Consider the following 72,089-nt stretch of genomic DNA (forward strand, 5'->3'; position numbering starts at 1 on the left):
AATGAGATCTGACCCTGTGTATGCTGAGGAGGGAGAGTTCAGTTTTAGCGTTGAATGAATGAACCTAATAAGATGATCAATCGTGTCGACGTGATCGCGCGCTAGAACGATGGAGATTTTTGGGTCTGGGCCATAAGATGAGGAGTGTAACTTCCTCAGGTAGGTGGGGAGTGTGTAGTGCGCAATAGGGAGAACAAGAAAGAGGCAACTTTCTTCCGGAAAAGGTGAGGAGTGTGAAAGACGTAATGAGTAGTGCCTGGGAATACAGGTTTTTGTAGTAGGAGGCCGAAAGTATGAAATATGAAACCGAGTTGGCAGTTGTTGCAACTTCCATCGAGTCTGGGCTGTATTGCAGGCAATATTCATGAATAACACTCACCCGGCGAGCAGGTGGGGGAGTTGGTACCAGGGCCATGCCAGCAAAGTGTGCCTGGTGGACATGGTCTTCCCCCACATCCCTCTGGCGAAACCTCGCACAGCTGACCTGTTGTAGAGTGGGAGGAGGATGCAGAGTTTAGGCTTATTTACATTTGAGGCAGAGCTGAGTACGCCCAATTTAAAATTTATTACTAAATACAAAATCTAGATAACATTTAGCCTTAAATAGCATTCTGACCAACAATCATAGTACAAATATACATAGTAATAACATCCAGAACATCGCTTTCAATTTCAAAGGAATTCCAAAACTCGACGTTTGAATTCTGTTAAAATTTTGAATATTGAGTGGCAGAACAAAAAAGAACCACGAACGCGGAAATAAGATAATAGTTTCGATACCAATGATAACGAGGGCAGACAGCTGCCAAATTTTTTTAGAACACTCATCCAATAACATGCCAGACATAAATGCTGGGAAGTGCTGGATTTGGTCATTGGCTGTTGGATTTGGTCGTCGTCTCACCTCCGTACTGCGGAGGGCAGATGCATCGGAAGGCGGCCTCTTCGTTCTGAGGATCCTTGACGGTGATGGCTGATGAACTGATCTCTCTCGGCATCCGGGTTCTAATATTATTCATTAAATTTAATGCATCTTCGTCTAGAATGATCACATCATTCCTTTCATCTTGGATATTGAAATTAAACGTAATAGGGGATGAATTCGACGGTCTAACTTCGTGTTCGATGCCGTCAACATTTTTCAGGCCAGACGGGTGAATATTTGACTGAGAAGGCAAAGAACGCAAAACATATTCTTTGCGGTTGATGACATTAGTTTCGTCATCATCGAAGTCTGAAATTTCGAAGTTATCACGATCTTCACGATCTTTGTGGTGGTAAATTTGTTTTGAGGTCCATAGGCCATCACGGCCGATGGCGACTCGAACAAGTTCGTCAACATCGGAGTCGTCATTTTGCTTGCCTTTTCTGCGGTCTCTGTATTTGTCAGCATGGCTAAAGTTACTGGTACCATCGTGCCTTAAGTTACTGGAAATACCGCGGCCAATGTTATTCGTTCCAGAGTGAATAAATTTAACGGCGCGGTCAGGAGCAACGGTACTGGAACTAGTTGGATGATATCTCCCAGAATGGTTTAAGTAGCCGTAGGCTTCAGCTTGCCAGAAGTTTAGGATATCTTCTCGCCTGAAGTCGTCCGTATCAGCACGTCTGAAGCTACTGGCACCAGCATGAGCTTTTGGTCCTGGTGCTCGTGTTGACGACTTCCCTTTAGATGCTTCAGCATGTCGTGTCACACGCGAGTTTGTCAAGACGCACGTGCCGCCGTTGAGACATGGTCGTGACATGCAGGCTAGGTGCTGACACTCTGACACACCTGCTGACTGCACCACCATGGACGATGACGAGCGCTGCACGGTACAGAGCAGACAGTACAAATGTGTACAGCAGTGAGGTTCACGTAAAGAATATTGAGTGGAATGGTAGAGAGATGCACAGTACATTGGTGTATAGCATCAAAGTCCACGGTACCGAAGAGCACAATATGGAAATGCATCATAAAATAGTGCCGATGCCTGGGAGGTGTCCCCCGTAGCAGGCTCACTAATTCCATCGTGCCTTTCGTGTTATTTATTCTGACTTCCGTTACTCGAGTTCTCCCTCATTTATTCTTAACAGAATTAAAATAAAATTTCATTAGTGAATTTTTTTAGAGCTCACTTTCTTCGTTAGACTTCACCCTCGCTTACTTTCCAGAAGTTTATTTTTACTTCCCTCATTACAGTTACACTAGAGTTTACTACTATTAATGCCTTTCAACTCAACATCAGCGCCCTTCAACTCAACACCAACGCCCTTCAACTCACCATCAACGCCCTTCAACTCAACATCAGCGCCCTTCAACTCACCATCAACGCCCTTCAACCCAACATCAACGCCCTTCAACTCACCATCAACGCCCTTCAACTCAACATCAACGCTCTTCAACTCACCATCAACGCCCTTCAACCCAACATCAACGCCCTTCAACTCACCATCAACGCCCTTCAACCCAACATCAACGCCCTTCAACTCGCCATCAACGCCCTTCAATTCAACACCAACGCTCTTCAACTCAACAGCAACGCACTTCAACTCACCAGGTCGACGTCGTGTCCAGCAACTCTGAGTTTGACCACACATCCTGCAAAGCTCTGAGTTGTGCCCAGCCGCTCCGACAACCCAGACTCGAATATGTCTGGGCATTGGCACAAATTATTTCAGATAATATACGCTTTTAATAATGAATTTGAATGAATTATATTAGAGAAAATATATATCGAGTTTAATTTAAAAATAAACTTGGAGGAATTATTGTAAAGATATTTATTTTTTCGTAATTTAATAATAATCTCTCATGAAAATGATGATAATAGCCTTGAACATGTGGCGGTGGCCAGTGGCAGTGGCCAATAACGGTGGCCAGTGGCAGTGGCCAGTGGCAGTGGTCAGTGGCCAGTGGCAGTGGCCAGTGGCCAGTGGCAGTGGCCAGTGGCAGTGCCCAGTGTCAGTGGCCAGTGTCAGTGGCCAGTGTCAGTGACCAGTGTCAATGGTCAGTGGCAGTGGCCAGTGGCAGTGGCCAGTGGCAGTGGCCAGTGGCAGTGGCCAGTGGCAGTGGCCAGTGGCAGTGGCCAGTGGCAGCGGCCAGTGGCAGCGGTCAGTGTCAGTGGCCAGTGGCAGTAGCCAGTAACGGTGGCCTCTCACCTTCCTGTGGTCCGCGGTGGCCGCTGAGGCCCCCCAGCAGGAGGAGCGCTGGGCCTCCCAGGGGCGCCGCGGGCCCCGTAGTCGTCGCCGTCAGCGGCTCAGCGCCATCCACCCGCAGGGTCACGTCGCTGGGGACGTTACGACCGTCGTAAGTTTTACGACCGTCGTAAAATGTACGGCCGTCGTAAGTTTTACGACCGTCGTAAGTTGTACGACCGTCGTAAGTTGTACGACCGTCGTAAGTTCTACGACCGTCGTAAGTTCTACGACCGTCGTAAGTTGTACGACCGTCGTAAGTTGTACGACCATATGAAGACTTGCTGCCACATGCACGATGCTGATCTCATGCACCTACAAGCATTAGTCACGAGCTCGAGGAAGTAAGCTCTCAAATTTGCTATCGACCTTTGCATTGAGAAAGTTCAACTTACGCGACATGAATAACAAAGTTATTCTTACATGGCGATCCAGCGATAGCGATGAAACATGTGCCTCCGTGCCGCGATAACTGTTTCTTTTTGGATCTAACTTCCCTATTGAATTTTCTGGCCGGGTTTTCGGTGGCCATTAAACAGCCAGTTGTGTCCCTCATGTACAATTGATGTTCTGGTTACGTTAATTTTATTTTATTATCGTTTGACAATAAAATAGGCATTGTTCGATGCCCCAACTGCATAGTACTGTTTGATACAAAACTTAATGTTGTTTTCTTTAGGCATGGTTTGATGCCACAACTGTACAATCGGCATAATTTGATGCTACAAGTGCACAATAGACATGATTTTTTATGCAGCAACTGTATAGTGTATAAAAATGATAATTTCATGCCACATCTGTACAATAGGAATGATTTGACCCAGTAACTCAGAGTTTGTTGTTCACAGGTGGTTGCATAGTAAGATCCTGATAAGAAAATGTGTGTAACAAAAGCAAGGCAATTGTATTGTATTATTTTTCGCTGCATAGAAGCATAAAAACTTCATTTTGCAGGGCACAATACAAGACTGCTTGCTTCATGGTTTCCATTTATGGTACAAATGGGAAGAAGAATGGCTTTTACAGCTGATACGAATCATTATATAAAATAGCTCTCTAATTTTACGAACATGACATTTCGTGCGGGCCGTGTTTTCTATTTGTAGCTGCACAAAGTATATTTTTATTATGCACATATTTTTTTCAAAAGACCGGCACAAATTGGGAGGTGAATAGAACAATCACATCGATCGAGGGTCAGTGTCACACATGTAGGTTTGGCCTGTTCTGCTTGAACATTCTTAGCTTGTATTCTTTTTCGCACAATTCTCCACTCAACGTACTGTACATTTATTGTCGAGCTGAATAGGCATTCAACTGTTTAGGTACACGTAGAGACTCTCAGGTTACAGAGACTTGACAAGACATTTCACCACTTAGAGAAATTTGTCTTAGGATGAGACATTCCTCACATTCTCCTGGTCTTCAGACCAGCGTCTATATTGTCTGTTTCCTTTAGAATGACGGACGCCTGAAGACCGCGCGCTGCGTTGTGCGCTCGACGATAGACAGATGAAGGCAGAGTTGCGAGGGTGGCTCTTCGTGTGAAAATTTTGATCGTAAGTGTTACGATGATCGTAAGTGCTACGATGATCGTAAGTGTTACGATGATCGTAAGGGTTACGATGATCTTAAGTGCTACGATTATCGAAAGTGCCACGATGATCGGAAGTCCAGATATGACCAACTATATTAAGATATGTTCAAAGTCTTACGAATGTCGATGCTTATTTAAAAATTGTAAGCTCCATAATGTCTTTCAGCACATTTCTTCGCCCGTTTACCATGAAATTAACCCCAAATGCGTTGACCAGCATGGGAATTTTTGCGTATAATAAATGGTCCTTTGATTACATGGCTAGGATGAAAATGCTTGGGAACCCTAGTGTGAAATATATTCTGATAATATATAAATAACGACGTGAATTACCCCAAGTACCACTGAAAGTACATTTGATAGCACTCGTGATACCTTTCTAATAAACAAACCTAAATATTTCGGAATGTAATGTTTCAGCTTCACTGTTTCTTGTGCAATAAATTTTCCCAGATCTTAGCGCCAGCGCTGAGACTATCGCGGTCAACCGCTGCACTCAGCCTTGCGGTTGAGAAGGTTTCCGTAGGGCGACCACAACGACGGCTCTGAAGAAAAGATTGGTTGATGCGCGTAGGATTGTTGTGACTCCTTCCTGTCTAAATAATTATTTTATTGATTTTAGTAATAGTCAATAATTTTGAATCCATACTAATGATGTTCCATTTGAGCATTATAATTTCCATCTAATGATTTCTGTATCACGAAATTTATAGTAAATTATAGATGCAATCGTCCTACAAATGATTACTATTGAAACTAAATCAATAGCTATATCAATATTTTGTATTAAATTGAAATTAATTCTTGCACTTTCGATCTTGGTTATAATTACAGAAAACCCTTTCGGGCATTAGAGCCTGACGAGCCCCGAGGGCATCCGTGGTCAGTCGAGACGCTGGCTGGGGCAAGGTAGCGTAGTGTGCGTCGGGCAGTTGCCGAGTGAGGGTGTCGTACCTGCGCGCATGAATCCCATGACTGGGCAGCACAGCTGATGACGCTTGCTAAACTAACTTGAGCATCATTCTTTTTTATATGAAAAATGTGGTTAGTGTGGATTCAAAAAGGATATAAATAATTTTATGAGATAATTATTAAGTGCATTCTTAAATTAATGAGCTTAGATACAAATGCCGGCCCACACCCGAGAGAATATTTGAACACGTCGTGGCAGAGAGCGTACAACTTGTTTTCGGATGGTGAGTTAATCTAAAGGATGTGTAGCTGGCATGTAAACATGGCTGGCGATCATGAAGTGAGAGAAACCCTGGGTGGTAGAGACCGTACCCACGCATCTGTTCGGTCTATGATCAGCGATGATATTTCACTGCTCCATTTAATGAAGAAAATACAGGAACATTTGGCGCTGTCGATTATAGGTTTGGCATATACAATTTTGGCTGTTTAAAGAATTAAAGTTTGAAGGCTCGCCTTGTTACGCTGAATGACTTGACAGTTTACGTGTTCTAAAGAATTAAACCATTTTTTTTATATTCTTTCTTTTTTTTGACAACTGCCAACCGGCGGCTTGCTTTACCTAACTAGTTTGATATTAGCGTGGATTTTACTACACAAAATTTGAAAGTGAATATTTTCACATATTTTCAATGATCATTAGACGGTCCTGTTGAATTTTTATGATGAATCGATTTCACAAATTAAATCGATGAATTATTATTTGAACGAAAAATTGTATAAATTGTGTTTATTTACAAATGACATCAATTCCAGAACCTTCCGTTGGTTTTTTCAACGCATTTCTAGAAAGACAATCTGCATGAACAAATTTCGTAGAGATGTCCCTTATAGATCATTTCATTTTCATAGATCCTGTGTTTAATATTACACAGGAATTTTTTTGCTTGAATTATTATTATTTCATGATTATGGTATTATTTTATTGGATCTCAGCTGAATTAAGAAATAATACACTAGCATTCTAATTCTTGACGATGATAGGTGAAAAATGTGAGATAAGGAAAAGAATTTTTTCGATTTCAAAAATAATTTTTTCATCGTTTCTAGTTTAACAGAGTCCGTGTATATATGCATACGTTTTTCATCGTACATAATTTCCATTCAGTCAGATATAAAAAGTTTCTGAAAATAATTCAAATTTATTTATACATGCAGAAATGTACGCAATGTCGCATGTAAATAATTTTTAATAAGACTAACTTGAATTAACTTTGTAAGTTATTTCTCTAAATCTTGTGATTTTAAAAACTGGAATATTGTTTTCCATTTAAATTTTGAACAATCAATTGAAGAAAGCACAAAATTCCAGTAGGTACATAACGTTTGTTTAAGGCAACAATATGTAAATAAGTATATTTACTCTGCCTATAGTATTGCAAATGAATTGTTTCTTATATTTAATATTGTTATTATTTATATTGAATGCAATAATTTTGAATTTCGTTTTCGTTTGATCATCAATTCATCGAATAATTAGTATTATTGTATTATAATTGAAGAAAACTTTAAATTCAAAAAAGATACCATATTGAACGACGTCGAATAATTTATATTTTAATCAAATTATCATTTCGTTTCATGCTTCTCCGTATTTACTGATTTTTCTCCTCTTTATTACATACGCTAAACTTCTGCTGTCTGCAGTCGAATCAGAAATTTCTTTCAATCACAATTTATATGGATTTAATTTAGGTTAATATTAATATCATACATGGCCTCAATGATGTCGGGGAAGTTGCTGTACAAAATATTTCAGTCCTGGCCAGTAATTTCTGATATTTTTGTCTATTAAATATCGATCGGTTAAAGCGGAACATCTGCTGAATCGACCGTGCAACATCTAATTTGTGGCTCTGAAAAAATATAGAATTTACTTCACATTAAATGACTTCTATAATTAGTCCGCAAGATTTATTTCTGATATATAATTTGAGTTTTTATGTTTTGAACCAATGCAGCTCTGAAAATGTCTCGAGGCGCCATGGATTCGCTTTACTGGAAATTTAATTTCATACAAAATAATTCTATACATAATGAAAAATAACATGAAGCTTTTACTGATACTATGAAAATAAATTCCACCTAATGATTAAATTTGTAAAAATATTCCTTGACAATTACATCGATGAGATGGAACTTTCAGTAAAATTGCACGTGTAAAAATTTACTAATGCTCAATTAGTTTTATAGCTACTGAGCTTTCATGCTATGTACAATGTGTTATATAATGTAGTATGGTATACAATGATGAAGTTCATTGTTATATTTGAATTCATGAATTTTCTAGATTCGGGTTCAAGAATTAATTCTATCTAAAAAGCGCTAATTTTTTTTCAATTAATGACTGCTGATCTGTTGTAGTGCAGAATAAAGATTTTTTTTATTATTTCATCAACTACCGCAATCCGTCTATGAATATAACCTGAATTCAGCATATATTCATAAAAATGAAACTTGAGGTCCGAACTCTCATCTTGTGACAGCACAAGCCCAAAATCATTTAAAAAAATGTATATCTTTACTTCTATCATTTGAAGCGCTCTATCTGAGACTCTGAGAGATCATACGGGATCGCAGTTTAAGGAGAAGCGTGTAACCGGTTTGCCGTTTACTTTCTCATTACGGGGCCTTGTTAACACGTGCGTTACAAGTGTAGACAATTCAGTCATAAATCATAGCTCACTCGACACACTTTTCATGAACTGAAAATATCTGATGGTAATAAGCGACCGCTCCTAGTCCGAAGGTGAACCATCCTTGATTTTCCAGTGATTTTAAATGCCTGTCGTTGGTTGAAAAGAAGTTTTAATTTGCACAGTGAGCAGGTAATGTGATTCTTAGGACCTCTAGAATCAGTAGAATGATGATCGCTGCTGTCACAATAGCTGCTAATTCAATTTGCATGTAAAACCGCTACTCAACATCAACAATCACAATATAATTTAATCATGCCAGCTTTATTTCGGCAGTGGTCGCAAAACATGTTCATTCTTTTTTCAGTGTCCAGGACCTTTTAACTAGTTTAAAAATCAATCTTGGTCTAGAATTGTCTCGTGATCCTTGAAGCTTTAAAGAAATTATCCGTAAGATGGCAAAAATATTTATACGATCGAAAAATGTTTGGGATTTCTGTATTAAAATTGTGATGATGAAGTGGTTTTGTTAACGCCTGTACAGCTCAGGACGTGGGCCTGCCCTGCGGATGTGGCCATTATAAAGATGGCGCCCCAGGAGAGATGAATCTCTGATAGCACAGATAATCGATACACGCCAATTTATCGGCTCCTGCTCTCTGATGGCCAGAATATCCTTGGCCTACTCAATTATCCAATATTTTCCTAACCTTTTCTAGCCGCGTGTGTTTACTTGAATTTCAGAATAAAATCGCTAAGAGATTTTAAAATTGCTCCTAGGCCTGTACTGGACCCAGACTTGGTAGCTCAACATCCCAAAGCAATTAAATGAATGAGTTGTAAGCGAGCGAACACTGATACATCTTTTACCGTGCCAAAATGCATCGCCAATTGAATAAAGTTTCAACAATTCCTCTGAGTGTATGCAGGATTTCCCAGACGTACCTAGCTTGTTTCTCCCGCAGGCAAGCAGCACCTGAGACAGAGTATTAATCAGTGGCTGACAGATCCTAGCATGGAAAGTGTGCGTAATTTTCGGTGGTGGGAAAACTTATGAATTTCCGAGAGCTTAGTTTCAGCTTACTTGGACGAGAATGCTTTTTAATGTCATAAGCGTCCTTAAGCTAATAAAAGCAAGTTAACAAAGAAATATTTCGTACAAATATGATATAAATGATAGCTCAGATTGCGAGTTTTTTAATATAAAGGCAATCGAGGATCCATTCACCTGAGATAACCAAGAAAAGCATATCCCCGAATAAGTTTAGAGGATATTTTATTTCTTCATCCATACCATGTCATCAGGAAGCTGCGGGCAGCAGTTAGCAATTTTCGAGCTACTATTACCCTGGTAAATAAGAACAGACCGGTACCAATATACTCAGTACAATAATTAGAGTGGTATTAAAGTCATGAGCGTCGTGATAGTTCAGACACCACTGCTTGGTAAGCCATTATGTTCAATAATTACGACAACGTGCTGGGCGATGCCCCATTAAAAATCATGGGCGTGTTAACGGCGGCCTCCTAAATCCCTGCGATTAGCCGCTCGTTCCGTGCCACGGTTTCTTGACTCGTACAGCGCTTGACTGCCTTCTTTTTGCTGTTCGAGACACGACTTAAAATTCGCTCGAGGTTCGTTTTTCAAAATTAATTACAATATTGTAAATCTGCCGGCAATTCCTGTTAGAGTTTATAAAGAAATCACTAGATGCGAATTTGAAACTTACGACGTCGTGACCGCTGATGCTGAAAGTTCAATAGTCAACCAATGTATATAATACTAGTAAGAAATATTACACACAAAAACCACAAACATGTTTATGAGCTAAATGATTGTGATTAACGAGCGGAAAATGTACGCAATCTGAGAATATATTAATTGGATTTTATCTGTGAAAGTCTCCGTCGGACTTGTGGTGAAATTGACTATAAACAGTAGAATTAATGTGATTTTTCCCTCGCACTAATTTCACCCACAGGACATCTCTTGTCACCGATCGTAAAGAACAAAAGTAATAGACAACAGTTATTAGTCAATTATTTAGGCGGAATTAAATGTAAGTGGGGGTTAATTGCCAGCGGTGTGGCTGCAAAATGAATGATGGCGTTGTTGGTTTCCTGTTGTAATTGCGGGGACGTTTTTGTAGCGCATGGGTAACTTTTTTGCAGCGTCAAGACAGGTTTTTATTCTGCTTGGCTCGCATTTTACTAAGATTTCTTAGCAGGAACGTCTAATGGTATGCGGTTGTTGCTCAACTGAATGTATTAATCTCTAGGTAAGAAACTAATAAATTAGGACTTATATTTATATATAAATTGCCTTTAGATTATCGATTAAATTATTAAAGCAAAAAGGGAACGATATGCTGAATTATTCGAATGATTTTTTAATGCAAATGTATTCCAACAAGAAAGTTGAATTGATCACACGAAGAGGGATCGAGATTGAAGCATTCCATATTGGAAATTTGACCAAAATTAGCAAATGCTTGTTAAAACCTGCAATCAAAGAAGTCAGTTTTTACGGGTGGCCTAATTTTGCTTCAAAGAAGGTTGTAGACTTCTTCATTATTTGGACTACATTGGAGTAATTGGTGTAACTTGCTAGGACATCCAACAGCCGTTTATCCGCCACATGAGACAAACTCACAGCCAGACCTGGTCTCAAAACATTACAATCGAGCAACCTCATCTCAAGATCCGCGATGAATTCAGCAGGTTCCGTGACACCCTTGACAAAGTTAAACTCAACATGACCGTCATGCAGTTGCTCAGAGGCCATACTTTCAAAATTCGCTAAGTGAACGTAAGTACTTACGCTCTATTTTCTTGTCTGTGATTGGTGGATTTCGCTTGAAAGGCCGTCAATGATTGGCTGATGAACTTACGATCTCTTAACTTTTTTTGGAAGTATGGGCCCTGAGCTGGAGAAAACCACCAGCATCATCTTGCAGTGGCCGCCATCATCCGACCGACGATAGCTGAAGCCTTCATCTCTACGAATGGGACTCCAGCTATCCATCTCATAACTACCGAATTTTCTAAGCTTTGAGATTGTTATTTATTATTTTCGCGGTTACAAATTTTCAAGTTGTTTCATATTAAAATGTACTTATTTCCACCAAAATATCAGTATTCAGTGCTTCCTATAAGTTGAAAATGAACGTTGTCACATTTGAAACGTCGTTAATGAATTAAAATTGCTTCTTTAAACCTTCATTTTGATCAACCAACGTCATCTGATGAATATTTTTCGACCATGAAAATATAAATCAATGAATTCTTTGGTCATTAACCACCCAAGTTTAGATAAAGAAAGTGTGCAGTATCAACAAACATAATGCTCGGCTTCTTATCATGTCCACCGTAAGCGAGTCGCGACTGCGAATTTCCGACGAGCGGGCGACACAGGAAACACGAGAATATCGCCTCCTCTGCACGGCAACTCTCATTGTAGACGCACTCCGAGATACTGAGACTAGCAGGCTGGCTTCCTGCTCGGTCTGTACAGCTGGCAGTGTGAGACTAGCAGGCTGGCTTCCTGCTCGGTCTGTACAGCTGGCTGTGTGAGACTAGCAGGCTGGCTTCCTGCTCGGTCTGTACAGCTGGCAGTGTGAGACTAGCAGGCTGGCTTCCTGCTCGGCCTGTACGGCTGGCTGTGTGAGACTGGTTGCCGAGTAGCAATGCTTGGTATTTGTAGCTAAGTGTCAAGCTTGATTTGAACTGGCTTCCTGCTCGGTCTGTACAGCTGGCTGTGTGAGACTAGCAGGCTGGCTTCCTGCTCGGTCTGTACAGCTGGCTGTGTGAGACTAGCAGGCTGGCTTCCTGCTCGGTCTGTATGGCTGGTGGTGTGAGATTAGCAGGCTGGCTTCCTGCTCGGTCTGTATGGCTGGTGGTGTGAGACTAGCAGGCTGGCTTCCTGCTCGGTCTGTATGGCTGGCTGTGTGAGACTTGCAGACTGGCTTCCTGCTCGGTCTGTACGGCTAGCTGAGCGAGACTAGCAGACTGGCTTCATGCTCGGCCTGTACGGCTGGCTGTGTGTGACTGGTTGCCGAGTAGCTTAATGCTCGGTATTTGTAGCTCAGTGTCGAGCTTGATTTGAATAGTTGCAGGTTGACTTTCAGCTCGGTCTATATGCTTGGATGACGGGTTAGCTTGGTGGCTTTCTGCGTTTCACTGGTTTGCCAAAAGGTTGACAATGTTTGTTTGTCCGACTTTTTAAAGAGCTATTGATAATCGTATAACTGCGTGTTTATTTAATTTTATATGTTTTTTTGGCGTAAAAATTTTTGACTGCCTTTTTGAAACTGCCAATAGTTTATCTCTGAACGTGTCAGTTAGTTAGTCGGAATCCGTCTTTCCTACAATCTTCTGTTATGTGTACCAGTTTGTCACGCTGAATGTCTATCATTCTTCGAGCCAGTTTGTCACGTTGAATATGTCTGTTGTTTTGTGTGCCACTTTGTTATGCCGAGCATTTCTATCATTCTGTGTGCCAGTTCGTCACGCTGGATATGTCTGTTGTTTTGTGTACCAGTTTGTCACTCTGAAGACTTCTGTCATTCTGTTTTTCTAGGTGCGACTGCCTGGTATGCTGAGCGACGGTGATCGAGAGACGCAAGAATTAAGTCACATTGGTTGCGTGGCATCTTCCTGCCTAGGAAATGCCATTTGGGGCATCCATCTTGCCACTTTTTCTTTGTTAATTCTTGTCTGTAAGCGATACCGCGAGGGCGACGTTTTGTTTCGTTTTCGTTATTTCCTCTGAATGTCAAAAGAGGTGCGGAGATATAATTTATGTTTGTCTTGTGTTATACAATTTTTGTAGTTAGTTACTATAAACGCAGTTCTAGCTCACGAAATAATGTTGATAAATTTGCCTATATTATTGAAGGAAAAGCCATTAAAATATCTCCGAATTTACAATCAATTCGACGCAATTTCTCTAATAATTTTCATTGATTAAAAAAAACGATCTGTCGATGTGAATTTACAATTCGGCGAAAATTTGCTTATCGATGACGGCCAAGAAATTTGAAGAAAAAGAATTGAGGGCATGCTAGTTGTTTGTTAGTCTGGGTACGCGTTATTTCCTACGGGAGCCATGCGAGGTTATTGCTGTGTTTGTCCATGTCGCTGCTTTTAAGTTATTGCCACAGTTGAAATCTATCGATAAGCAATAGAAATATGGTGCTAAGCTATCACGCGTCGGTGGCATCTAAAATCTCTCTAGCTCGAGAGCGGGTGGGCTAGCTTGCAATGATAGCTTCGAGTGAAAACTTTAGCGGCGGTTTTGTTTTCCTTGGAGAGAGAGAGAGATTCCTGTGATAGAATTTTACATTTTAGTGACTTTCAGGTTTTCACGATCTTTTTGGAAACTTCTTATACTATGTTCTAGTTATTATTGTAATTATGCACTCCTTCTTCCCCTTGTATTATAGAGAGAATCTATATATTTTTAAAATTTGTCCACCTTGGCTTGAAATTTTGATAAATTTATATGTTATGCTAGACTTTGTGAGAATAAATACAGTTAATTTCACAAAACATGTTGCAGTGAGATTATTGATGAGAAGTTTCTTGAGTTCCCGTAATTCTAGTGATCGTCTGAATGTTAGGTAGTTATGGTTTACAATACGAGCAGAGCCATCCTTTATACACTTCATCGCTCGTTGCTCAGAGCAAGTTTCCTTCACTACAATCATCGGTTTGATCGATTGTCTCCATCGGTTCGCTTGAAGGGTCTACGTACGGATGAGTGGCTTACGCGCTCTCGTTCATCCTGTACCTTGCCGACGCCCGAGCAAAAACCAATACCGCAGAGCCGCCGTAAGGCAACCATCGAGGACTGTGCCAGACGTGGGCCCTTGGAAGCTCAGAGGCATGAGGCGTCTGCGGGTCCGAGCTTAGTCCTCGTGTGCTCGGAGGCTTGAGGCGTCTGCGGGTCCGAGCTTAGTCCTCGTATGCCAGGAGGCTTGAGGCGTCTGCGGGTCCGAGCTTAGTCCTCGTATGCCAGGAGGCTTGAGGCGTCTGCTGATGCGCTTTTAGTCACCGTATGCTCGGAGGCTTGAGGCGTCTGCTGGTCCGAGCTTGGCTCTCTTCTACTCGGAGGCATGAGGAGTAAACGAGGCACGTGGCCGGATTCGCTCGGAGACACGAATCACCTGAGACCTAATATATTCGAAAATTTTGGACGTTTTATGAAAATGAGTAGTTTACTCGGAGCTTTGAGGTTTCGTTAAAACAATAATTTTTAGCTCTGAAGCGTAGCACCTTCTTGTGCGTGAAGAGCTGGGAGTCGCTGGGTTATATGTTGCGCCACTCTTTAGTAAAGAATCCTTTGACACTTTATTCGGGAGCACATGGCTCCTTGAAACATGCGGCAGCTGTTAATTAAGATAAGTGGGCTAAACTTGATTGTTAATGCGGAAAAATACATTATAATTCGGCAAATATTTCAATTTACATATTTCATCGTCCGTCCGTAAGTTCAGTATTGATCCATTCTAGCTATCTGGCTCTGTGGAAGCCATATCTGAAGTTGGTAAGGTCCGAGAAACCGTAATCGATCAAACTGTTTAGAGAGCCATTTGTTTAAAAAAAATTGAAAGAGCGTAATTTTAAATTTGATTTTATTAGAGCAGTAACCTTGTATGAAAGCTCTCTAAAATTTCATATATCAAAGATCTACTTTCAACTTTTTAAGGGCATTTACTTTGCCCGGAACTTCCATTGGGTTGAAATGCATCACAGACCCGGGAGAGGTGCCTCTTATCTCGCTGTGCATTAGGATTATCTGAGGCATCTGCACTGCCATGCCTCCTGCAGATAATTGAGGAGATGGAGGTGCAGGTGTGGTGCAGAGGGTGACGGTAGAGTGCAGAGGGTGGAAATGTGGTGAAGTTGTAGTGGAAATGGTGCGGGTGTGGTGGAAATGGTGTCGGTGTGGTATATTGTTTGAGATGATGGAGTGTTAGTTAGTGTGGTGATGGGGGCACAGGTTGAAATGTTGAATTTACCACTGAAAATTTTTAATCAAGTATATAAGTTTGTATACATGAGTGCTATAATCGAAGTAATTTAATTCTTATTAATGAAACCACGAATATTCGAATGCAAATCAAAACATCCCACTCGGACTGTTTTTCTTTTGAGAGATTTTTTTCGATTCAAGTCGAATCTATGTTGATCTTTTCGTGCGTTGTTCAAATAGAATTTATTGTGAAATAATATAATAATATATACATCAGGGTTTTTGATATTTCTTGTCTTACCAAAGCCACGCAGTTAAGGCATTACCTGAATAACCGACTCGTTTCGAGGGAAGAGCATCGTGTGACGCGAAAGCAAACCCTGATCTTATTCTGTTCGTATTCTTCCTCAGCTTTGGAGTCAAGTTTTATTGGTCGTTTGACTCATGTTCAACTCATGTTCTGCTCACATGTGTCACTCGGGGCTCCCATCGTGCAGCGGGAGACCTGCTTTCGTTTTGGTCCATGTGGGTAGACTCAAATATTCAAGAAAATCTTGTAAAAATTTTAGCGATAGTGTTTTTAATAATGCATGGAAGAAAGTGATAAGTAGCTTCTGTGGCTTCTGTGTGATGAAAAAGAGAAAAAGAAAGCAAAATGAGTTTCCAAGAAAGCTTTCAAGGGATAATTAGCGTTAATAAAACTAATGAAGATAAAGTTTAGTTCAGTTTGTCCAGTTGTACATTTTATTCTATATTGAATAGTTATACCCGAGTTCAAACTTGAACTAAAAATTTTACGTTTTACTTTCATTCATTTGGTGTTTTTTTTTCGTTCTGTCGCAATAACATGTCATTTACTGTAATAAGTCATGAGTAAAAATATCTTTGTATGTTTTTAATAATGCATGGAAGAAAGTGATAAGTAGCTTCTGTGGCTTCTGTGTGATGAAAAAGAGAAAAAGAAAGCAAAATGAGTTTCCAAGAAAGCTTTCAAGGGATAATTAGCGTTAATAAAACTAATGAAGATAAAGTTTAGTTCAGTTTGTCCAGTTGTACATTTTATTCTATATTGAATAGTTATACCCGAGTTCAAACTTGAACTAAAAAACTTACGTTTTACTTTCATTCATTTGGTGTTTTTTTTTCGTTCTGTCGCAATAACATGTCATTTACTGTAATAAGTCATGAGTAAAAATATCTTTGTCCGTAAAATTTGAATTAATTATAATAGCGATTTATTTCCGCACTTTCGGCGCAAACGAATAATTCAGAAATTCAAATTCTTCTTGACTAACGATTTATTGCATTGATAACTTCCACGGAAAAGATATTTATGGAAAACAAAGCACGCTCACCACATGAAACACTTCCTTCCTCCAAAAAACGAGACTCCGAACAAATTTCTTGCCTGAATTTTTATATGGTTAAATAGAAGACGGTTTAGGGTGGTTTAAGGCCGCCGTTTGTCTGGCCACGGCCTCGCAGAAGGCATGGGTTTTGTTCACGGCGTCTTCGACAGTCCCCTATTGTTTGACCGGCCATCCGTTAGCGGGCGTCCCGCTTGTCTCTTTTGATCTTGGCTCCGGCCTTCTACTTCCCGATGTTTCCTACCACAAGCTTGACGCTTCTTTCTCCGTGTTTTTTGGTGTGGTAAAAATAACAATGTTATCATAGGTTGCATCGAGCTTCTCTCTCTTGTAGCTCCGTGCGTGTTGGTGCTTGCTACTCTTTGAGTTAAGAAAGAAGGGAGTTTGTTTTGCAGGCGTGACTGTTACAGAGCGGAGTTTCGTCACAGTGCTCGAGTCTTAATTGATTCCGTGAAGCTCGTTGGAGGTTTTATTGACCAAGACGATTTAATTTTTTTGCTTACATATAATTACAAATCTTAATTTCATTTTCTACTTTGCGAGCACAGCAAATGAATAACACTTTAATAAAATACCACAAGGAATACCGCAGTTGCAGTAAATATGCATTGGATCAAGAGAATATAGTTTTTCATTTTTGATAAATTAGTTGGGAACTATCAGTAAATATGAAAATAAATAGCAGCTGAAATCATTCAGCGCAAAGAGGCGCAATAATCCTAAACCAATAAAAAATTGAGATAAAAATATTCGATATAAATTCAGCAAATGAATTGAGGTAAAAATGCTCTACTATTCTCGATTGCACGCTATATTATAGAGTACACGCGTTTTTATGCTTAATTTTAAAATTTGTTCCAGGCTTTTTGTGTCCGTGCGCCCAAAATCGTTCTGATGGACGACGGCCTGCCATTTGCTTAAGTGCGTAAGCTGATACGCTATGTTTGGGGCCTCTACATACACCTTAACGCATCTATTTTATGAGAGCTATTCGAGATAAGTCGCCAAGCTATTAACACTTCTGCGAAAAATATTTAAAGTTCGCAGTCTCAATTGCATTGGAATCAAATGATATTGTGGAGAAATTTTTCCCATTGGTATCGATCCAACGTCGACTTGGTCTCCATGAACTGGTAAAAACAGCGGAGATAACGAACTTTACAAATAGCTTCGTTATAAGAATCAGTTTCAACGGAACAATTTTTCTTCGTTGTTAAATTTAGAATTTAGTTATCGTCTTAATTCTGCATGTGATGAATTAATGAAGATTTTGTGCCAACAAAATTTGATTGCTGAGCATGCAGTTATTTGTTCCAACTGAAGATAGATTTAAAAAATTCGCCAAAATTCTGTCTTTCTCACTGAAGTGGGAGAGTTCTATATCGTTTTCTATTGGCAGTTTGAAAAATGGCATTATTTATTTACAATAAATAATGCATTTCATAGAAAAGTATTTTCGTCACAGTTTACTGATTTTATCCCATTTCAACGGAAGTTTGGACGTTATAGCAGTTCATTTCTGGTCCGCATTAACAGATAGTGAGTCCATTTAACATGCGTCATCGAGTGGCAGTCTCCGGGAAAAACACATTTAAGGTGCAGATCTTTTCCATTCTAAATGCTATACTTATCTTTATGTGTTCCGCCTCATCCTTGAACACTTGGCAGCGATCGTTAACCCGATAAGAAGCTTGAATTTTAAAAAGTTTCTCCGATCTGATACAATTCGTCAGCGTGATGAAGAGCAGAAGTTGTAAATCAGTTCTTTGTAGTATAGACTCCTACCCTGCATTCTAGATTAAGCAGAAAATCTAGCTGAACAACGCTCAAGTTAATTTATGATCTAAAGGGTTAATTTTTTCACTATAATTTTTTTGTATTAATTGAATTATTGACCAAAAAATACTTATGTTTTTTTCAATTCGAAATAGATGGGAACTATTGGGATTGGAAAAATATAAATAAAAAAATATCTTTATTACGATCATACCCAGAATCCGCTCGAATCCAGTTATATTTCGGTAAAAGAGTTGCGTCTTTGTTTATCAACTAAATAAGCATAGACGGCTTAGACATCTCACAGGATGTCTTGCGTTTCGATTCAATTTCCAACCACAACTACTATTTATAATCATCGACATCATCCCGGCGCGCAAATTCGCCCCTGCAGTGAACACGACTCGAGTTAACCGTTGAGCATCAGCCTCTCAAGAGACTATCAGGCAGACAATTAAATCTGTTACTCGTGCTCGACCTGATTTGTATGTGCGATTTTTTATTATTTTTTTTACATTTTTTATGCATTTGCGATTTTTTTCTATTTGGCTAAATTTATCTGGGCTCTCCAGCACGCTTCCCAAACTCTCCAGTTCAGTACTGTTTATTTTCTGCTCTTTTGAATCAATTGTGAAGCCTAAATTCTTTGAATTTTTATTGAACGTTAGCTTATATTTATAGGCCATTGTTGCATGGTGGGTAGCTTTGGCTGAGCTCTCGGGAATGAACTCTTGTTGGAGCTTTTATTCGTAGAAACTTCAATGGGAGATTAAGGTTAGTGCTTACTGAACACACGCGTTTTCGTACATTTTGAAGCGATATGCGTTTATTTCTAGATCATAATGTGATTGATTGTTTTTTATAAAGTGTAAACAGGTCCTAAACGAAATAGGATTTTTATAAGAAAATAAATGTTGTTTGTATTGAATAATTACTAATAAATATCCAGCCTAACAATATATCTGAAATATTCGTTCTTATAGCAAATTTGAGGACAATGCACGCTTGTCAACTCATGAAGCTCGCATCTCCGTGCCCCAGCGAGACATGCCCCAGCTGTAAAGGGGGNTACCCTTTTTACTGCCGCGCATCTCCAGCTTTAATCTTATCTCATATAACCATAAAAAACAGTGATACCAAATCAAACGTGAGCAGAAGAGAAATCGATAAATTTCATCGTCATCTAAAATATCACTACAGAACTTGCACTGCTTCTAAATAACCATCAACACAATCCGTCTCAAGCATTCACATCATCAGCACTATTCTCACCAGCACCTGCAATTATCAGCAATGTTTTTTCATTAACATCAGCCGCCGTATGTGCACAACAAACCGCAGCCTAGCAGCGCACCTACAATAAGCCGACCAAAGTTGTGGGTTTTTGCTGCCAAGGCAAAGGAAGCGCAAGAACTGCTAAGAACTTCTCGCCTTCTCACGCGGCCAAAAGTGGAACTTTTTTCCCAGGCTTCCTCCGCTGACGCTTTTGCCACTTGTTTAATGGGGCTATTAACATTGTGAAACTTTAGGCAATGTAATACATATGATATTAACTTTGCGTTTATAATACTAGTTAATAATACCCAGAACCTCAAATCTTCTTCTCTATTTAAGGGTATAGAGTCAATTGCTGGTACAAGTTTTAAAATATCCAGTTCAACTGCATTAGTTTTTGCCAGTACGTTAGTTAAAGTTTCTTTCAACGCGTGCCTAAATTACCATCACTGATACTATAATGACTGGTTATTTAAATTTGTGTCGCTTATTTCGGGTTGCATGGCCTAACTAAATAAGAAACTGTTCAAATATACACACATTTTCCCGTGTCAGCGCAATGACTGGCGGTGCACAATCACTTCCTGAAAACCTTCATCAGAACACGAGTTTGTTTGTTTCCGTGTTGCAAAATATTGCACGTTTCGTCACCATTTTCGGTCCGTGGATGATTTTAGTGGCCGGTGATGGCTGCTTACTTTTCCGGCACTCGCCGAGGACATCAAAATTCACTACGCAACATCTTATTTTTGGCATATATATATGCCATATATTTGGCACCTGAACCGACGTAGGATTTTTGACTTTATTAGGAGCGGCAATCTTGGAACGGCTGGAAAAACTTTCCACATAAAATAACACTAAAAGCATGTATACGGTATAATACCGTACTCATAGATTTGCAATCTTCGACTTAATACTCGAACCTAATCAAGTTTAGTTCATTCTAAAATACAGAATCGAATACGTTAACTTTTTAACGGTAATAACATTTATTTTTCCAGTTCTTCTGAAGTTAGTAATTTTCGATATTATGTTTATGGCTTAATTCGTTCTCCGATGATATTACGTGCTAAATATCAAGGAGTGTGCGATAACGTAACCCCGCTGCAAATTTTTTGTACATATACTGAATTTTTAACGGATTAGTTATGTTGGAACTGTTCCTGATCTGCACAACGATAATTTTGTCTCGTAAAAAGTGTGTCGTGTTTTTGCGTTTTGTTTTGAGCAAATAACCGACGTGACAAATAATCGTGACGAATATGCGACAGGTCCGCGCCACGATCGGTCGTCTGTGCGGCGGGATCGTCACGCCCTCGACGATTCGTTCCGTAGTCACGATCATGTCGATGTTTGTGCTGTGGTGCTTGCCTGCGCGGTTCTTGAGACAACTCTGAGCCTTTGTCCAAGAAGGAAAATATGTAATTTTTTTCTTTTTCTAAAAATTTGTTGTATAGATTCACTTTTTTAACGTTACTCTAACATTAACTTTTTTAACGTTACTCTAACGTTACTCTAACAGTGTCAATGCTTAAATTTCACCCAAATTAAGGATTGAAAATTTCATGAACAATTTTCCATAATCTAGATTCTAGACTAATAAATGATTTTGTCACGTCTGCATAAAAGTTTTAGATGTTATAGAAGTTCATTTATGGTTCACATTAACAGGTAGTGAGTTTGTTAATAACTGAGTGAGTCGATTCCGTAACAATTAGAGTAAGTATATAAAATAGAATAAAAAAGATAGTGTGTCAGTTTAACACAAAAAATTCTAATATTGCAATAATGTTTGGATTAATCAATTTGAATAAGTAAATAAAAAATTGAAATTGCCAATGTTGTTTGAAAAAACAATTTCAATTAGAATTTATGTGCGAAGAATTAACATACGCAATGCACGACTTATTTTTAGCTGAAAACTATTCATTAGAAAATATAAGAATCTTCAGTATAGTCCGAAATGTTTTTTCTCGCCAGTCAAGGCTTCTGCGCCGTACCCCTGGCAGCGCTCGTATGAATTATCTTCTTGCATTAAAGTCGCGTGAATATTTCGCTTGAGTCACAACATTTACTGGTTTCTGAAGCCACCATAGATTGTTTTGTAGCGAAGACAGACCGCAAAAAATGGCAGACTAGCGTACAAAGTTGCGATGTTTGTTTCGTGGTTACGAGACAACAGACAAAATTTTTTGCTTAACTGTTCCCGTGGGAGGAGATTCGTTTACTTCACTCACGAAGTTTTTCACGCCTTTTGAATAAGCTCTATGAGAGAGCCGGCGCAATGAAAAATGGCTAATTATATGCCAATGCATTTAAAAAGAGAAAATGGAATCTTGCTACAGAACTTCATATGTTTAGTTGTGACAAGACACTATTTTTTCCTCTTATTCTTGATTAATTTATAATTTTCATTTGATGATGGGATTATTTTGTGCTCAGTTGATAATGCAATTATATATTTTGAGTTTTTACTTATTTGACTCGAATGTAACGCGCTATGTTCATCCCATCTGAAATATTCTGTTTAAACGGGTCAAAATAATTAATCCATTTAATTTTTTGATGCGCAGGTGACAGCAGGCTACTCTTCATACATCGCCACATGTCAGCTAAGGTCAGCCGGTTCACAATGCCCCGTCAGATACAGTATAATGGTCTGGTCGTGTTTAATGGACACTGTCGGTCGTAACTGTGCCGAGAGGTCTGATAAACTGTCACAGAATTCATTTAAGGTAAAATAAATGATTATTCAAGAGCTTCCGAGCACTGCGGCTTGAAATTAGTTAAGTGAAAGCTAGCCTTGACCTAGAAATGTGGACTGCAAGACTTTACCGTATGTGATCTCGAACTTCGCTGTCGCTGAACCCAAAACCTGGGTGTGGGTGATCAAATGTTCGATGCGATGACGAGACGCTGCGTCAAAGCTTCGATGTCGAAAGCAGAACAAACAAACCAATGTTCGTGTGCACATCAGACTAGATTTACTCGGACAAAACAAGAGCGCCGTTGTAAACAAGCTGATGTTTGTGAACGCGTGCTTCAAAGCAGTGCATCAAGCTTGCAAATGACGACCAAACAGATAGTCTATTCATCCAGGAAAGAATTTCATACCTACCATCACCACCACCGGTTGATGCCGCTGTTTCAGAAGCCTGCCCATGCGATGGACTTGAATAATTTTGTTGCCTATATTCGTGAACTAGAAAAACGTGTGCTTTTTTCTGTGAGAAATCTAAGTGCCTACACAAGCTCAAAAGTTCGTGTTTCGTGCAAGTTTTTGGTGGAAAATAGCCCAAAATCTTTAAGTTCAATAGGAAGACTAAAATCTTTAAATTCTTCGTGGACATCGCCGTTCCTAATGCTGCTTCTGTTGCTGCTGTGCAGCGCTGTAATCGAATCTGCAAATCTATCAGGTGAGTTAAATTTATTTAAACGTTGCTTCTCTAGAAGATTGAAAATAAAAGTAACTATGTCGATGACGACAGTATTTGTTTGGTTTATGTCTGCGTAGAAATCATATTCTCTTGTGTAGTTAGTATTGGTAGAATTTACTGTAGTATCTATTCTTAACAAATATTGCTGCATTTATTAATGAAGTAACCTCGACCCAATCAGAAATAAATCGGTCAGGAAGGAGTGGCTATCAAATTTATTCCAGGATGTCTGTAAATAGATTTGCGTTCTCATTCTTTGCTGTATTCCTGAGGCGCTTGTGATCTGAATGGCGAAGGTTGAATCGGTATATCGTGCATTTTGTTCAGGGAAATGCAGTGTCCGGTATTGTGTCCGAGATAAAGCATATCTGTTGGCGGTGCATACAAGCGACAAAATTATACTGAGCATCATGCCAGATAAATACAATACCATTGACTTTCGTTGCAATTGAACGAAAAAGAAGACGAGCGATTATGTTAAAACATTTACGTAAAATTCTAAACTTTGAAATTATTTATTTTGAATGCGACTCTACGGTCCTCTTTGAACAAGTTCATCGTGAGAAAAATGAAACTCCTCATTTCTTGCATTGAATTCGAATCACTCGACAAAATAGGTACAATTAAGAACAATATCTCGTTGACGTATTGTAGGAATATACACTTTTTTCCTTTTGTATCATGAATATTCTCAGGCCATCATGTATATTGCGAAAAGTTGCCGCAAAGTTCCCAGTGCTTCTGCTACCTAGAACTCTGATGTGAATAGAACCATTGTGTCCTAGATGCAAGTCTAGATTATGTGACCAAGCGTGGTTCTTGGCGTACTATGGAAACCTTTGTTGCAGTTGGAGTTCTTTTGACTTGCGTATCGTGGAATCTTCCGATAATATATCCATGACTGTGATGAACATGAAAAGGAAATCTGATGATGTTTAATACCGCACTTTTATTAATCATCTTCCAGAAACTACTTAGGTTATATAGGGTCCTAATAGGATCCTACTTGGTGGATGAGGGCCACCTACTTGTGTTATGTAGGGTCATAATAGGATCCTACTTGGTGGATGAGGGCCTCCTACTTAGGTTATACAGGGTCCTAATAGGATCCTACTTGGTGGATTAGGGTCTCTCCTTGGGTCCCCATGGTCTTTATAGTAGGTGACTCTAGGAAAAAATATTTATTAGCGATGGAATTTCTTATATATTTTGGCATTATCGTATTCTAATTACTAATTTTCATGCAATTTCTGTTGTTTAAAAACCGATGTCACGAATATAAAAGACAATGAAAAATCATTTTTTTTATACGTAAAAGTTAACGAAGTTTATCCTAGGAAGATATAATTTGAAACGTAAACTTCGTGTTGAACTTCATAGAGGAAGAATTCAGTAATCAATGAAATGCAATGTCCCGTTATTTTTCTTTGTTCTGTGAATTTTGTAGCACAAAAAACCAACGAGCTAATTTGGTGATTGAAAACGAGCTATGATTCTTCAACAAATTCAATAGTTTTAACCCACCAATAAATTGATCAGTTAATATTTTCCCGTTCATTTCTAGGACTATGACGTTCATTTTTGCAACGCGCTTACCTCGCATCCCAAGGCGGTGTGTCAGAAGAGGCAGTTTTCAATTATACTTTTATAAAGAATTACATGGCTGCTTCTTAACTCCTGCTTAGCCTCTGCTTAACCTTTCCTCGCAGAATTAATGAGTTGACTGTCGTACATGAAGCACAGAAGAAGATGGACCGCTGTCAGCATCACACAGCTCGTCTTTTTTAAGAATTGTGAATGAATTATCCAGCCGAGTTAAGCCTACACTGTACAAAAAAATTTACATTGTTCAATTGTATTATAGAATGCGGGAATAATTGTAATGATTCTGTTTCGTTTCTGCAATTATTTATCGATTAAATTTTTGAAAATTACCTTAATGACGCAATGAATCGGAAGAAATGTCCGTTCTCCGTTTTTTTCCGGATAATTTTTCCATTGTAGCAAATTACACAACTTGTTGGCAAAATACAGGTCTAGCGCCGAGTAAATTCACATGGGTAGTTGCAAAGCGCTGCATGGGAAACATTTCACTATAACTTTTTTATATTAGTGTAAATTTATTTATAATATATATTTATACATTCGAGTTTCGGTCATTAATCGGACAGGATTTTTAACATTACCGGACAGGGATTAGAAATCCGGACAAAATTACGTCCGGTTATGTACTCTGTTATTAGTTTGTACATAAAAACCGGAACCATAAATAGATAAATTCCATCACCGGACATTCTAAAAACGGCAACTTCGTCAGGTTATAGGGTTAGGGTTAAGTGTGTATAAAACACTTTTTATTTTTGCTAGACACCTTTCTATAGGGGTTAGGTCTAGCCAGTTCAAGTTATTTTTACCTTTTTTCACAATTTTATAAGGTCATATAGAGTACAAAATAATCATAATCAGGTTAAGCTGAGTTTATATAAAAAATTGACATATATATATGCTTTTCATATTATACCTTGCGCACAATATTTGTGTCAGAGCTCACGTGCATATATATATACACAAAGCTTATCTTCATGATATTTCACAATGAATTCACTGGGAGTTTTTAAAATTATCTCCTAATCCTTAGTGCAGGAGTGCCTGATGCCTGCTATAGCTGGCCAACATCGATTCTGTGCGGCTTCTAGTTCTGAAAATGCAGCAGGATCTTTCGAATCTTTGTTTAGAGATCCAACTCAACTCGGAGAGTTGTGATCAATCCATCACGTCTTGTCAACCGACTTGAGCCCGTGCATGTAAATGCGCATCTCAGATCAAAGTCAGCTCATCGGTCTTGCATTCAAAGGGTTTTTCGTCGTTCATATCGAAGTACTTGAAATTAGACGCGCATTAGCTGTCTATTGTCAGATTCTGACCAGAATCCTGATAAGTATAACATGGTTGGCTAAGAAGATGGATTTAAGTCAAGAGAAAATTTAGAGCAGCGCTTTTTATTTCAATAGTAATCATATTTGATCACTTCGTGGAGCTTTTTATTAGTCTTTGAAATTAATTGTGAAGATGGACAAAAGTTTATTTCTTGTTTACGTCGCAGAACAGCCACTTATGTGTGACAAAAGAGCTGGAATTTAGTTGTTTTTCAGCAATACGAATCGTAAGTAAAACACAAATATCAACAATTTTAGTGGGCCATTACTTTATCAAGAACCTATAGTTCCAAGAAGTGCATTTTCATATCCTTGAGTTGCTCGTATTTAAATTTGGTTGCGTTATCCGATAAAGGCTTACTGAATTAAAAGACGCGACGTAATCATCTTCAGCATAGGCACGAACGTAACGTTTTGTCTTCAAAGCTTTCAAGTTAGACTTATGTTTTTGATTTATCAGCGGCCTGCCTTAAGTGGTCCAGTGGCCACCTATATCGTACCTATAATAGTTAATGGGACTAGAATGGCGAAGTCTTTTGTGATTTCCAGCTAAGCGAGAGGCCATTTGACTGATTCCTGTTGATCGTGGTCGTTCGTCTTCGAGATTCGGCGACACGCGAAGAAATTTCTTCATATGGACACTTCGAGACTCCGAGCTGCGAGCGACCATCAAGCATGCAATGCTTTTAAGACTCAGCGACAGCACAATAACAAGACTTGCATAGCTCCTCTATTGATGCCGGCAAGTGGTGGACTATAAAAAATACACACGACTCAATGGTATTGCCTGATTTACTTTTACATGTAGTGAGAACCCTTGAACCTTTACAGGCCAAGAGTTCAACTTGAAGAATGCGATTCCAGAGTAGATTTTTTAAATGAACAGAGGAAAAGGAAATTCTAAAGGCATTGAGAAAAATACACACAGTTCAATGCATTGCCTGATTTACTTTTTTACTCGTAGTAAGAACCCTTGAACCTTTACAGGCCAAGAGTTCAACTTGAAGAATGCGATTCCAGAGTAGATTTTTAAATGAACAGAGGAAAAGGAAATTCTAAAGGCATTGAGCTTGCTTGAACAAAAAATTTCCTTTCGCATAAATATTACTAACTTACTGGTTTCCATTTTCCGGCCGATTCATTATAGGTATTCCGTTGATTCAATATGTAAGGGTTATCTTGCGAAAATACAGTTTTTTCTTGTAGCCAATCAAATATATACAAAGATCGCATGGATTTCTATAGATCAATCAAAAAATTGATATTTTTACGAAGTAATTAAAGCTCCAATTACATATTACATTAACTTCTCAACATATTGTATCAGAAATCGCTTTACTTACATAGGTGAATTGTTTGCGAAATGATAAGGCAATCAATATTTTGCCTTATCAAAAGTTGAATGTTTCTCCAGGAATTACCAGACACACTTTCTCGACTTTCGTCCTACCGAAATCAACCAGCACTCTATTCCTATCATCACTTCGATAATTTTAGTGTCACCACAACCTTTATCGTGGTCACCCTGGCGACTCGTCTTTGTCACCCTAGCGGTTCGTTGTCACCCTTTGATTCACCGCCCCATTTGTTCTGTGTTGTTTATCCGGTGCTTTTTTTTCCTGTTTCTGCTGAGCGATAAGGTGCTAAAGTGCCTCTTTGTCCAGTGATGGGCGACGCACATTAACATGCGCATTGAATTAGGCGCTAACGTACGAGGCATGGAGCGGCTTAATTGAAGTAGCTAAACATATACACTAATAAATACTCTGGACGTCAGCGCTGCAGAGCGAGGCTGCATCCTTGCAGCGCATAGCAAGTGCTGACAAGCATTGCCGCGCATGCCTTGGGTATGAGAACTGAGTGATGATTAATCATGAGGGTGGAATGAAACGTTATTTGTTGGAGTGTACTTAGTTGCGTAATGTGTTTGAGTGTACTTAACTACGTAAGGTATTAGAGTGTACTTAACTGCGTAATGTGTTTGAGTGTACTTCACTGCGCAATGTGTTAGACTGTACTTAACTACGTAATGTATTAGAGTGTACTTAGCTACGTAATGTATTAGAGTGTACTTAACTACGTAATGTGTTTGAGTGTACTTAACTGCGCAATGTGTTAGACTGTACTCAACTACGTAATATCATTCAATGATTCTTAGAAGCCTAATGGTAATCCACCTGCTAACGTCTAGGTTATCATCACAAGACGTCATACAAAGAACATCTGGTGAAAATGTTAATCTCACAACTTTGACTTGCAGCATCTGTTATTAACTTAATTACCTATTAATTCAACTCATTAACGAACCAATGACATTAAACCTGTTTTGCCAGGTATTTGTATTCATCGCCACTGAGGCCGTTAGCGAGACTGCTGCGTCTCGCAACTGATCTTATGCTGAAACCAAGCCTTTGAAGTGCAACGAGTCTATGCGATACTGACATTAAGGGGGGAAATTCGCGAAGTAATTTGGGTTTCTTGTGCCCAATAACTATATATTGAAATTGTTTCGTTACCCTTCATTGAGCCGCCATAAATTAAGATCCTCTTCTCTGGCCGCCAGCATCAGTAATTCCTCAAGAAGAGAACGTATTTCTCCTCTTCGCTTCTGGCGGTAAAAATGTTGCGGCCAATTTTGCGCAAGTCTCCAAGGAATTAATTTTTATTCTACGGAGCTTTCTTCTTAAGACGAGGTCGATTGAGATAGAGCGTGGTTAAAATCAGAGGTGGATTATAGGAGGCCATTGATGGGCCGTCCGTGATGAATGGATGATTTTTAATGTAGGTGGACGGGTGGACGGACATTGATGAAGCTCATCATTAGCAGAGAGCAGGGAGAAGGAGGCTGATGAGACCCAAGGGTTCTCAGGCCCTCGTTTGTCCCCGACGAGGGCGATGACTTGCCTTAATTTTTTAATGCTAATGTCGGCGATTGTGGGATGAAGATATGAACCTCGTACGTTGACTTGTCTTTGGAAATTAACCGCAGCCTGAATGTAGTGTGCCATTAGTACAAAATCTACACTAATGAAATAAATACGTCATATTATCCGAATAATGACACTTTTTGACACATCGCATGGGCAGGGAGCGATCGTAGCACTGATGCATCTTTTTTCCAGGTCAAACTGGTTTAGGATGACTCGTACAACGGCAATAAGTGCGTCCCGATTTGGGCCAATTGTCTCACTAATTTTCTTGAGTGTATACTATAACATGCATCTAACGGTTGCTCATATATGGTCTGTACCTGGGTCACTAAAATAACGGTCAAGTGAAATGTATTATGTATACATTTAAACTTGCAGTCAGAACATAGCTCAATTCAATGATGGGCTGTGGCCGGATAATTGACACAGTCCAAGCAATCCACCATTCGAATACTATTCAATGATCTGATAATGTAATAGTGCTTGGTTAATTATTCAATGATAGCCCCAGCTAATTACAGAAATAACTGTACTAATTTGTTAATTAATTAACAATTAAGTTAATAGGTTAACTACCAGTTAATTAATCAGTGACCAGTTAATTAACCATTAATATATTTGGTTTAACAACCTATACCTATAATTGCAAGCACTTTAAATTATATTCGAGCACTTTCCAATCTTTCACTATTCTAGTGATTCATTAAAAAATTAAATCCTCATTTGGTATAAATTAAAATTGTTTCTTTCCTGGAAAGAACTTATGAGTATATCCACCGAAAACTAAAATATCTGCAGAAAATATATTATTGGAACTTATTTTCCGGCGTGATTACCGTAAGCGTAACTGACAGGAAACGCAGTCTTCAGAATTACTGGTAATTAAAGACCATTGTTGCGGGGATTAATTTCCTCTATCGCCAAGACTGCTTATTATATTACGCCGACCGCGGCAGAACTGCCGGCCAGAAACCACCGTTGGTATGAAAACTTGGTGACAACAATGACAGTTACTTATACTTACGTCAGGCTACATTTACTTATCCTTATACTTACGTCAGGCTACATTTGGATTCAGTGGTATTTTTCTTATTCAAATCCGCGTCTGTAAACCGGCAAAATGTCGCTATATTTTTTCACATTGGAACCTGATTAGTACGTCGCTCGACGTTGCAATTCTAGATCTGATTTACACTGCCTTGTATGCTTTCACTAATCAAGGTAAAATTTTTGCGGCACTTTATTCCGTCACAATGCGCCATCTAATTTTTACTGCACGCCGCATTCGCTCTCCGCAGGCTGAACAGCCTGTTATTGGAGGCACTTGCCCCGTGACGTTATTTCCTAATGATGCGTTATTAAAGCCTAACGATATTTCCTCTTATTGCCGAGCTTTCAATTAAGCCTCCTGCTAATTACACGAGGCTATCCTGCAATATCTTTTCTTGATCTTGTGAAAAGTGCGACGATCTTTTCTTCAGCGCCGCAATGTCGTCGGTTGTTGACTCCGGATAAAAAATGTGATGTTTTTTTGGCAATAATTCTAATGTATAATGTCGGCATACGTCACTTGACTGTCTAAACCCGTCTTATAAAAAAAATCATTTATGGAGAACATTATGATCACCTGGACAACATTTATGGAGAACGTATGATAACACTATGCTCAATTTGGCTAGGTTAGGTTAGCCTAGCGCAACCTCTACTAGGTCAGCCTAGTTTAAGTTAGGCTAATTTCGATTAAATTAGGTTTATGGAAAACGGTAGCGAATTCGAAGTGTTGAAACATTGTAATATATCATTTAGTAGCTTGAATTTCATTCAATCTAATTATCAACAGCTCCATTCCAAATAAAATAGTTTAAATATATTCAAACAAAGGAAAAATTTATGTTGCGTTTAGAAGCAAGGAAAGTTTGTAAAAAGCTTATCGAACTTGACAAAGAAAAGTTTTTACCATCTCCTTTCAGAAAGTCCGAAAAGTTTACAAGGGAAGCCTGGCACTGACGCTGAGAATCCCGAGTTCGTCATCTCTCCTGCCGACGCCTACATCGTCAAGAATAAACCTGCTACGCTGCAGTGCCGTGCTGCACATGCTGTTAAAAGTGAGTATAGCTGTAAAAACATAACAAGATATGTGGACTGTGAGTTAAATGCTTTATATTGTCACAGGTTAAAAGTATTTCCGGGTCTGTGGATTGAATGCATGTGGGATTATTGTTGTGTCAGACTGTAATTAAAGTCCCTGATTTACTCTTGACTGATTTTGCCGCTCATATGCACTCAACACCAAAATAGACAGATGAGCAATTTTGTTTGCTTCCCTTTCTACAGGAACTGAGCTGAACGTAACGTGTTTGAAGATGAAATTTTATTCTATTGAATGTTAATTAAAACGTAGACAAACAACTTGATGTTGTTTGCCTGTCTTGCCTCGGTAATTAAAGAATTATTTTAACGCGTGAAGTACTGGATGAGTTTGAGCCACGTTACGATCCGAAGGCTTGTGGACAGTGGTGAAAGTGCAGATTAGGAACGTTGTATTCAGTTTTCAACTGATTGAGTAAAAAATTATTCAACCAAACAGAAGGCAATTCTAGTAAACGCTTGTAATTTGGCAAGCCGTTTCGGCGAATCTCTCCTGAAATCAAATATGATTCGTCTTTCTTTGTCAGCTCCAAGCCTAACCTGCCTGGCGACGGGGAGATTCTAAACGTAGTCGATTAGACATTCACGTACCTCATGTCTGGCATGGGTCAAGTAACTTGCAGGTTGAAAGCATCGTCTGCGCATCTGGTAATGAAAGATTGGATATTTTCATGAGGCGTGCGCCTCTAATGGATACGAATGATCGTTGGAGTGCCGCCTGAACGAGCAAAAACTCGGTTTTAAATTTTCCTTAGAACGTAAACGTGTCATTATTGCTTTTAAATTACTGTAAACTTAGATAATTATTTAATTGTTCGTGTTGTGGAATAAATACAAGATTCAGCATGATTTTTTCCTGGTACTTAGAATATATAACATTATTATGACTGCAGGTTGCTGTCGTCATGCAATTTAAATCAAGCAAAAAGCGGCATGTCAGAACGAGCCGCGCGGACGCATGCATGTCTTGTATACACGCACTTAAGTTGCGGCATCGACGATTGACTGGCAATGTTTGTTGCGGCTTACGTTGCTTGTCGTGTAATCCTGCAGTCAAGACTCATTGCCAACGACGCTTATCGCTTCATAATTTACACTGGAGCCCAAAGAAGACGCTCTGACCTTCCGACTTGCGGCTTTTCCCGATCGTAAACAAGGTGTGTGCGATTGCACTCGCTATAAACTTTCGAGCCGACTGCATCGGCTGCGTAAATATTCAGTTATGAACTTACAGCAAAAGCTTTCCATGCGCAGTGATGCAAACAATTTTTTACACCAATGCTCGGGTTTCGGTCAAAAATTACGTTAAATGTCAATGAGGCGCGTAATTTCCAAAGCTAACTCATAACTTGGAGCGTTAGAAATGTTACTTTTCATTATTTTATAAGTCGGTTTATAATGGTCCAGCACACAATAAAATATAACAAAGGCTCTAATTTTAATTCTGTACAAGCGGATGTAATTGAGACTATTAACCTTCAGTAAATCGTATTCATGTTTTTTAATGTCTTGATTGCAAGTTATGAGAGAATACAAGCTTAATTCGTTAGGTCACCCTTAAGATCACGGCCAATAAGTTTACAATTTTTTATTCCAATTGAGAAAAAACTGAGCTGGGAAAATGTGTCCATGCATTCTTTTTTTATTAAAGGCATGTATTCTTTGAACTGAAACTAAAAAAGTTAGATATGCGATCATCTTCCGCAATTTTACTTGGCTCCAAATTTTATTAAATTATTGCAGGCTTTTGTCCAGTTGAGTTCGTGACAGAACGGATCTTCTTTGTCGATTGCAGGATTTGCAGCGCTCACACAAATGATTGTGAATGAGCAGGTTTGTCTCCAACTCACTTCAACTTACACATCAACTTTGCTGATATGTTTGTGAGGCATTCATGTACCCTTTCTATAGCCCAAGTTTTCCCCTGTAAAGCTTTCACAATGAGAGCAATTCAGAAGCTATTCTTTACGAGTCAACGTTCCTTAAAATCCCTTTCTTGTGAGCCCATATTTACGACTGATGCCTTTCGCATGATAACCTGTTTTTTTCAAGCGTTATTGAATGCAACCTTTTGACTCTCAGATCCTGACTTCGTCTCGTGTATTAGCGGCCACGCCATGTGGCCGGTGGAACTGCATTCTTTTACTTCTTATGCTGCGCCGCAAGTGTCAAACAGAAGCGGTCGTCTAGCTGTTGACTGCTGCGATATGGGAGAAGAAATGTTAAAGTTGCCGATGAATTTATGTTCTAAAATGGCCTGGGTCTCGTGTTTACCAGTAGAACACGGCTCTTTAGAGGCCATAATTCAGAGAGATAACATCGATCGCGATGGTGCGCTCCGCAAGAAGTAGATGGTGTATCTTTGTACTTAAAGTCCACACAACATGGATTCATTAAGTAGGAGTTGTGTTCAGATGTCCGGTATTATGAATGGAACAGCATCACGCATGATTATGCTGGCTTCTAGTTTCTCTTCTGTTCAATTTGCATGTATTATTTTATTTTACATGTGGTTCATTAATGTACCTACATTGGTGCCGTTCGTTGAATAAGTTAACCTGACAGGTTATTATGCGAGTTCCACTGAATTTAGTACATGTGCAATTTCTTCTTATAGAAGATACACGGTCTTCGTCAGGGTCACATTTTGAACAATTCAGTTACTAATTTTTTTACGAGTGCAGAATAACACATTGCTGAAGTTTTTGCATATAGTTTCTAAGGTGACATATACGTTCACCCGGTTTTAGCGCAGCCAGAAATTAAAGGCGATTTTTTATCCAGCTGGACAACTAAGCTTCATAAGTAAACCAAAAGCCCAATCATGAGCTATTTCTCTTATCCTTTGATGAAAATTTATTACTGTCAATTATATAAGCTCCTGAATTTGAACATTAAAACTATCTCCACGATATGTCTCAAGGCATTATAAGGATCAGAATTAGTTCCGTTTGAAATTAGTGTAGTTAGATAATTCACATAAGTTCATATTCTCTTGGACAGACTTGCGTCGGCACTTCTTCGAGCCGCCGTACTCGCGGTCCGTACCGCTGGAGAGCCAAGTGGAGATGCGCTGCCTGCCGCCGGAGGGACAACCTCCGCCGTCCACCCTCTGGCTCAAGAATGACAAGCCCATCGACTTCAACCTCGAGTCCAACTACAGGCAAGTGTTGAGTCAATGACAAGCCCATCGACTTCAACCTCGAGTCCAACTACAGGCAAGTGTTGAGTCAATGGCAGGACCATCGACTTCAACCTCGAGTCCAACTACAGGCAAGTGTTACCTCGAGTCCAACTACAGGCAAGTATTGAGTCAATGGCAGGACCATCGACTTCAACCTCGAGTCCAACTACAGGCAAGTGTTGAGTCAATGACAAGACTACTGACTTCAACCTCGAGTCCAACTACAGACAAGTGTTGACTCAATCACAAGACTACAGGCTTCAACCTTGAGTCTAACTACAGACAAGTGATGAGTCAATGACAAGCCATCGAATTCAAAGTTTTAAGCAGCCGTACAACTCTAACAACCGGTCAGTCAGAACCGAAGATAATTAAAAGAAAACGACCAAGTGCGCTAAATTTCGCTGCATTACTGTTAATTAGCAGCCCATGTGGCTCGTTAAGAGAACATTTTGCGCAAGACTAGCAAATGTGGTTGAGCGGTTTTGCAGGGCTTTTGTGTTCATCGCAGCTGAGGCCGTTAGTGTGGCTGCTGAGGCTTGAAAATGTCCTGTGGTTGAGACCACAAAATAACTGCAACGAAAATCTCTCCTCTATTCTCCTTTTTATTTTTTAATACATTCGATTCTAATTCTTTAACTACTTGCATTTTCAACTTCGTTTTCTTTATCAAAAGAATGGAACGCGGACAGAAGGTTTTAATGGAGTTGAAAACAAATTGAATGCAAATTTGAAATGAAAATGATAGGAAAAAGAAAGAGTTTGCTTCTCTTGTGCCTGAAACGCTTTTATGTTTTAGATTTTCAAAATTAAAAGAAGCATGTACAAACATTCGATATTTTTGTTATTGGGGCTTCTTAAGTCTTCTGTAACTGTTAGAATCGAGAAAATTAATTATTAGCATTAAAGTTAATTTGTGTAAATTGCTAAATAAGCTCGAAAAGCATAATTGAATTCAAATGAATGATGATGATTCCTGAAAGTTACGGGTTTATCAAACATTCAATCAATTGATCAAATTCATTTATTCAGTCATTGGTGTAGTGACTATATTTTTAAATTCTAATTCACATGTATTAAATTTAAAACCCTCAATTTTTCTTCTATCTCTCTGAAAATTAGAACTATTTTCATTTATTAAGCTAATTTTAACCGGATTATTTGTTTCCCCTCGCAGGGTGTCGTCTGAGGGCTCCCTGCTGCTGCTCTCGGCAGGCCTCGCCGACACCGCCAACTTCTCCTGTGTCGCTGAGAACGTCGCCGCCAAGCGCGTGTCGCCTCCAGCCGCACTCAAGGTCTATGGTGAGTGTGTCTGGAACATGTAACTGGGCTGGAGTGTGTCTGGTACACGTATTTGGGCCGGAGTGTGTCTGGTACATGTATCTGGGCCGGAGTGTATCTGGTGCGCGAATCTGGGCCGGAGTGTGTCTGGCACACGTATTTGGGCCGGAGTGTATCTGGAACACGTAGCTGGCTGGAGTGTATCGTATTATCAAAATAGTTCCGAGTTTGTATCTATGTCATTCGCTAACGGCCACCGGATTAAAAATACGCAGTATGCCTGGTGCATGTACGTGGTGGGTCGGAGATAAGTAGTATGATGAAAGCAAATATGAATTAGTAATAATAATAATAATGTATTAGTATATAATGAGGTTTACCTGGTCTAAATTATTTCTGCAGTAGGGTGATGGAATCTGAAATGCTATTTGCTGATGATTTTAAAATTATATTATCTAAGTATGATTTGTTTGGTATTTAAAACGTTATTTCGGAGTTAGAACAAATATAATATTGAAATGACAGGATTTAAAATGAATAAACATTTAAAGATAATACGTACGGATAAAAAAGGATAAGTTACAGTTAGTGATAAATTTGCAATAATTTCGTCTTTGAAAAATACCATAAAATTGAAACAAATAAATTTGGTGTAGATAGGCTACAATCCCGCTACCTGAATGTAGAAATTTTGATAGAATTTATAGCAAATAGCGCGTGTAGTGCAATTATCGTGGTAAACCAACAAAAAAATCATATTACATTTAACAGCGGATATAATTTGATATAATTTAGGGGGTGAAAGTTGGATTAGCTGGAGGCTAGATGTACTTTTTGTAGAGATGACGTAAAAAAGTACACTAACGGTATAAACAAATAAAAATATATTGTAAAAAATTATTTCAATTTTTCTTAGAATTTATTATTCTTATATATGTATTAGCTACGCTGAAATATAAAATTATTAATCTTGAATATGGTTATTGTAATTGCCGGTGCAGTGGACGGGTCGTGGTCGTCGTGGTCTGCGTGGTCTGAGTGCAGTGCAGACTGTGGTCTGGGGTCCCAGAAGCGCACTAGGACTTGCACGGCCCCACCACCAGGACACGGCGGGGCCTCCTGTCAGGGCAGCGCCTTCGAGAGGTCTGACTGCACCTCTACAAACTGCCCGCGTATGTCATCATGTTGAACATAATGATGATAATGTTAGTCGAACTATAATGATAGTGTGCGTATGTCATCATGTTGAACATAATGATGATAATGTTAGTCGAACTATAATGATAGTGTGCGTATGTCATCATGTTGAACATAATGATGATAATGTTAGTCGAACTATAATGATAGTGTGCGTATGTCATCATGTTGAACATAATGATGATAATGTTAGTCGAACTATAATGATAGTGTGCGTATGTGATAATGTTGATCATATTGATCAAAATAATATTGTAACATAATGATAGTGTAAATATAATGATAGTGTAGCATGATGATAGTGTAACATAATGATAGTGTAACCATAATGATAGTGTAACATAATGATAGTGTAACATAATGATAGTGTAAACCTAATAATAGTGTAGCAATAACGATATAGTGTAACCATAATAAAAGTGTAACCATAATGATAGTGTAACCATAACGATATAGTGTAACCATAATAATACTATAACCGTAATGATAGTGTAACACTTAGCCTTTTTATTACATTCCTTAGTGTGACCTTTAGATTGAATTCCTTAATCTAGTGTACACTCCTTAATCTGAAGTACATTCCTTAATCTCGATTATATTCCTCAACATAGAAATTTTTTATTTGGTAAAATGTATTACGAAAAACGTATTCTTTCGATCGCTTTGACTGCACGCCTTCGCATTTGGTGAGGTGGGCGATGTTCGGTTGGCCACACAGGGACAGCTCGGTTTATTCGTCAAGCTTTAATTCGCTAATTATTTTCCAAGAGTTTATTAAGAACTACATAGTCTGTGCTGTGACTCCTGAGCGTTGCTGCATCTCTCATTCCCGAGAACAATGCCTCACTTTTTAACTGCGACAACCATTGTTAAAAATTGCTGTGAGTATAACGGTGATGATGCAGCCAACATGGCTGCAAGTCTCGACGATTTTAGACACGCTTGAGGATCGCAGACATGCGTGGATAAATGCGTCGGAATCTGTGCTTTGAATTAGAGTGAAAATGCTGGTAACATTTTCTGATGCACTGCTCCGGGAAACTATATGTCAACTGATATGCACGTACAAGTGTTTGATATCATTCCATGTTATATAAAATTATTTGTTAAAAGGCCCTGTAACACATCGTAAAAATAAGTTTTAAGATTATTAATCAAAATTGATACGATATTAATTTAATTAATATATATTAATTAGGACTGACACAGAATAGTGAATTTCGCTTGATTTACTTCGGTGTCACCATGAAAGTTTTCCCATCTAGAAATGTTGCTTCTTTTGTTTAAAATATCCGTAACAATGAAAACGACTCAGATTTATTTGCGCGATATCGGTAATATCTTGCGGACGTTCGTGATTCCCGCGAAAGTCACCCCGTCATCCGCGTCGCCTCGTCAGGAAGTAGTCAACTTTGACCTGCATTGTGAACGTGACTGTACTGCAGTGCCTGGCTCATGGAGAAACGAACGACACTTTGTCCAAATATCAATGCACTTTTTGCCACCGTGTGGGTCATCTTGATTTAGTTTGCTCCGGTAAAAGGGAGTATCAGTGCTACGTACTACCTCCGCTACCTGATTGTGCTTTGGGTAGGAAATGTGCGTCAGCATTTGAACAATACGTACCATTGATTTTTCTAAGTGTGAGTGCTCTGTGGTACCTGAAATGTCATGACCTCTTCAAGTTTTATGGGCTACGGCAGTCAAGTTCAACCTCCGCTCCCCTCCAAAATTCTCACTTTTCATACTCCCCTTCATTCTTTGCTGCCCCCAAATTCCACTCCCAAAAAGGAATCACTAGTTCACTTCAATTGGACGAGAAAAAATGCAAAAAAACTATGTAACTCTACTGTGGTATAAAAATACGCGAAGACAAATTGTGTTTTCTAATTTGGCGGACTTCGTTTTTTCTTTGAAAGTAATGAATTTGTAGACGCTGGCGAGGGACCTTTACTTTTACTTATTGTCTAACATCATGGTTATATGGTTATACTCATGGTCCTTGTCTAATCATCATGGTCTTCGTCTATAATCAGCATGGTTATATGATTATACCGATGGTTACAGTTTAGCCATTACTAAAACGAAAACAAATAATTTAAAAACATGAACAGTGTCCGCAAAATAATATTCTCGTTGTTAAGGGGCTAAAATAATTTTGCCTTGATTATAAGATAGAAATATTTTGGCCTTAACATAACCTTACACACAATAATAAAGAAAATATTTTATGTAATCTACATAGCTGTGGACGGCGCGTGGTCCGCGTGGGGCGAGTGGTCCACATGTGGTCCCGACTGCACCCAGCGCAGCTCCCGCGCGTGTGACGCCCCCGCCCCCCTCTTTGGGGGACGCGTGTGCGTGGGGGACGACACGGTCACGCGCAACTGCACTGGCGGCATGTGCATGAGTGAGTAAAACACCTTTATTTCAAATTCATCTGATGTATATTTTTTGTATGAAGTTAACATGCTTGAGTGCGTCCTTCTATAAATTGTCTGAAATAAAGTTCGGGTGTTAAATTCCACGAAGTTCATTTCTTCCCTCAAAACATATTTTTTTGTTAATTAAGGTTCCTTTCACTGACATATGCAAGCGAAGATAGGAATCTCAATTATCATAAATTATCCTTATAAAATGACTGTTAAAATGTGGTTACTTTTATATAAGCTAATCTGTAATTATTTTTTTCAAGGCACTAATAGAATCTACGACAGCGAATCAACTCAAGAAGGTGAGAATCTATTTTTTTCCTAATTTTGCAGTATTTTGAGTTGAAAATTTTAGGATATTTATTTTCTATTATTTTCAGCCAAAATTTTCATAATTTGTTTTTTTTTGTGTCTTTGTTTTCCTCAATAAAACGCGAGATTTTAGCTGTTTCAACTACTAACTGAATTCGATTATTCTTTCTCGCAGTATCCTGATTTTATCCAGATTTGAGATGATGTATGACTTTATCACTGTTATTTCAACTGCATATAACAAAAAATCGCGATATTTAGAATCTGGTCTTAAATTCTTTCAAATTTCTTGATACTTGATTGCATGAATTTAAATTAGTATCTTTCTTATTATTTTCAATAACATGCTTGGTATGTGTCACCATGACAGCTCGGGAGAAGGCTCTGCAGCAGGACATCACTCTGATCGTGGTGCTGGCAGTGCTAGTGCCGCTGGTGCTGGTCCTTACCTTCTTCCTCTTCAGGAAGTTTGCTTCCAAGTCCCGGCCAAACGGCGTACTTTACGAGGTGGCTTCCACAGGTACATTCTATTATATTATTTTATATATTAATTTTTATTAGGTACGCTACCTCTGCTTTTTCCGGCGATAAAGCTTCAGCAAAAGCATTGGTTATTTGCATAAGTTCCAATTTCACAAATACGCGATGAAAGGATATTAAAAGTTGATTTTCTGAAAGTAAAATAAAACAACTGATCACATTTACACCAAAAATTGGACAAATTATTCCGTAAAACATAATGTTGACCTACGATATAAAATAATAAGAAGCGGAAGCCCAATTTATTCTGAAATTTTGTTTGTTATCACTCGTACAGAATACTCGTTACCGTTTTATACGGATACAAATTCGAAGAATACCGTGAAAGTTCTTCCTCCTGAGTTGATGGTTAACGGCAACCAGTCTAGCAGTACGACGTCGTCGGGGGGACTCGTGATAGACAACGCTTATTCTTCTCCAGCGTCAGTCGCCAGCAACGAACAGAATAAGTCTGTACTTAGATATGAAGTTCACTACACAGCTCCGGGAGAAACTCCACCAACTGGGACCAAAACTCCGCCGTCTGAACATTTTTATGATGTACCACTAATACGATCATGTCTTGAGTCACCCTCACCTTCTGAAGGTTTTCATTTACTACCAACACAAAAGTCATTAGGGGGTTCGTCGACCAGGTTTAGTAACAGCAGAAAAGGCGAATCGTCTCCTGGGTCTTCTTTAGAAAAACCGCGAAGCTCATCGCCCAACTCCTACATCAGCGAAGCCACTTCTGGTAAGCCATGTAGCCAAGCTGAAATATTTGAACCGATCTATTGAAACTTGGCTGCATTTTTAAGAAAGTTACTGGTGACAATTTAAAATAATAGAATATGCATGAAACCATCATCGTAACAATTAAATTTATAATCATAATTTTAGTGGCTTTTTTCACTACAGATTACTCTCATCCGAGTGTGGCTGCATTTTACAGAAAGTTATTAGTGTCAATTTTAAATAATAGAATGTACCTTAAAGCACAATCGCAGCAATTCAATTTATAATTATAGTTTCAATGGCGTTTTTCACTCAAGGTTACTCTCATCCGAGTGTGAACTCGGGATCTGACGGCGCATTCCCAGCAATGTTACACTCTGAAACGCACCTCCACGTTCCCCACGGGGAGGGGACTGTGTGGGAGGAATTTGGCTCCTCAGGGGGACGACTCATTGTGCCGGAGTATGGAGTTTCACTCACTGTACCGCAAGGGTCAATCCCCCACGACAAGAAGTGTAAATTATATCTTTCAGTGCTTCCATATGCGCACTGTCTTCCTATGCAAACGGAGAGACAGGTAGGTAGTATTTTAGCTGAAATTAGTTATAAGTTTAGTTTCAAATTTCTTAAATATATTTGGTGTGATACCCTTAAAAAAATTTGTTATCTCTGCATCTAGACAGAAAAGTGGTTATTGACGACTAATTGTTCCATCATGAACCATGATTATTCATTTTCGATCGTGTTTTTTTCCATCTTTGTTCCATTATGATTCGACCACTTGATCTCACATGGTGCCATTTTTTCATGATTTTCTACAGACTTTATTAAGCCCGTTAATCTGGTGTGGCCCACCCGGCACGAAGCTGCTGAAGCCAGCAGTGCTAGCATTCGAACACAGCGCCTCCCTGCAGCACGCAGCTTGGAAGCTTCACGTATTTGCCGTCAAAAATACAGCAATTGGAAGCCAAGAGCAAGACTGGCAAAAAATTATAACGCTGGGGGAGGAGCGACTTGACACCCCAGTTTACACCCAGCTCGACGGGAACCAGGTATGGGGTTGAATGCTTTGGTCCCTCGATCGGCATCTTCGGTGATTCCTGCTTCCATTCCTGTTTCTAATTCACAAATTCCATTCCATTCCCGCTTCTAACACACAAATGAAACATAGAAAAATGTCATTAATTGAAAATTGCCTGTGATTTCGTGTTCATATTCTAGGCTTATGTTTGTCTAGGATACTCTTGCCGTGCGACTTACAGCTCTGTACCAAAGTTTGTTATATAATTATAAGATACAACATGTTTAAAAGTTCATGTTTTCGCGCCAAAAAACCTTTAAATGTGTTTTGTTTAATAATTGCGTGGCAGGCGTTCCTGATGAGCGACTGCCTGCAGCCGTACGCAGTAGTGGGTGAGAGCGCCGCGTCCAGCTCGGCCGTGAAGCTGGTGAGGGTGGTAGCGTCAGCACCACCTCCTGCCGCAGACGGGCAGCTCACCATCACGCTGCACGTCATACAGAACACCACCGCGCATCTCAAGTGTGAGTGTCTATAGTGTGCTTGTATGTTTATTTGATTATTTTCCTGCGACACAAAAGTGTGTATTTGTGGTGTAATGCTGGAAACCCGAACAGAAATATTTTTCAGCCAAATTCCACTGAAATTATGAATTATTTGAATCGGAATTTGTAATGAGTGGATATGATGGCTTCACTTCACTCAGATTATCTCATATGATTCTATAAGAGTGACGGTGCAAAGTCTTCATCTACTTTCAATACAAACATAACTAGAATATTTTCAGCGTTTTCTAAAATCCACAGGCTGTTAGTCAACAAAATATTTATGAATGCACGAAAATATTTTAGTTGATAAAGAGTGACATCATCGCGTCACCTTGTGTAGAAATTCTCGGTCATTATGACGCCTATTGAGTATTTTTGGTGTTACGAGCAATTCTATTACGTATTAATTCTATTCAATCTATTTTTGAAGTTACGAGCAATTCTATCGGCTGGTTGCGAAATAATTGGCATATCAATAAGTTTAGCAGAGAAGAAACAAGGAAACGTGAAACGATGGAGTTAGAAATGCTCTTTTACACTCATGATTAAATTTTTTACGGCCTTCGATTTCTGCAACTGCAGTAATTTGCCGGTAAAACAGATTTTCCTTAAGCCCGTCTCGTAGCTGGTGTATTTTGTCTGATTAACGACACACTAAAAGTAACACATTCCTCAATTCAAAACTGATTTTCGAAAGCGCAATTTCGAATGAATCGTAGTCGGTCTCTTACTGTCCAAGTTTATATAATTTAAGTTTGTTGTTCGGGTTGATGCTTTAAATTTATGCAGTTTTTCCCGAAACATCCCGGCACAAAAATACATGGACCTTGCGTATCATATAAATCATGAATCATAGTAAAGCTTCTAAAAATTAAAATTTCTCCAAATAGTTGTGTATCAAATTTTATAAAATCTTCCAAAAAGGGACTCGTGAGCATTTAATCAGGACTCACTAACCTTTGTGATATATAAAAAAATATAATAATAATATAGTATGCATATAATAAATATAGTATACAATAATATATTATATAATAAATAAATATAATATAAAAATCTAAACCGAAGCCCACATGCTCTCTCCAGACCTCACTCAGCAAGAGCGTAAACGTGGTGCGTGTCTGCTCGACAAGCCCAGGACGCTGAACTTGTTGGACTGCGGCTCCAACTTGGTTTTCTCCCTCGATGAGGTCGCCACGGGGTGGAAAATGACCCCTCGGCATCACCACCAGGTCTGTTATCCCATCGTTTTATTTAATGAGAGCACTGTTCGAAAAAAAAATAGGTGAAATATGCTGGTTGTCCCGCGAAATTCAACCGAGTTTCGTATGTTAACTGGCGACAAGGTTTCAATTCACGGGGCCGCTTGCCACTCAAACGCCGGTGCAAAAATTTTTTCGCCGTTTTTTTTTCGAACATTTTAACCTTCTCGTTTCTGTACTACAGTATAGAGTTGGAAGGAGTCGGGAATTGACGCAGGGTATAGGTATATAAAATCTTTTTATACATCTATTTAAATCATTATTATGCAGCAACCGATCACGTCTGTATTGGATAGAGAAGGTTATCAGAAATGGCGAAACTTGTCAAATTTCACATATTTCCAACAATAGGAAGAAATCTCATTCGAAAGGGTGAAGTGACATGTGAACATTTCCTAAACAATGGACCCCAAAACAACAATGGGATAGAATAGAGAAGTAATAGGATTGACCAACTCACTATAGTTTGAAATCTAAAAGCTCATCAGTAATGGATAAAAATAAGGTTTTCATGCTCCGTTTTTGCATTTACAATCACAGGAAATATCGTTTGAGAGTTTATGGAACTCCCCAAGCGGTGGATCCGCAGATTTCCCCAGCCTTTCGTTCCGTCTTGAGCGAAGCGACTCGCAGATGCTGCTGGAGGGACGCTGCCCCCCGCTGTCGTGTCGCCTGGTCGTGCAGCAGAAAGGCTGCACGGCTGACAGACAAGTTATTAGGATCAACACTGACTTCCCTTACGCCCCTGTCACCGACTCTCCCGCCCACGTGGGGCTCAGATCTGCGTCAGGTGAGACTAATTTATTAGGTTTTGTTTCTTTTAAACAAATAATAACTTAAATTATGATAAAAAATATGATATGATAAAAAATTATGATAAAAAATTAAAATTATAATAAATTAATAACTAATAATATATCCCTGATGCTAGAAAAAATGTGAATATAAACTCAACTAATAATATATTAAATTAATAATAACTTCTACAATAATTTATTCCAATGAGAGACAGGTCAGATATTGTTGGCTGACATCCATCCCATGTTCGAATCACTCGATCATTCATTGATAGTTTTATAAAATAGTGAATCTGAATAAAAATTTATTTATTTAAATTATTTTCATGCAAAGTGTTTTCTCAATCAGATTAACGCCAAACATATATCCAAAAGCTGCATTTAAATTCAAACGCATGTATTAAAATTCTGATTTTCGATTTTTAATTAATTATCACATGATCGCTGCTCATTCTCGCCTTTGATGCAACCTAATCCATTCTCCCCTGGCTTCCTCATGGCAGTGTCGGCGACGTTAAGCTCGAACGGTTCAGTTAACGTCGCATCGTCGACGTCGTCGGGGGAGTGCGGGCCCGTACGTCTGCCTGCCCGCGTACGTCGCGAGCTCTGCCGCTGTCTCGACCCTCCTAACGCGCGCGGCAACGACTGGCGCATGCTCGCCGCGCGTCTCAATGTCGACAGGTGTGAATATTATTGTGCATTGTACATGTAAAATACTGTGATGCATGAATATTATTGTGCGTTATACATGTAATATACTGTGATGCATATAATATATTATTGCATTCAACTAACTAAGTTTTAAATGCTCGCCGTGCGTCTCAATGTCGACAGGTGTGAATATTATTGTGCATTATACATGTAATATAGTATGATGAATATAATATATTATTGCAGCCAACTAACTGCATTATTATATTGGCAATCAACGGTTGAATTCCGGCTCAGATCTGAGGAGTGTAATTCATCGATTTAGTTTTAAATGCTAAAAATTTCAACGCCTAAATATTAATACATTATAATGTGTATATATTGTAAAGTATACTTGCATTATTATGTTGCAATTACCCAGTGAAAATAACTGCTCCTTTATGTAGTAATTAATTGTTGAATTCCGGCTCAGTTCTTAGGAGTACAATTCATGGATATAGATAACAGATGCTAACCTTAATGACGATGAGCGATACCGCACTTGCACTTTCATCTTGCAATAACTAGTGAAATTCAGGACAAGTTTCCTGAAATACAGTGGATTGATTTAGTTGCTGTTTGTTCTCTGAAGTTCAATTAGTTACAAAATGTGTGTTTGTAAAATTTTTTCGATTATACACTGAAATGAAGTAAAAACAACAACTGATTTCAGAATCAATGCTTGTTGTCTGGTATTACTTTTTTTCTGGGTACCAATTTCGTTTTTCTGGGTACGTGCTTTGTTTATTTTGTAGTTCGTTTCAATCCAAAATTATTATTTCAACACTAATTATTAATTTAAACAATAATTATTAGCAGCACAAATGGGAAGACCAAGAAATTTTTATTAAGGGTTTTATTTTAATTTCCAGACAAAGTTCAACTTGAAATTTAGTGCCATCATACATTTTGGATTTTTTGAACTGCGGATGTATTGTGGTGATTGCTAGCGAAGATTGGAGAAAAATTAGTCAAAAATTTTAAAAACTTTGAATATTCAACAATAATGAATAATATATTGGTGAAATAACCGATCAAAAATCATGAATGAATTTTCGGGCGTCATTTAACGGCCGCTTAATCATTAAATTACTTTTGATTCCATCTGTCATTAAGCAGCTATCGCTCCATATATGGCATGCTGAAATAATTTTGCGATAATCGGTAATCAAATGACCTACAAAAGTTCTGTAAGGCCTAACCTCTGTCAGATATTATCTCATTGAAGAGCATCATCGTAAAACATCATCGGCGGTTGCCAATAAATCATCGATTGGCCGTTCGTAATCCACCTATTGAAGTCCGTTTTTTGAAAGTCGAATAGCACGAATACTACAGTGAGCGGCGCTGATCTTGACGTCGACAAGTAAATTGCGGGCGAATTGCTCCACAATTACTTCGCTCGTAATGATATTCATACGCTAGACTTAGCCCTAACCCAGCTCGCGCGCAACATTATTTTGCCTCAGTATTGAGGTCACAAGCTCTCCAATCCTGCCATGCTTAAATCATTGACGAATTATCCTATTCAATTCAATGACATTATTTGACGTTGCATATATTCAAGGTTCGATGTATATAGGGGGATGATATTGCATCGCAGATGGGTGAGTAGGCACATGTTAAAACTTGATGTTGATACGATTAACAAGAATTTAGATAATCGTAGAAATTACGACCGTTGTTTGTGACTAAAGCAGATACGAATCATACATGTTTTATTTCAGATTATCGTTTGTTTTAATTTTTAATATCTGAGTGATTTATTTATAATCGAGGGCTATATGTTAGTAACAGGTTATATATGAGTCCTAACTCAAATTTTTATACACAAATTTCTCCGATGCCGGTCTGAATCGAAATAAAAAATGTGAGTACATACGTGGCAAATGCATCAACGATGATAACGATCCGCTTAAATTATGATACAAATCAGTGTAAAAATATATTAAACTCTTTTATTAGCTGATGACAATTCACTCACCAATTATTTTTTATAAACGATAAACATTAAGTTTCCTTTTTTCTATATTATGGCAATCGTGTTTTTTGGCGAAACTTTTTCGATCCAATTAGATTGCCGTGTCGGGCGACAATGATTGGTACATTTTACTGCGTCCACTATAACTCTTCAAATTGGCAATCACCAGAAATGTCGAGTGAAACTTGGGAATTCAATTTGTTTTTTGGCTCTCAGAGGTAGAAAGATCCGTTGATGGCTTTCAACGTTTTTGTACAACGAACAATGAAATTCTTTTGCCAGTCTTTCTTACAACTTTTCGTGATTAAATATGTGCAAATGCGAATTTTTATAAAATGAATTTTGTAATGCGTCATTTATGAAGAAGAAAGAAGTTCAATTCTCCAGTATGAACTTTAATATTAAAAACTTTATGGCCAATGACAACTGTAAAATGGGAATTTTTATTACATTTAATTTTTTGCGTCATATATGCAAAAAGAAACACGTGCAATTATCTACTATCAAATTTAAAGTTAGTAACTTTTTAACTCCAGCGTATAACAGTAACTTTATGGCCAATGAAAACATTAAAATTGTCGTTACAATAGTTAGTAACTAGGTTCCATTTTCCTTGTCTCAGGTACCTGATTACTTTGCGTATAAGAACAGCCTGCAATTCTCTACATCAACTTTAATGTTAGTAACTATTTGGTCAATGATAACATTTAAATTGTCGTTATAAAAGTTAGTAACCAAGACCCCAATTTTCCTTGTCTCAGGTACCTGAATTACTTTGCGTGCAAGAACAGCCCTACTGAGCACATCCTGGACCTGTGGGAGGCACGGCACCGGCAGGCGTCCGCAGTCAATGATTGGTACATTTTACTGCGTCCACTATAACTCTTCAAATTGGCAATCACCAGAAATGTCGAGTGAAACTTGGGAATTCAATTTGTTTTTTGGCTCTCAGAGGTAGAAAGATCCGTTGATGGCTTTCAACGTTTTTGTACAACGAACAATGAAATTCTTTTGCCAGTCTTTCTTACAACTTTTCGTGATTAAATATGTGCAAATGCGAATTTTTATAAAATGAATTTTGTAATGCGTCATTTATGAAGAAGAAAGAAGTTCAATTCTCCAGTATGAACTTTAATATTAAAAACTTTATGGCCAATGACAACTGTAAAATGGGAATTTTTATTACATTTAATTTTTTGCGTCATATATGCAAAAAGAAACACGTGCAATTATCTACTATCAAATTTAAAGTTAGTAACTTTTTAACTCCAGCGTATAACAGTAACTTTATGGCCAATGAAAACATTAAAATTGTCGTTACAATAGTTAGTAACTAGGTTCCATTTTCCTTGTCTCAGGTACCTGAATTACTTTGCGTGTGAGAACAGCCTGCAATTCTTTATCTATCAACTTTAAAGTTAGTAACTATATGGTCAATGATAACATTAAAATTGTCGTTATAAAAGTTAGTAGCCAAGGTTCCGTTTTCCTTGTCCCAGGTACCTGAATTACTTTGCGTGCAAGAACAGCCCTACTGAGCACATCCTGGACCTGTGGGAGGCACGGCACCGGCAGGCGTCCGCAGTCACGGATCTGTTGAACGTCCTGCGCGTCATGGGCCGTCCTGACGCGGCCCACGTCCTCGAGACGCACACCGGACCCTGGATATGAAAAAGGCCAAAAAGGGCCAACTATTGTTTGGCTCTTAGGAAAGTTTCTAGTCTCGGTCGCAGCAAGAACGATCTGCGTTTGAGCTGCGGCAAATCTAGGATCCAATTGAAAAACCATACGAACGATGACTTGAGTGAGAGTAAATACTACAGCATCAAGAGTGATTTACTGAAAAATTTTATAGATTCTACTGAAACTACTGTGTGATATTATTTACCGATGTAATTAGAATTTGCAATCGATGAAAAATTTAATATATGAACTTTTTTAGAAATTCTGCTTGATTGTTAAAAAAGATGAAAAATGATTACTAATAAAAGTTTTAGGGGTTCATACGCGAAAGACTTGAAAATCACATAGTGTCCCCGAATTCATAATTAGATAGTGACACACTGGATTGTTTTCGAGTGTTATGATCCTGTACCGCAATCGAGCTCCGAAGAATAATGGTAAGATAAAGTGGCATCCAACGAGAGTTTTTTTTGCTTATCCAATAGGTTTGGAAAGATGGAAATAAGAAGTATAGGGAAATCATATAATAAAACATCGGAAGTTTAGTCCTCGTAAAAGATCAAGAAAAATTCGTTCAACATTTACGGAAACCTGCAATCGTGAATTCCGAAGAGTGATTTCATTATAATTCCGTGTCGTGTAAATGTCCATGTTGATCTATGTTAATCCAAATAGTCTATAATCGATCATATTGCCTATGTTAGTGTATATAACAATTGCGGTTTACTTTCATACCATGTATACAAATAGGGTAAATGTTAGATAAATGCGCTTTCCTGAGTGGTAAGTGCTTGAAAAGTAAAGATTTTTCTTTCTAAAATTTCCTTTTAGAATGAACCAATTGATTACTGAGTGCCATAAGGACGACTAGAGTCAAAGGCTGGCTGTTACGTTGGATATTCAAAGGATATAAATCACAAATTGTTTATAAAAATTACGTGCAATGTGGTTTTTAAGCTATGGTTTTTAATATAGCATTCGCGGGACCTAGCTTTATTGCACCAACAGCTCGCTGCAGCGCATCATATAACGTCATGGTTGTTACAGTGTAACTTGCAAACTATACATCACATTGCAGTGTAACTGTAACGCTCGTTAGGTTTCAGTGTTTCTGGAAATGTGCTGCGTATAACAGAGACGCTTACTACCAGCGTATAACGGAAATTCTTCCTATACCAGCGTATAACAGAAGTGCTTCCTACCAGCGTATAACAGAGACGCTTCCAGCCAGCGTATAACAGAGACGCTTCATACCAGCTTATGACAGAGGCGCTTCCTACCAGCGTATAACAGAGACGCTTCATACCAGCGTATAACAGAGACGCTTCATACCAGCGTATAGCAGAGGCGCTTCATACCAGCGTATAACGAAAATGTTTCCAATACCAGCGTATAACAGAGACGCTTCCTACCAGCGTATAACAGAGACGCTTCCTACCAGCGTATAACAGAGACGCTTCCTACTGCGATCGTAAACTTTGTATTAATAAAACGCACTTAAAGGAAAAAAGTTAATATTGTACTTTTTACCTGTATTTTTTGTATTTATTGCTTATTACTGCATACTAAATTATAGCTTAAATCATAAAATATTTATTAAATTGCATCCTAAATTATTGATTAAATCCTTAGGACGGAAATTTGCAATTTTAGCCTTGAATGTTCCTAAAAATTTCATAAGAATTGCGGTAAAGATACAAGTCTCCGTGTTAAACTATTTAATGTTTGCTTGAACGGATAACACTTTATAAAGATAGGTTGTTGAAAATATTGTTAATTATTGTTAAAAGTAAATATTAATGGGAGTGGTAGTTTTTTAATGCTTGTAAAACTTGAGTGTTTGGAGTAAGTGAGAAATTATACTGTTGGTGTGAAGCGTATGAACGGCGTTCAGTGTACCGATGCTGAAATACAAATGTTTTATACTATTGTGTTTAATTCAACATGTTAGCACTGCTGGAAATTGTTGAAAACCTAGAAGTAATATGAACGTAATCAAATTGTACGTTTGTAGCAAAGAAATTCTTATCGAATCGGAATTTACTACAGAATAAGAGGTTAAAATGTCCCTGATTATCGATACAGAAACGAAAATCGAAATTCGAAGGTAAAAGCCTGCACAGTAGCCGCTACATTGGAGCTCTAGAAATGTTCTTTGTTTTGTTCATTAAAACAAAGTTCATTGGGCATCGGCCACAACATTTAATGAAATTCATTTTGCATCGGCCACAGCTAATGCTTGGGCATCTCCTCGCACGCTAATGTTATTGTCTTTACACATTTTTCTGCAAGCAAGAAATTCACGTACTTCTGTCCAGATTGAATTGACGTAGCCATTCACCCACACAGGCTTTTCCGAATAAAATATTGTAAAAATATAATGGATATAAAAAATGAGAAAATATTAGACCTGCTGTAAATTAAAATTGTCGAATATTTACGTGAATGGACCATTTCTAGAGCACGATAGCGAAACTATACATTAGTATTTAAAGCGACCCTGCAGTATAGGCGTACGGACCAGACATGTTCAAATAACAGCAAAAGCGCATAGAAGCTAGTGAAATAATTTCGACAAAAAGGTCCAAAGGAAGAAAACATGTGATAAGCAATTAAAAAAATCGAATAATTGCAATAGAATTTCCAAGACATTCAACGCCTAGCTATGTGGCAAAATCTTATCATACAAAATTAGATCAGTAGGGCAACATGAGGCAGCGCCCCCCCCCTCCTTTTTTAAACTACATTTTTGATGAAGTTTAAATTGATACGAGGTGGTTCTTTGTTTTGTTTAAAAGTACGAGTAATGAGGAATGTATGATGTGAATTAGACGCCTATCGAGTTTTTCAAATTTTAATTAAATACTATTTCGTAAAAAGTGTCAAAATGGGCCCATTGCCCCACCCCTGGGGCAATGGGCCCATGGGCTTGGGGCAAGGCGCCCACCCTCGGTCCCTTTACCACAAAATAAGAGGTTAAAATGTCCCTGATTATCGATACAGAAACGAAAATCGAAATTCGAAGGTAAAAGCTTGCACAGTAGCCGCTACATTGGAGCTCTATATAGAAATGCTCTTTATTTTGTTCATTTAATGAAGTTCATTTTGCATCGGCCACAGCTAATGCTTGGGCATCTCCTCGCACGCTAATGTTATTGTCTTTACACATTTTTCTGCAAGCAAGAAATTCACGTACTTCTGTCCAGATTGAATTGACGTAGCCATTCATGCATGTAGCCCTTCCCAAATAAAAATTGTAAAAATATAATGGATATAAGAAATGAAAAAATATAACACCTGCTGTGAATTAAGATAATAGAATATTTACATGAATGGACCATTTATATAGCACGATAACGATTTTTACATTAGTAAATGAAGCGACCAGAATATATACGTACAGACAAGACATGTTCAAATAACCGCAAACGCATATAAGCCAGTGAAATAATTCAGACAGAAAGGGTACAAAAGAAGGAAACATGTGATAAGCAACCATAACCGTAATTCGAATAGTTACGATAGAATTTCAAAGATACTTTCAACGCTTATGTGACAAAAGCTTTTCAGTGAAATGAGTGAATAATTTTATGGCGTGCTCAGCAAAGAAGAACTCCAGAGTAAATGGCATATGCAATATGAAGTGACATGAATAAATAAATAAAAGTAAAAAAGTTGCGCGAAAAGAAGTGTGAGCATAATTTCTGAAATTATTAAGATGTAGTATGCGCCATCATGTGGCATACGCAATCGTGTGGCATGTAGTGGCACGCGCGATTGATAATCCGGTGCCACAAAAACGGCGAGCATTATTAATTTACTCTCTGCCGGGAGCACAGCCGTGCACCACCAATTTTGTGCACCAATAAGCCTTGAATCGAACGCCTTGGATCTCTCCGGACATCCACCAATCAGTCGTGAACCACTCTGCTTTGTCCTCTTCCGGCCTTGCATAAAACCTGACGTGCACCACAATGCCGCGAATCGAATGTGATTTCCGGGCATCGTTAAATTACGTAATTCCACGTTCACCGCATCTGAGGTTAAGTTTCAGATAGCATAGTTATGTTCCAAAATTTATCGTCCATCGACTAGTGGCCGTTTGACCGAGGGCTGGTTCGACGCACGGCCGAGATATGATTGTCGTGGATTCGGCAGAGAAGTTAATAAGGATGGAGCTTTTGTTAAAGATGTTGCATGCTGTGCCTGAGCCTGAGTTCAACAGCTTTTTTTTACGACGACGTGCTCGCAATTGCAAATTAATGTTCGTATTGGGATGTATATAAACCCCGCCGCCTTATGTTTTCGAATGGGTTATAAGTTATAGAGGTGAGTGGAAAATAAGTTGAATGTTTGCGCTATCTTCCTGCCATGTCCAGAAGTGTTGAAGGCTACGTTCCGGAAGGCAGGAATCATGATGGTCCATTACACTCAGGCAGTGGTGGTCTTCTGCAGCCGACCCTGACTGCCACATAATCAATTGACAAGACCACGAAGTTCTCAGTGCACTTAATTATCATGCATTAACACATTGCAAGCATTACCACATGAATAACTTTCTTGGCATACTGCAACTACATGCTGCATGCCTAGCATACTACCACCACATACTGCATGCCTAGCATACTGGCACCTCATGCTGCATGCCCAGCATACTGCCACCACATGCTGCATGCCCAGCATACTGCCACCACATGCTGCATGCCTAGCATACTGCCACCACATGCTGCATGCCTAGCATACTACCACCACATTCTGCATGCCCAGCATACTGCAGCATTGTCATGTGACATACATGATCTCAGAACCACATGCTGCATGCCTAGCATACTGCAGCATTGTCATGTGGCATACATGATCTCAGAACCACATGGCATTCTCGAGCAGATCTCGACTCTCTAGTCGACGTGTAAGCCGGTAGCGGTCGGCCCCGCTCGGCACCCTACAACTTTCAGTCTGTAAGAGTCTGCAATTTGCAGCGCGTTAAGTGCTGCTGCTGCAGGCTAAGTAAGGGCATAAATGTCTGCAGCGGAGACATGTTCAGACGCAGATGTTGAACTCTGTTGCAGTTGCAGCTGCAGCTCGGAAGAATGTGTGTTGCAGCTGCTAAGGTGTATAGCACAGATGTAATTCATGTTAACATTTCTGCCTAAATTGTTCTTACATTGCTGATCTTAATTTGATTGCAGCTGTTGATTTGATTTATTGCTTGATGTTGATTGGATGTATTGGATGCAGCTCAGATGTACAGCTGTGTATTAGATGTATTGGATGATGGTGTATCTGGGTGCTGCATGCAGCAGTAGCTCGGTTGAAAAGAACTGTACATTAATGCTACTAATTTATTCACAAGTATTGCAGTATATATAATAACTTGTATGTTACAGCCAATATAAAATTAAAGGAAATTATAACAACTAAAACCCCTTTTCACAAGCGACGCAAATACTCAACTGGAAATAACATCATATTGCACCCACTGCAGATTCACAACATAATTTTTCGTACAAAATTCCACATCACAGCAGTAATATCAGCGCACATTTGAGTGCTGGAGTTTTAGGTGGAAGACCATAATTAAAAATACCGCAGCAATAAAGATTATTAAAAAAACATAAATAGATACTATACTATAAATAATACTATAAAATACATGCTAAGAAATTCTGTAGATAGTATAGATAACAAAAAAATACTGCAGTTGTATAGAATGGGTATATAGACTGGGTCTGCTGTGGCATAGACTGGGAGGTCTGCTGCTTGGCTGGTCTATCTCACCGCGCAGGAATGCTAATGAGTTGCCAGTGCATTGTCGGTTGATCAGATGCAGCAGTGGCTGTAGATTACTTAATGCCTGATAAACCTAACTCTATATACTGACATGAGCGTCTATCTGATGCTGCGATATGCTGTAGCTGGTATAATTCATTGAAAAATATAGCAAAATTTATAAAGTATAAGTAATGGTACACGGACTCCTGCATGTGTGTCATGTTTTGTATGGAAGTCATGCTTTTTTGCCATGCACAGTCATGTTTTGTGTACGATGAAACGCTCATTTTTCAAGCCGGCATATCAGCGAATGTAACGAAAATCTGTGCTGTATGGTGCAGGCAATACATTTTTGTAAGTCTATTAGACTGCAAGAACAAAAGAAATGAAATGTATAATTAAAAAATATTAAATGCACAAGTAAGGGCTACAATCCGAGCTAAGGTGCGTTTCTGAATGTTCCTTGAAAGACTTGGAATATTTTTTTGAATTTGAAATATACGGAGACGATAATATTCTTGTGGAGATACGAGAAAGAAATCATGTTTCGGGAATAAGTTTCTTTTTAACACTAGTGAGGTTACAGATTTGTAAAGATGTTACCGAACGATGATTTGCACTGCAATCATTCAGAGGGTTCAAATCACCATAAGCAGTATTTATTAAATTCATCAATCCATTCAATATATCTTTAGAAGGTTTAAAGTGGTTTCCTGCTGTTAGCCATTGTTGTGAACAATCTTTAACGACTATATTACAGGACCAGTGTTTGCGGTTACATAACTCCTCCTCACTGCTAACAATTAACGCACTTATCGTTACTGTGATTTGCTATAGACTACGTTGGCAGCTGTAATACAACTTATAAACCTGTTATGCAACTATCCTTTTGATGTGTCTTCCTGATTCACTTATCATAGAAAAGTTACTCAACCTCTCCCAATATAATGACTTCTCACGTGGGGTAATTCTGAATTCAGAATATGAGTGATGGAAAAATGTGAATCAGATTCAATTTGGACACGGAATTTATATGAACGATCGCTGTATTACTGCGCTGATGAATGGTTTTTAGTCATGTTGATGAATGGTTTTTTAGCGAAGCATTATATTAAGAAAAATATAATTTATAAAATTATAAAATTATTTCCATATACCAGAGCGACATAAGAAGGTAAAATGAGCAGCATTATTGTGTGGAGATCTATACCAACGGGGAATCTATACCAGCATCGAGCAGGATGGTGTAAGAAGCTGTATTAAAGTTAATAAGATTTAGCTCTGGTATTCTACTCATGGGAGGAGAGATGTCATACAACTTTAGACGGCAACCGCATGAATATATTTATGAAGGAGGTAGCTCATATACATACAACTAAGGTTGTTCGCATGACTCCTGCCGCTTCCGTCTTGACCGTATAAAGTTGTGAGCGAATATTGGAAGCCAATCATGGGCCGACGGTAGGTCATTACTAATTCGGCAGAGAAGTTAATAAGGATGGAGCTTTTGTTGAAGATGTTGCATGCTGTGCCTGAGCCTGAGTTCAACAGCTCTTTTTTTTACGGCGACGTGCTCGCAATTGCAAATTAATGTTCGTATTGGGATGTATATTTTTATACGTACAATAAACCCCGCCGCCTTATGTTCTCGACTGGGTTATAAGTTATAGAGAAGAGTGGAAAATAAGTTGAATGTTTGCGCTATCTTCCTGCCATGTCCATCATTGTATTATATTATTTATAAACCAACCTCATTGTATTATTTTGCAATGTTTGTCGCAGTTTATTTCCTATGGGGACATACTTTTATTTATTAATTATTTGATTTACATTTATAAAGATTTTGATTTTATTTGATAGAAACATTCATTTGTTTATAAATTAAGCATACTTAGGTTGATTAGCGATGGATTTTTTTCGTAATTGCGTCAATTTGCTAACGAATCGCGTCACGCAAATTAGATTTGCAAAACTTGTTGATTGAGCGTGACGCTTTGTAACGCGACATTGGCGATTGATTGCGTCAATTACAGAACATGTGCGCTCCAGCTCGATGTATCCAAAACACTAATGATCGTAAGACTTGTATGATCGAGAGCCAAATATGAAAATATTGTGATCACAGAACATGTGCGCTCAAGCGCAAAGCATATTGATCGTATGTGCTCAAGCGCAACGCGTTTGGAACTTGTTACGTGTCTACTTAGCTCGCACTGAACATGATCGAGCCTCGAGTGTCCAGATTACCTTGGCAGCTGTGTGAGTCCTCGGCATCAAAGCTTCATGGGACTTCATGTCGGGTCGGAGTCTCCTGAAGTATCCCTTGCGAGGTGGTGCTCTCAGATACAGAGTATCGCGCATGATAAGCTTAAATTAATTAAAGTTAAAATGCCGTTAAGTTGAGAGAGAAGCTAAGAAGCCTCATAGTTTGGCGTTATAATGCTCTATGGGCTTAAGAAATTACATTAACTACACCGTTCCTAATGATTTAGTTCAATGTGGACGTGAACAATTTCACGTAATCCCTGAATGGATTACCTAACTGTTAGAAGTACTATTTTAGACTGTTTACCTGACTCATTCTCTGAATATTTTGAAATCAAGAACATGAGTTAATTAAATGGAAGATACAAAACGGACTAACATCAAAATCACTGGTTTCTAACGACCGCTCCTAATGATTCTCTCTGATTACGATGTAGTAAAAGATTAACAGAAAATTTAAATTAGAATTGATTATAGGATGAAAATGTTCCTTAGAGAACAGGGAGGTCAAGCGGAAGAATTTGTTCCATGGCAGACATTCGATCATTTCAGTCATGTCTTATAATAGATGCGTCTTGACTGAAGCCTTACAAAGAATTGCGAACTTGCACTGCCTCTAGGGAAGCCCTGAGAACAAAAGGGCAGGATTCTAGTGGTTCCTCCGTACGTAGGAGTAGCTCAAATGAGTCCTAAAAACTGGACTTTGCTCAGGGCGTCTCCTCGAATTCCTCGTAAAGTTCAGTGCAATGCGTAGAGTATAATTTGGGATTTTGGACTTACCGTAATTTGTGCATCGTTGCGTCTCCATAAATTGCCGATGAACAGGGAAAACGTACGTTTATGCGTGGGCGATTAAGAGTACAATTGCCTCTGCACTTCTCTGCGCGAGTTGAATTTGTTTGTAAATAATCAATTTACTAACACATTTTGCTTCGATTAGTAATAATATTTCGCAATAACCATTAAATTTAAGTCAAAAAGATCAATAATCAATAAATTTTTGAATTTTCTGATTGAATTAACAAATTAATCGCTGGCATCGATAAGAGCAGAGCCTTTTCGGAGTGAGAATAACGCACGATAAAATTCCTCCGCTTAGCCTGCCACATTCACTCACAATTATTTAAAACGCTGCCTAAAAAAGGTAGGCAAATTTTTTTTCAATACCTAATCCGAACCGCAAGTTCAAATCCTTATAATGTTCAGACAATTGTGCGACAAGCAGGCCTAAATCTCTGAGCTGAATATTACTCTTGGTTTTTAATTTTTCATGCCCACCTAAGGTAATGAAGAGTTTGACTTATGAAGAAGATAAATTTCTGGAAATTGTATGTCTCATTGATCAGTGGTGAGCGCTTGAGATGCCAAGCTTGTATGGTGATTGATTTTTCAGGTAGCACTATGAAGCACTATTTTGAACATGGACCGTTATCTTTGAATGATTATTTTTATGAATAAGTTCTTACGGAACTCATATATTAACCTATTCCATCAATGAACGGTTGTAAATTTATCATTTTTATTGCGCGAGTCATTTCATTAGAGTAGTTTTGGAAGTCAGTACCCTCATTTTTTAAAATTTTTTCCTTTGGTGTTAATTTATTGATCAAAATCGTTGCTCTAGTCAAATCAAAGCTCCAGTCCCGATTCTTGAGTAACAAAGCTCTTCCTAGAAATTTAGACTTCTTTTTATTACCAAATTTTCACACTTCTTCCTAGAAATTTAATTCCACAAAGAATTTAAAAGTTATGAGGGATCAAATCGAAAGAGATTGCCAAAGGCATACTTGAGCCCCGCAACACGGCAAACCAAAGGCAAGGCGCACCATCAAGTTTCAGCTCTGACAGGCAAAGACCCAAAACTTGGTTCTTCAACATTCGGATTTACGAAGTTGTTGAAAATTAGCCCCGACTTCTCGAATAAAATAGCGAGTTTTGTTGCTAATCGTAAGCAGTTCCTGGAATTCCGACAGCTTAGTGAGTGTGGGGCGCTTGTGAAGCTCTAAATTCACAAAAAATATCCAAACTTCTCGAATAGATTTGCAGGCTTCTGAGAAATTGGACTTCGGTGTAGCATACGGGCTCCTAGAGGGTAATCTACCATAAAAAGTTGTCGGAAAATTGTAACAATATTTCTGTTCACGCAGGAATTTTTATATTTCCGTTCCCTTTAAATTTTCGGTCATTTTTAATTCTCGGCCCGTTTTCATCGACAGGAAGTAACGGAATCATTAAATGGCTGAAACGATTCCCCATTTCTCGTGAACAGAAATAGCGGTGAATCCAGAATGCTCCGATGTCCATATATTTTCTTTTCTAGCTGCATAGATAAAATATAAATGCATTTATTACATGCTACTAGGCCATGCATAGATAAAATGTATTTGAAATGAACTAAATACTACATGCAAAGATAAAATGATACTCGGCGATGCATAAAAAGTCAACAGTCGTTCATTTATTATGAATAGTGGCCATGGATAATTGGGTATACCCTGAGGGATTGCGCGCATCAGACATCACCCGCCGATGAAGCTGCCGATGCCAGGCTGTTGTGCCGCGGTGTGGTGCCCATGTGGTGGTACATATGGTTGATAAGGGTCGCCTGCCGAAGACCACCACTGCCCTGGATGTAATGGACCATCATGATTCCTGCCTTCCGGAACGTAGCCTTCAACACTTCTGGACCATCATATTTAGGCCGTGCGTCAAACTAGCCCTCGGTCTAACGGCCACTCGTCGAAGGACGATAAATTTTGGAACATAACTATGCTATCTGAAACCTAACCTCAGTTGCGGTGAACGTAAAATTATGTAATTTAACGATGCCCGGAAGTAATATTCGATCCGCGGCCTGGTGGTGCACGGCAGGTTTTATGCAAGGCCGGAGGAGGACAAAGCCGAGTGATTCACGGCTGATTGGTGGATGTCCGGAGACATCCAAGGCGTTCGATTCAGGGCTTATTTGTGCACAAAATTGGTGGTGCACGGCTGCGCTCCCGTCGAATAAGAGCAACCAAACAGTGGTGTTTGGTGCGATCAGTTATTCCGTGTTGGTATGGTTGATAAAGGCAATCAAAAATATGTAATGATAGTTCTATTGAAGTAAAAGAGCAGTTAGACTATTTGAGCAATGACAATATAACAATGGTAAAATAATGTTATACCAGTAACCGATTAGATAATTTCCTAGAACATCAGGAATAGTTTCTGAAGCTCTAATGGTTTTAACAACGAAAGTTAGATCATTATTAATTAAATGGATTAGAGTAAAGAAGAAATCTGACCATTATTCGTTCCGTATAATAAATCAGATGATATCCGTATAATAAATCAGTTAATTCACAAGCAAAGAAACAATCGCTCTACAGTTTCAGTCATATGACAATTTCAGACTCGGATACCAAATTCCTACGACAAAATTTGATTAAATTATACTTCCTTCTTTATTACTAAAGCAATAAATAAAATCTGATGATAGTAATATCTTTGCAATCTTATAGTGTATATAGTGTATATAGTGTATACTATGCACCTCCATATTGCAACCAAACATGTAACAAAGCTCTTGATCTACCAGGAAATTCGTTTACTTTTATTTTCTGACCGCAATGAACGGTGAACTTCATGCAGCGGTAACTAAAATAAACTCCCATGGTATACGGCGCTTCATGTTCATCGTAAATAAACTTATCTAAGCTCCATGAAAGTCGCTGGCAGTTCAGCTTCATTTCTGGCGCATTCTATAGGCATGCAGGTTCTCGCTCCGCCATCTCTGGTCTATAGAGCATCGTGGCTCTCACGTAAAGAAGTCTTGCCTGTGCTATAAATTGTACTCTTGGTCGCACTGCTTTTCTTCTCTGCTGCTCCTCGACTGTAATACACTTTTGCAGTTTAAGGCGACTGCGATTGGGACGTAATTTGGCTATAACAGCGCAGTCAAACGTACCTTTCAGCATCACAACGTCAGCTCCTGCTATTTTTATGTCGCTTGTTCGCGCACTACTTCGTCTGTGTAGGCACCGTTGCTTATTCGATCGGAGTTCAATAAAAATGCTCTGAATAAATGTAAAACTAAAACCTATTGCGTACGTCGACTTTATACGGCCCGTGATGTCCAAATTTTTTCCTAAAGGTTATATTTAGCTTCACATCATCTTCTGTACATAATAAATGTTTGTACTATTCAGAGACCACTAATTGGTATTCTTATTTCTTCATCTCATCATAATCATTAATTGAACTACAATCAACCTAGCGTGATCGCAGAAGCTGCAGTGGCGAGTATCATTGAACTTTTGATTGGTGTCATAATTTCCGGCAATCTTGAGTCCTCCACTCACGCATTTAAGAGCCGAGCTTTTATTTCTTACAAACTGAAGTGATGGAGCTTCATGAGCTCCACTCCTGAGACGTCGACAGTGTGGTGGTTGAGTGCTTCCTGCCGAGTGTTTGAGGGTTGTCGTTTGGCTGGAGTGTTTAAAGGTTGTCATTTAGCTGGAGTGTTTGAAAGTTGTCATTTAGCTGGAGTGTTTGAAAGTTGTCATTTAGCTGGAGTGTTTGAAGGTTGTCATTTAGCTGGAGTGTTTGAGTGCGTGTGGCGATTTGTACTCCTCTTTATTTAGAGGACCGCAGTTTCCTCGCGACGCTTAGTGCACTTGAGAACCTTAGTACACTTGTGTACCATGAGTACACTTGAAAACCCTAAGAAATACTTATGAACTCTTGAATTTATTAAAATTTATTGTTCTGAATTTGAACTAAATGTACTGACGACTGCAACATAATCTGATTTAGTTGAATTCAAAAAGAGAACCTGAGGATTGACGCTTGTCGAGGATATATTGTTGGTTATGTGAAAACACCCTAAAAGAGTTATGTTACCAACTGTTCCTGATTTAATCACAGTAAAAGGCTAAAGCTTTCATTCAATATATGCATTTGAAGTATATCGGTAGGGCGTTTTACAACGCATTGAGTCAAGGAAAAATCGAATCCAGTCATATATAATTTGTTTTATTTTCATGACGGGACAAAGCTCACGACTCTCGCTGATCGAGGAGCCAATTTTAAGCTCATTTAAATGGTTTGAAACAAAGTAATTTATTTGCGGAGTATATAATTATCTTATTAATTTGGTTAATTTTATTTTTATTTTCCAATTATATTTCTATTCTAAGCACAAGGTATTCATATGGTATAGAAGTGATCCACTTTTATTGTAATCAAAGAAATGGTATTTGAACGCAATCGAAAAATGCTTCAATCGTACAACGCAAAGTTGGGTGTGAACTTCCAATGTAAACAGTAATAAGTGCGACCGTCTAAGTTTTGCGATGAGAGTAACTTTGCCTGCGCGATTTTGTGATGATCGACTTGGGGACTTGGAATATTGTTAACATATTCTGATGAATTCGATCGGCGGTCAGCAGAAGTGAAGTGCACTTCTCTTGTGAAGAGCATATGAGCGATGGGCCCTTCGAAGCAGAAGACTCTTGGCGACCAAGTCTAGAAGCTTCTCACAAAGAACTAAAATTATGTACACGATAATGCTATGAAAGCGGAATTTAATCGCATGCCAGTTTTCAAGTTAAAGGGACAGGGTTAGTTCGGTATGAAAAATTTTTTTCCTTTAGCCGGAAGTCATTTATAGTTTAAATTCATGATATTTCATAGAAATTTTCAAGAGAAATTCAAGGTTTTTCCGAAAAATTTTTGAGGTTATTTCCTTGGCCAGACGTAATACTAACTCTCGAAATTGACTAATATTAAATAAGGTTCTTTTCTGTATTTGTTGGAAATTTAGCAATACATTTTTAAAGTTAACTGAGTTCGCTACAGTCAAATAAACTCAATAAATAAGTGTTGTGGCGATTATATTTTTGTCGTGGTGAGTCAATAAAATTTCGTGGATACACGATATTTTGACGATTTAATATCTTTTAACAGGAAATGAAAAGACAAATCAAAGCAAGCAGTTTTCCGAATTCCATAAAAGATCGGTTTAAATATAAAATACATAAGACGGTCCCTGGAGCCTTTTATGTGCTAAGAATGTTAACTCTTGCGCAGAAGAATGTTTCCATATCTGAGACAAGATCGGCGGATGTCATGGGTTGGCATGAAGGTCGGAAGGTCTGCTGTGTCGGTACAGGTTGGGAGAAGTCGCTTGATTTGATGCGTTGGTAGAGCTTGAAAAATATGAATCTACAATATCTAAAATTGAAAATTCTCGATAAAATAACATAGATTTAACATTTGTTTCAGGGTTTTAATTTATCATTCCGCTTGAACTCTTGCGTAGATTTCTATACAAAACTGGAGCATATAAAGCGGTTAAGGAAGGATTGTGGGGCTGAAAGTAATTCGCGTTATCTGAACCATCATCACGCTCGACTGGACGCCAGTTATGACAGCACTAATGCGCTTCGTCCATATAACTGCCAGCCATTTAGAGCCTCTTCTGTGATAAAAATAAATTCCATGAGCACCTCAGGAAAAACGCACCGACAGCGGCGATTGTTCGTACGGCAGCAGCCAACACTGGCGACTGAGCTTTGCGTGTTCATTTAAGAGGAGCTGTCCCCAAAGGCTACATCGATATCTTTAGCAAGAATAACCTTCGATTGCGCGGAAGAAAATTATGCGAGTGGGCGGAAAGACAAAAAAAGAAGAACTAAAACAAAAAAAGGCCGCCAAGGCGGTGCTTTATTTTCGAATGTAGTGGTTGGTTTGTTTAGAAAAAATACGAGCGCTTCGACGGGTCAGATAAGCTGATGACGCTATCGGAAATGTTTTCGGAATGAACTAAGCTTTTGGCAGCAGGTGATACTATGAAGAAGTTACAGCATTAATAGGCATCGAGTTTATTTGCTAGCATCGGTTTGTATTTTTATGTATACCTATTTTGCGACACTTCCAATATCAGTAAAGCGAACCGCAACGAAAACGTAATAGTTATTTCGTACAAACGCGTTTTGTTTGTCCATACGATTTCGAAAATACTAGTGCGTTTAAAATAATGCCCTCAAGTTCAATATTTTCCCCAGAAAAATAAAAGGATGAAGCCATTCTCTGATGACAGCAATCGCTCGAGAACCATTGTGTTACATACAATTAAGAATATATGTACAAATCAATGTAGGCCCCGATTGCACAGAGTCGCTTGTTGGAGATTACACCTCATCAACAATACACAGTAATTTATTAGACCTACAATGCACCCAGTCTATGAGGAAGGCTTATGGGGGGCATTATTGTGTAAGGTAATTAGGGTGGAGTGGCTATCTTGTCGGGCGTCTTGCTATAGTAGAGGCGTTCATACAGACTGACGAGGACAGTCCTATTGAGTGCCTGGTCTTCAGCCTCAATGGATCCATCAAAGCTCCTTACGTAGCTAGGGTTTCACGTCCTCTCGCAGCCCGGAGACTTTCACTGATCACATCAGCAATATTTTGTCTAAAATGAGGCTTGGACTGATGATTGATTATTAACAGTATGAATTATCATTACCTATGTATTATTTACCTATTTATCTACTGTTGAGTAATTAATTTGAACTATAATCGTGCATAACTTGATAATAAACTCTTGATGAGCGTTTAGTTTTAACATTTTCACTCGCGTTTATATAATATTAATTTTATCCATACCTAATTTTCCCACAATAATAACATACTCATTTCTCCAATTAATAATTATTTAACGTCCGTGTAGTAAACTTTAACCGTATTTCCCCCCCAGAATCTGCTAGCGTTACTGAAACATTCGTTTATTTAAAAAGAAAGATTACTGTTTATTTTGCGTAGACGTTGCCAGCGAAGCCATATCTTTATAAGGACCCTCGCGTTGCTCTACTGCACGGCCATAAATTTGCTCCACTGCTGCTCATTTATGTGCAATAAACAACTAAAGCCGCGGCCGACATATTGGCGGCCGCGAAATGCTCTACTTGCAGCCGTCGATAAATCGTCATTAGTTTAGCTTCTATATGCCGCCGTTTGAAAGAAATGTGTAAGGGGCTTACACATTTATTTAGGAGTTAATTTCAGGCGGGTATAATATTTAAAAACAACATGCAGCGTCTTGCTAAAATGAGAAAAATAATATTCAATTCAGATTATGTCAGTCATGTCGATCGTCCTTCAATTAGCAAGAATGCAATTTTAAAACCGTTCAACGCACAGCGTTTTCTCTACGATGTGTTCAATTCATTTCATTTTTAATCAAGTATGGGATGAATACATGAATATGGGAATATTATTTTTATGAGAAGAAAAAGAGTTTCTTTTCAGATGTCATAAAAATAAGGATATCAGCCTCACACTCGTGCGGTAAACTTCTATCTCTTCTGCCATTCAGCAAATCTATGAACTAAGTCCGTTAAATGCTAGCTCCTGCCAAAGATAATCCGGCCGTTGAATGTTAAATACTGCCAAACATTATCCACTCATTGAATCCTAACTCCTGCCAAACATTATTTGGAGCAAATCAATGTTAGACTTGAGCACCGCTTTGCCTTTGAGACATGCAATGCTGAACATTTTGGTTGTAATGTATTAATTTATGCACGTGTTCATTACGACACAACGCGATGCTGATGTCGTCACCGTAACTGCTGCAATTGCAGCTAAAACTCAGGTTTTGATCGAGGCTACAACCGATACTAAAACCGAGTCTATACAACTGCTGTCCTCGCACTCAAGAGAGACAGACATACAATATCACATTGATGCACATGTTTTATAAATCAATGTAATAATCAATCAGTGCCAAATGAAATGTGCCTGTCAAATATTCTGAATTCATGTGCTCATTACCTTTATTCATAGCAATGCCCATAGAGTTACTTTGAACTATAAGTCCACGAGTCTCTCAAGTTTGTTGGTGGCATTGGTATATAAAAAATACTGTATAATTGAGGCTATAATCGAAGCCACAACTCAGGCTACAATCTAGGCTATAATCGAGGATACAACTCATGCTAAAACCGAGGCTACAATCGATTCTAAAACCGAGGCCTATAATCGAGGCTACAATCGAGGCTACAATCGATGCTACTATCGAAGCTACAACCAAAGTTACAATCTCGGCAACAACCGAGGCTATAGCCGAGGCTACAACTAAGGCTACAATCGAAGCTACAACCAAGGTTACAACCGAGGCAACAACTGAGGCTACAACCGAGGCTACAATCTCGGCAACAACCGAGGCTACAGCCGAGGCTACAACTAAGGCTACAATCGAAGCTACAACCAAGGTTACAACCGAGGCAACAACTGAGGCTACAACCAAGGTTACAATCTCGGCAACTACCGAGGCTACAGCCGAGGCTACAACCTCGGTTTCAACCGAGGTTACAACCGAGGCTACAATCTCGGCTTCAACCGAGGTTCCAACCGAGGCTACAATCTCGGCTACCACCTAGACTACGATGATCGAGCAGTTGATGCAAGATTGAAGGCTAACCTTCTCACTGATGCCGCCTCAGAGAATTACTCTCAGGATTGCTTACCGCGACTTTACACGCAAACTCCTAGAATTTTGTCATCAGCGCTCGAGATTACGAAGGAAATATTTATTTTTCACTTTGTCGGCGAATTTGAAAGTCACCGAGATGCAGAGTGAAGTGTATTTAAATCGGAAATGCTCTGGGAATATTGAATAGGGCTGTGAACGAGGCTCGCATATCTGTTTTTTTTTTATAAGATAATGGGAGAGATCGAGTTTTGATTGTTTGTTGTCAGTTTATTATAAAGAAAACAATATTTATTAATTGAGATACATGAAATTCACATTTATTTATGAAAAATTTTGCGTGTTAGTGCCATGGAGGTTCTTTTAAGGGCTAAAGTTGCTACTTCAGAGTATGCCGTGTCACGACCTCAGCTTGCTATCACCTTTCTTCCTCATATTACCGGCATGACTGTAACACAGCGAGCCTCATCTTCTCTGAAACACGTATGGCTACATGAAAACATTGTGGCCACATAGCCTTCCAATAATTGAGCACAGAGATACAATAATACAGCACAGAGATACACTAAGACAACACAGATATGCAAAAAGACACAATGGATGTACAATAAGACAGCATAGATATAAAATAATACAATATACACCATACCACCATTAAGGGTTCGATGACAGTTGTCACGATAATTTTCTAACGAGCTCGGTTATTATTAACCCAGTTCAATAATTAGCAAAAATTACGTTAATATATTACAACATCTAAATGATCCTGATATCGATAGCCTTTCTACGTAAGAAATCTTGCCTTTACTCAATCGTAAAAATCTATTTGAGCAAAATTAACAGTAAGTCATAGGTTTGATGACACTTTATTTAGTGATGAAAAAATGCAACAAATCCCATTCTGAAAGAAATATCCACTGGCGTATTTAAATAACATATTATTTTTCTCGGAAGCTGCTTCTTCATTGAGGCTGAACTCATGACTCGCGTTGATGTTGATGCCTGCAGTTGACCAGGAAGCCACGGAAGTGCTGACGATATAGCAATTTAGCTTTTAAATTCAGTCAGTTATTCTCTTACCTGTTGATTTTTCCTTCCAACTTTACGAGAAATTATTCATTCCTCACCGTCAATTTCAATATAGGTTAGAGGTTCTTAAAAATATCAATTATTAAATGATAATTTTTGTAAAATCTGCTTCGCTTAAAAACAATCCGAAGTATAAGTACCGGAGGGATCCAAACTCAAGGATTCTAGAGCGTGTCTCGAGCATCAATGATTCGTTATCAATTTCATCGAATCATATTTTCCGCCAGTGAGAGCTTAGTTATACCGACTTGACTCTTCGTTTAAATCTCTTGGTTATTCACTCTTAAAAACTCGAAACCCTCATTGAAGAGGTCGTTTACCAACAGTGCGACAAGTAACCTGCAACAACGTACAATTATTTCTACCGTCTTGCCGTTTCTCTATTACTTGGTTTGTATGATTTGCCGTTTGTATTTCATTTGTTAATTTTGTTGGTTTATTATATTCATACATTTATTCTGTTGGAAAGATAGACTTATTTTGAGGATTGAATTTTCAAAGTAATTTCAATTCAAGTTTCATGTTTCAAATCTAATTTTTGGTTTCTATGTAAAACGATTAATTCATTTTTTAGCGTTCTTCATTCTAGAAGTACGTTATTTTTCTACCGCATTTGCGAAGATCACTATTCAAACTTTAGCCTTAAGTCTTTTCTCAATTTCCAAAGTAACTGAAAAAAAAAACTAATTTCTTAATACAGTCTTATTGAAAGCTTCACAATTTAAATTTATCTCTTCTACAGTATACAGTATACATTCATCACGCTCCTGAGACTAGCTGGCAGGCATAACTTTATTTTACGTCACGCATTCGCCACTCAGTTCTTCCAACGTGAAACCAGCCCGCCACCTTCAACTCATTTATGAACCGTTTCAAGATGATTGCATTTGGGATTCGGGTCTTAACGATTGAACATTGTCAATCCTTTGACAGCACTGCAATCGTTATTTCAACGAAGCTAAACCAATCCGAGTACTTTGAATCAATTCCAAAACTTTGTTAATTGAACGAAAAATTAAAGCTTCATTGAATAATTATTTATTTGACTCAGCGTCCTGTCGAAGTGTGAAAACATCACTACTTCTTGATTCTTATTTGAAGACCGTCGAGTTATGTCTTGGTAGTTATAGTATAAACGCATGCATGTAATAAATAAACATTAGATGTCGATCATGTATGCCTACAAGTATATTTTAATCGTCATTCAGACAGTTGTGAGATTTTCTCCAGAAGCCATGGGGCAATCAGTGTATACGTATGCCCTGTAACAATAGTGAAGCAAACGTAGAAATTTCGGTGCCAGAAGCAAATAACCCATTCATCTAGTACGTTCTTTCAATTGTTATATTATTTGTCTGAATTATCAGGATCGTTTTAATTTTTTTTAAATAAAGGCCTCCCACACTCACCATTCCAACAAAAAGGGAATTAATAGGGAAAAGGAATAGGGAATAATTTTAATTGTTTTATAAAAGTCAGTTTTTATGATGTTTCAAAAACTTGCGGCTTAGTTTTAATTTTCAGATGTTGAAAAGGCTTTAAACCCATTTATAACCATTTTGAATCCCATCAAACAATTGAATGTCGGTACTATGTATTTTTTATAGATTTTACAGGCATTTTTCCGATGCAATTTTTTATCAAATGAAAACCAATATGACTTCAACTGTACGGCAAATATTTATTGCGCGATATTCTCTGTTATCAAACCTTGAAGAAAATTTACGCAGTTATAATGGTGGCAAATCGATGGCCGGTGATTGCCTTTTGAAGAACCTCTCATGAATTTTTATTTTAATCGTTTTTTTGTTTCTAAAAGCAATCAGTGCCATGATCACAATCAGAATTTAAATCGCATACATACGATCAGAGCGCTGGTGCCGAAGGTCACAGTCTGACATTTTTCGATTTGCATCAATCCAGCAAGTATTGGAAAATTATTCAGACTCCTGCATAAAAGTTATCGCAGAATCGCCAAGCGAGTTATTAATTAATGCTCGATGATGCGAAATATGACTGAATGTCACCTGGTGTAGAATAGATCTGGTGCAACCTTCAACAATGATCCTTGTTTTGTTATTTATTGGTATATGAGTTGAAAAGAAAGCAAAAAAGAAAAGTCTACGAGCTTGTCATGATGATAATTTGGCATCAGACGATGAATCACCAACTAAATTATAGCAGTTAGCCCGTAACTGGATATCTCTGGCTATAATTTATAAAAAAAATATACGACTGTGTGTTGGGATTAGATTTTTATTTGTCAATGATATATGATTTTATTCAAGAACCAACCAAAACTGATCAAATAGTCTTATATATTAAAGAAATATATTTTTTTGTCTTTAAAACTTTATATATTTCAACAAATCCATCAAGAATTATTATAAATACCCCAATATATTCCAGAACAAAAATATTAAATAAGTCATTAACATTTGATTTCTAAAAAAAAACCAAACAAAAAGGTGTCAATTAAATTTAAATGGCAACAAAAATCAAAAAAATACCCTAAACTCAACAAGAAATAACAAAAAAACCCCAAAGCAATCAACAAACCGCTTTTTCCTTGTCAATGAAATTTGATTTTCTTCCGAAGGTAATGGAGCCATACGAGCAGCCGCCCCAGCCTTGGTCCAGTTCGAAGCAGTAATGATTTCCTCGCTCAGCTCGACGTCTAATGAAGGCACAGGAAGCGTGGCCACTGAACTCGAACGCCGTGTCACGGATAATTACCGTACTCAGGGTCAGCCGTGTGACCCGGCCATGTACCGTGTACTGGGTCAGCCGTGTGACCCGGCCACGTACCGTGTACTGCACTGCCCAGGGTCAGCCGTGTGACCCGGCCATGTACCGTGTACTGCACTGGCCAGGGTCAGCCGTGTGGCCCGGCCATGTACCGTGTGGCGCAATGTCCAGGGTTAGCCGTGTGACCCCGCCATGCACCGTGTACTGCACTGCCCAGGGTCAGCCGTGTGACCCGGCCATGTACCGTTTACTGCACTGTTCACACTTAATATTAAAAAATTGCTTTTCAGAATTTTTTAAGATATCAAAATTTTGTAAATTTTCAAAATTACTTATTTTGTCAACTGATTCATGCATTGTCTCTGACTTCATGCAATTGTGCAAAATTTCAGATCGATTGGACAGGTCAAATTGTGTCATATATGGATTATAAGATTTGCAGCAGACGAAATTATTTTTAATTTATTTTTAATAATGAAAAATTTTTTTTTTAATTTATAAAATTATTTATTCTGTCAATTGATTCATGCATTGTCTCCAACTTTACGCTAGTGTGCAAAATTTCAGATCGATTGGACAGGTAGAAGTGTGCCAAATATCGATAACAAGATTTGTAGCTGACAAAATTATTTTTAATTATTTAATACTGAAAAAAAAAAATTATTTTTCAAATCATTTATTCTCTAAATTGATTCATGAATTGCCTCCAACTTTATAAAAGTGTGCCAAATTTCAGATCGATTGGACAGTTTGTCTGTCTGTCTGCTACAAGATTAGTAGCTGACAGACAGACAAACAAACAACAAGAAGTGAAGTTGAAGAGAAGTGTTGAGAAATTGTCCAATGAGCGATGCTTTTTTTGGCCTTGTGCGGGTTATCCTGATCGAAAATAGAAACAAATTACTCGTAGAAAGTGCGTCATCATTCGGACAATGTAACCCATTCATTTTCCAGAGTGATAGGTCAACCGCGTGACCGAGCCACGTGAAGCAGATCAAATGTTTGCCAGTTTCCTGAGACGGAAACTCGACCACAGGACATCAGCGGTGAAAGGTCAAAGTTTGTGGTAATTAGGGTGAAAATTTATTTTACTTTTCGTATATTTATGTTGTGAATGTTGTAAGATAATAAACTTGATATTCTATTCATTCATATTTAGTGCCGTAAAACAATTAAATTCAAAAGATTACAACTGATTCGGTTTAAACTGTTTCAATTTTAATTCTACTTTCAGCGCATTTTTACCAAATGTTACCTAGTTTTCAAGAATTTATTAGTCTAGTGACCGTATGCAACTCAAAAACATCTAACACAGCTCAAAATATTATTATTTTGTTTGTGCTATTATTGCACAGACCGTATTGCACAGCTCATAACATCTAAAAAGTCAATAAAAAATCTGAAACGAACGCTATAGCAGCGTCAGGTGGCCAGATGAGATGCAGCTTATAATTTAGACGTCTCGCAAGAACAGAGAAAGGAGGCTGCTTTAGAATGCCTTCGAAAATATAAAGGGGATGAAAATATTGGAAGAAATAAAGGTAGAGACCTGCAGCTACTGTCTCATATCTCACCAGCGCCGACACTCGCATATTAGCTCGCTCTGGCTACCGGTAGGATTTTTTTTAATGCATCTGGAACAATGAATGGTTGAATATGCCAATACTTAACAAATGGTAACTAATAGTTTGTTAATTAAACTATTTATGAGTAATGTCTATGCAACACGTTTCTCTGACCTGGAAAATGCGGTAATTTTTATTACAGAACTTTGCTATTTTAAGCAGAATTATTTTTTTGTCAGTTTCGACACAAAGCTTGGTAACCTGTTTCTGAGATTACACGACACCAGAGGCAATTTCAAGTCAA

The 72,089-nt window shown here is 38.5% G+C and overlaps 1 protein-coding gene and 1 long non-coding RNA gene across 2 annotated transcripts; both read left to right on the plus strand.

The window, feature by feature from the left end:
* Positions 1–5,703: 5,703 nt before the first annotated feature.
* Positions 5,704–31,181, plus strand: LOC125178394. Its single transcript, XR_007156880.1, has 3 exons — positions 5,704–5,970; positions 22,353–23,195; positions 31,053–31,181. It is a non-coding gene; the product is annotated as an uncharacterized LOC125178394 (long non-coding RNA).
* A 3,055-nt stretch (positions 31,182–34,236) lies between these two features.
* Positions 34,237–49,630, plus strand: LOC108677448 (netrin receptor UNC5C). Its single transcript, XM_047882034.1, has 15 exons — positions 34,237–34,393; positions 35,592–35,716; positions 36,697–36,867; positions 39,138–39,302; positions 39,588–39,626; positions 40,007–40,156; positions 40,454–40,909; positions 41,208–41,467; positions 41,712–41,942; positions 42,261–42,432; positions 43,543–43,688; positions 44,259–44,508; positions 45,019–45,196; positions 47,948–48,023; positions 48,762–49,630. Exons 1-15 carry the CDS (start codon positions 34,299–34,301, stop codon positions 48,855–48,857), a joined length of 2,610 nt encoding a protein of 869 aa, XP_047737990.1. The 5' UTR covers positions 34,237–34,298; the 3' UTR covers positions 48,858–49,630.
* The last annotated feature ends 22,459 nt before the right edge of the window (positions 49,631–72,089 follow it).

The sequence above is a fragment of the Hyalella azteca genome, unplaced genomic scaffold, assembly GCF_000764305.2.
Source record: "Hyalella azteca isolate HAZT.00-mixed unplaced genomic scaffold, Hazt_2.0.2 contig9518, whole genome shotgun sequence".
Classification (NCBI taxonomy): domain Eukaryota; kingdom Metazoa; phylum Arthropoda; class Malacostraca; order Amphipoda; family Hyalellidae; genus Hyalella; species Hyalella azteca.

What these genes read in the sequence shown, in the direction of transcription:
- LOC108677448 (XM_047882034.1), top strand. Translation starts at nt 34,299, where the DNA reads ATGCGCTGCCTGCCGCCGGAGGGACAACCTCCGCCGTCCACCCTCTGG. An exon ending in CACCTCTACAAACTGCCCGC is followed by an intron (nt 36,868 to 39,137) that starts GTATGTCATCAT and finishes TAATCTACATAG; the next exon opens with CTGTGGACGGCGCGTGGTCC. An exon ending in CCCCTCGGCATCACCACCAG is followed by an intron (nt 43,689 to 44,258) that starts GTCTGTTATCCC and finishes TTACAATCACAG; the next exon opens with GAAATATCGTTTGAGAGTTT.